The sequence below is a fragment of the Ammospiza nelsoni genome, chromosome Z (assembly GCF_027579445.1).
Source record: "Ammospiza nelsoni isolate bAmmNel1 chromosome Z, bAmmNel1.pri, whole genome shotgun sequence".
Taxonomy (NCBI): Eukaryota; Metazoa; Chordata; class Aves; order Passeriformes; family Passerellidae; genus Ammospiza; species Ammospiza nelsoni.
The window spans coordinates 65,004,202-65,076,290 of record NC_080669.1 but is presented as its reverse complement, the minus strand read 5'-3'; the positions used below and the strand labels follow the sequence as shown (position 1 = coordinate 65,076,290).

The 72,089-nt window shown below is 40.0% G+C and overlaps 1 protein-coding gene across 1 annotated transcript; it reads left to right on the top strand.

Moving 5' to 3' along the window:
- The first annotated feature begins 16,056 nt into the window (after window positions 1-16,056).
- LOC132086801 (solute carrier organic anion transporter family member 4C1-like) lies at window positions 16,057-43,447 on the top strand. Its single transcript, XM_059492709.1, has 13 exons — window positions 16,057-16,291; window positions 21,107-21,370; window positions 25,114-25,308; window positions 27,904-28,000; window positions 28,878-28,999; window positions 29,934-30,049; window positions 30,329-30,473; window positions 32,323-32,518; window positions 35,697-35,850; window positions 37,393-37,580; window positions 39,134-39,198; window positions 40,962-41,099; window positions 42,643-43,447. Exons 1-13 carry the CDS (start codon window positions 16,057-16,059, stop codon window positions 42,765-42,767), a joined length of 2,040 nt encoding a protein of 679 aa, XP_059348692.1. The 3' UTR covers window positions 42,768-43,447.
- The last annotated feature ends 28,642 nt before the right edge of the window (window positions 43,448-72,089 follow it).

Here is a 72,089-nt window from a genome sequence, read left to right as displayed (position 1 = left end):
TTCCAATCACATGAACATTCGATTAGAAGATGTTTTGGACAACTTTCCATTTCTTCATGCAAAACATTCTGCAGACCTCTGTGCAACTTCTAAACATGATGGGAGATGTTTCCACTGGTGGCACAGTTTCTCCTTTCCAGACATATTGGAAAAGCTTTTTGCTAAGATAAAGACAAGAGACGCTAAAGACGAATGTACAGCATTCCCCAAAGCTAAGCGCCGCTCCCGGGCGTCTTTCGGCAGAAACCGCGCTAAGGAGAGCACAGTGACCAACACAATTGTCTTTGTGTGAAGAAGCTGCTTTTTCTCCTCTGGGAGCCAGAGAGAGCGGCAGCTTCGGAAAGGTGAAGAACGAAGCTGCACAACACTGGGATAGGGTATGCAGCTTGCCAACTGGTACAAAACAGTACCTTACCACTCTCCTGCCTTTTGCTTTCACGTGAACAGTCAATTGGAAGCGTTTTTGGACAATTTTCCTTTTCTTCTTGCAAAACACTCTGCAGACCTCCATGCAACTTCTACAACATGATGGGAGATGTTTTCTGTGCTGGCACAGTTTTTCCTTGCCAGACATAGTGGAAAAGCTTTTTGCTAAGATGTAGACGACAAGAGAGGCTAAATACGAAGGTACAGAGTTTCCCCGGGAAAAGAGCCGCTCCCGGATGTCTTCCGGCAGAAGCCACGCTCCGGAGAGCACTGTGACCGGCACAATGCTCTTTGCGCGAAGAATCCGCTTCTTTGCCTCCGGGAGCCGGAGAGAGCGGCCGCTTCGGAAAGCTGAAGAAGGAGGCTGAACAACACTTGGATTGTGTGCGCAGCTTGCCAACTGGTACAAAACATTATCGTACAACTCTACTGCCTTTTCCATTCACATGAACATTCAATTAGAAGATGTTTTGGACGACTTTCCATTTCTTCGTGCAAAACACTCTGCAGACCTCTGTGCAACTTCTAAACACGATGGGAGATGTTTCCTCTGCTGGCACAGTTTCTCCTTTCCAGACATATTGGAAAAGCTTTTTGCTAAGATGTAGACAACCAGAGACGCTAAAGACGAAGATATAGAGTTCCTCCGATCTAAGCGCCGCTCCGGGGCGTCTTTTGGCAGAAGCTGCGCTGCGGAGAGCACTGTGCTGGCACAATCGCCTTCGCATGAGAAGCTGCTTCTTCTCCTCCGGAAGCCGGAGAGAGCGGCAGCTACATAAAATTGTAGAAGGAGTCTGCACAACACTGGGATTGTGTGCACAGTTGGCAAACTGAGAGAAAACAGTACCTTACCACTCTCCTGCCTTTTGCATTCACATGAACAGTGAATTGGAAGCTGTTTTGGTCAATTTTACTTTTCTTCTTGCAAAACACACTGCGACGTCCGTGCAACTTCTAGAACACGATGGGAGATGTTTTCTGTAGTGGCAAAGTTTCTCCGTGCCAGACATAGTGGAAAAGCTTTCTGCTAAGACGTAGAGGAGATAAGATGCTAAAGACGAAGGTATGGAGTTCCCCTGAGCAAAGAGATGCTCCCGGATGTCTTTCGGCAGAAGCCGAGCTCCGGAGAGCACTGTGAGCGGCACAATCGTCTTTGCTCAAAGAAGCAGCTTCTTCTCCTCCGGGAGCCAGAGAGAGCGGCAGCTTTGGAAAGGTGGAGAACGAAGCTGCACAACACTGGGATTGTGTGCGCAGCTTGCAAACTGAGAGAAAACAGTGCCTTACCACTCTCCTGCCTTTTCCATTCACACGAACATCCTATTGGAAGCTGTTCTGGACAACTTTCTGTTTCTTCTTACAAAACACTCTGCAGACCTCTGTGCAACTTCTAAACACGATGGGAGATGTTTCCACTACTGGGACAGTTTCTCCTTGCCAGACATATTGGAAAAGCTTTTGGCTAAGATGTAGAGGACAAGAGACGCTAAAGACGAAGGTACGGAATTCCCTCGAGCAAAGAGCCGCTCCCAGATGTCTTTTGGCAGAAGCCGCACTCCGGAGAGCACTGTGCCGGCACAATCGTCTTTGCGCGAAGAAGCCACTCCTCCTCCAGGAGCTGGAGGGAGCGGCAGCTACAGAAAGGTGTAGAAGGAGTCTGCACAACACTGGGATTGCGTGCACAGTTGGAAAACTGAGAGAAAACAGTACCTTACCACTCTCCTGGCTATTGCATTCACATGAATATTTGATTGGAAGCTGTTTTGGACAACTTTCCTTTTCTCCTTGCAAAACACTCTGCAGACATCTGTGCAACTTCTAGAACATGATGGGAGGTGTTTTCTGTGCTGGCACAGTTTCTCTTTTGCAGACTTAGTGAAAAATTTTTTTGTTAAGATGTAGACGACATGAGAGGCTAAAGACAAAGGTACGGAGTTCCCCAAAGCTAAGCGCCGCTCCCGGGCGTCTTTTGCCAGAAACCGCGCTCCGGAGAGCACTGTGACCGGCACAATCGTCTTTGCTCAAAGGAGCAAAGAGAGAGCAGCTGCTTGTGAAAGGTGTAGAAGGAGGCTACACAACACTGGGATTGTGTGCAGCTTGGCAACAGGTACAAAACATTATCTTGCAACTCTCCTGCCTTTTCCATTCACACGAACATCCTATAGGAATCAGTTTTGGACAACTTTCTGTTTCTTCTAGCAAAACACTCTGCAGACCTCTGTGCAACTTCTAAACATGATGGGAGATGTTTCCACTACTGGGACAGTTTCTCCTTGCCAGACATATTGGAAAAGCTTTTGGCTAAGATGTAGACGACAAGAGACGCTAAAGACGAAGGTACGGAGTTCCCCCGAGCTAAGCGCCGCTCCCAGATTTTTTCGCCAGAAGCCGCGCTCCAGGGAGGACTGTGACCGGCACAATCGTCTTTGCACAAAGAAGCCGCTTCTTCACCTCCGGGAGACAGAGAGAGCGGAGGCTTCGGAAAAGTGAAAAACGAAGCTGCACAACACTGGGATTGTGTACACAGCTTTGAAACTGAGAGAAAAGAGTATATTACCACTCTCCTGCCTTTTGCATTCACATGAACATTCGATTGGAAGCGGCTTTGGACAGCTCTCCTTTCCTCCTTGCAAAACACTCTGCAGACATCTGTGCAACTTGTAAACACGATGGGAGACCTTTTCTGTGCTGGCACAGTTTCTCCCTGCCAGACATAGTGAAAAAGTTTTTTGCTAAGATGTAGACGACAAGAGACGCTAAAGACGAAGGTACGGAGTTCTCCTGAGCAAAGAGACTCTCCCGGATGTCTTACGGCAGAAGCCGAGGTCCGGAGAGCACTGTGACCGGCACAATCGTCTTTGCACAAAGAAGCAGCTTCTTCTCCTCCGGGAGCCAGAGAGAGCAGCTGCTTGGGAAAGGTGTAGAAGGAGGCTACACAACACTGGGATTGTGTGTGCAGCTTGCCAACCGGTACAAAACATTATCTTGCAACTCTACTGCCTTTTCCATTCACATGAACATTCAATTGGAAGCTGTTTTGGACAACTTTCCTTTTTCTTTTTGCAAAACACTCTGCAGACCTCCGTGCAACTTCTACAACACGATGGGAGATGTTTTCTGTGCTGGCACAGTTTTTCCTTGCCAGACATAGTGGAAAAGATTTTTGCTAAGATGTAGACAACAAGAGCGGCTAAATACGAAGGTACAGAGTTCCCCCTGAGCAAAGAGCCGCTCCCGGATGTCTTCCGGCAGAAGCCGTGCTCCAGAGAGTACTGTGACCAACACAATCGTCTTTGCGCGAAGAAGCCGCTTCTTTGCCTCCGGGAGCCGGAGAGAGCGGCCGCTTCGGAAAGGTGAAGAAGGAAGCTGTACAACACTGGCATTGTGTGCGCAGCTTGCCAACCGGTACAAAACATTATCTTACCACTCTCCTGCCTTTTCCAATCACATGAACATTCGATTGGGAGCTGTTTTGGACAACTTTCCTTTTCTTCTTGCAAGACACTCTGCAGACCTCCATGCAAATTCTAGAACACAATGGGAGGCTTTTCCTCTGCTGGCACAGTTTCTCCTTGCAAAACATACTGGAAAAGATTTTTACTAAGATGTAGACAACAAGAGAGGTTAATACGCAGGTAAGGAGTTCCCCCTGAGCTAAGCGCGGCTCCCGGGCGTCCTTCGGCAGAAGCCACGCTCCGGAGAGTACTGTGACCGGCACAATCGTCTTTGCTCGAAGAAGCCGCTTCTTCGCCTCCAGGAACCAGAGAGAGTCGCAGCTTTGGAAAGGTGAAGAAGGAAGCTGCACAACACTGGGATTATGTGTGCAGCTTGGAAACAGTGAGAAAACACTACCTTACTCCTGCCTTTTCCATTTACAAGAACATCCTATTGGAAGATATTTTGGACAACTTTCCTTTTCTTCTCTCAAAACACTCGTTAGACCTCCGTGCAAATTCTAGAATATGATTGGAGATTTTTTCCGTGCTGGCACAGTTTCTCCTTGCCAGATATAGTGGAAAAGCTTTTGCTAAGATGTAGACAACAAGAGACGCTAAAGACGAGGTACAGCATTCCCATGAGATAAGCGCCGCTCCCTGGTGTCTTTCGGCAGAAGGCACGCTCCAGAGAAAACTGTGACCAACACAATCGTCTTTACGTGAAGAAGAAGCCGCTTCTTCTCCTCCGGGAGCCAGAGAGAGCAGCTGCTTGGGAAAGGTGTAGAATGAGGCTGCACAACACTGGGATTGTGTGCGCAGTTTGCGAACTGGTACAAAACATTATCTTGCAACTCTACTGCCTTTTCCATTCACATGAACATTCGATTGGAAGCTGTTTTGGACAACTTTCTGTTTCTTCTTGCAAAACATTCTGCAGACCTCCGTGCAACTTCTAAAACACAATGGGAGGTGTTTCCTCTGCTGGCACAGTTTCTCCTTGCCAGACTTAGTTGAAATGGATTTTGCTAAGATGTAGACGACAAGAGAGCTTAATACGAAGGTAAGGAGTTGCCCTGAGCTAAGCGCGACTCCCGGATGTCTTTTAGCAGTAGCCGAACTCCAGAGAGCACTGTGACCGGCACAATCATCTTTGCACGATGAAGCCGCTTCTTCTCCTCTGGGAGCCAGAGAGAGCAGCTGCTTGGGAAAGGTGTAGAAGGAGGCTGCACAACACTTGGATTTTCTGCGCAGTTTGCCAACTGGTACAAAACATTATCTTACAATTCTACTGCCTTTTCCATGCACATGAATATTCGATTGGAAGATGTTTTGGACAACTTTCCTTTTTTCTTCTTGCAAAACACTCTGCAGACCTCTGTGCAACTTCTACAACACGATGGGAGATGTTTCCTCTGCTGGCACAGTTTCTCCTTGCAAAACATACTGGAAAAGATTTTTGCTAATATGTAGACGACAAGAGAGGTTAATACACAGGTAAGGAGTTCCACTGAGCTAAGCGCGGCTCCCGGGCGTCCTTCGGTAGAAGCCACGCTCCGGAGAGCACTGTGACCGGCATAATGCGCCTTGCATGAAGAATCCGCTTCTTCGCCTCCGGACACCAGAGGGAGCAGCTGCTTCAGTAAGGTGGAGAACAATACTGCACAACAATGGGATTGTGTGCGCAGCTTGCAAATTGATAGAAAGCATTACCTTACCACTCTCCTGCCTTTTCCACTCACAAGAATGTCTGATTGGAAGGTGTTTTGGACAACTTTCCTTTTCTTCTTGCAAAACACTCTGCTAACAACCGTGCAACTTCTACAACATGATGGGATATGTTTCCTGTGCTGGCACAGTTTCTCCTTGCCAGACATAGTCGAAAAGCTTTTTGCTAAGATGTAGACGAGAAGAGACGCTAAAGATGAAGTTATGGCATTCCCCCAGGCAAAGAGCCGCTCCCGGATGTCTTTCAACAGAAGCCGAGCTCCGGAGAGCACTGTGACCGGCACAATGCTCTATGCGCGAAGAATCCGCTTCTTTGCCTCCGGGAGCCAGAGAGAGCAGCTGCTTCTGAAAGGTGTAAAAGGAGGCTGAACAACACTTGGATTGTGTGCGCAGCTTGCCAACTGGTACAAAACATTATCGTACAACTCTACTGCCTTTTCCATTCACATGAACATTCAATTAGAAGATGTTTTGGACAACTTTCCGTTTCTTCGTGCAAAACACTCTGCAGACCTCTGTGCAACTTCTAAACATGATGGGAGATGTTTCCTCTGCTGGCACAGTTTCTCCTTTCCAGACATATTGGAAAAGCTTTTTGCTAAGATGTAGACAACCAGAGACACTAAAGACAAAGGTATAGAGTTCCTCCAATCTAAGCGCCGCTCCGGGGCGTCTTTTGGCAGAAGCCACGCTGCGGAGAGCACTGTGCCGGCACAATCGCCTTCGCATGAGAAGCTGCTTCTTCTCCTCCGGAAGCCGGAGAGAGCGGAAGCTACAGAAAGTTGTAGAAGGAGTCTGCACAACACTGGGATTGTGTGCACAGTTGGCAAACTGAGAGAAAACAGTACCTTACCACTCTCCTGCCTTTTGCATTCACATGAACAGTGAATTGGAAGCTGTTTTGGTCAATTTTACTTTTCTCCTTGCAAAACACACTGCGACCTCCATGAAACTTATAGAACATGATGGGAGATGTTTTCTGTAGTGGCAAAGTTTCTCCGTGCCAGACATAGTTTAAAAGCTTTTAGCTAAGACGTAGACGAGATGAGATGCTAAAGACGAAGGTATGGAGTTCACCTGAGCAAAGAGATGCTCCCGGATGTCTTTCGGCAGAAGCCGAGCTCCGGAGAGCACTGTGAGCGGCACAATCGTCTTTGCTCAAAGAAGCAGCTTCTTCTCCTCCGGGAGCCAGAGAGAGCGGCAGCTTTGGAAAGGTGGAGAACGAAGCTGCACAACACTGGGATTGTGTGCGCAGCTTGCAAACTGAGAGAAAACAGTGCCTTACCACTCTCCTGCCTTTTCCATTCACACGAACATCCTATTGGAAGCTGTTCTGGACAACTTTCTGTTTCTTCTTACAAAACACTCTGCAGACCTCTGTGCAACTTCTAAACACGATGGGAGATGTTTCCACTACTGGGACAGTTTCTCCTTGCCAGACATATTGGAAAAGCTTTTGGCTAAGATGTAGAGGACAAGAGACGCTAAAGACGAAGGTACGGAGTTCCCTCGAGCAAAGAGCCGCTCCCAGATGTCTTTTGGCAGAAGCCGCACTCCGGAGAGCACTGTGCCGGCACAATCGTCTTTGCGCGAAGAAGCCACTCCTTCTCCTCCAGGAGCCGGAGGGAGCGGCAGCTACAGAAAGGTGTAGAAGGAGTCTGCACAACACTGGGATTGCGTGCACAGTTGGAAAACTGAGAGAAAACAGTACCTTACCACTCTCCCGGCTTTTCCATTCACATGAACATACGATTGGAAGCTGTTTTGGACAACTTTCCTTTTCTTCTTGCAAAACACTCTGCTGACCTCCGTGACACTTCTAGAACACGATGGGAGGTGTTTCCTCTGCTGGCACAGTGTCTCTTTTCCTGACATAGTGGAAAAGATTTTTGCTAAGATGTAGACGACACGAGAGGCTAAAGACGAAGCTACGGCATTCCCCAAAGCTAAGCACTGCTCCCGGGCGTCTTTCGCCAGAAGCCGCGCTCCAGAGAGCACTGTGCCCAACACAATCGTCTTTGCGTGAGGAAGCCGCTTCTTCGCCTCTGGGAGCTGGAGAGAGCGGCAGCTTCGGAAAGGTGAAGAACGAAGCTGCACAAAACTGGCATGGTGTGCGCAGCTTGCCATCTGGTACAAAACAGTACCTTTGCACTCTCCTGCCTTTTCCATTCACATGAACATTCGATTGGAAGATGTTTTGGGCAACTTTCCTTTTCTTCTTGCAAAACATTCGGCAGACATCCGTGCAAATTCTATACACGATGTTTCCTGTGCTGGCACAGTTTCACCTTGCCTGATGTATTGGAGAAGCTTTTTGCTAAGATGTAGACGACAAGAGACACTAAAGACGAAGGCACGGAGTTCCCCCGAGCTAAGCACCGCTCCCGGGCGTCTTTCGCCAGAAGCCGCGCTCTGGGGAGGACTGTGACCGGCACAATCGTCTTTGCACGAAGAAGCCGCTTCTTCACCTCTGAGAGACAGAGAGAGCAGCAGCTTCGGAAAAGTGAAAAATGAAACTGCACAACACTGGGATTGTGTACACAGCTTTGAAACTGAGAGAAAAGAGTATATTACCACTCTCCTGCCTTTTGCATTCACATGAACATTCAATTGGAAGCGGCTTTGGACAGCTCTCCTTTTCTCCTTGCAAAACACTCTGCAGACATCTGTGCAACTTGTAAACACGATGGGAGACCTTTTCTGTGCTGGCACAGTTTCTCCCTGCCAGACATAGTGAAAAAGTTTTTTGCTAAGATGTAGACGACAAGAGACGCTAAAGACGAAGGTATGGAGTTCCCCTGAGCAAAGAGACACTCCCGGATGTCTTACGGCAGAAGCCGAGGTCCGGAGAGCACTGTGACCGGCACAATCGTCTTTGCACAAAGAAGCAGCTTCTTCTCCTCCGGGAGCCAGAGAGAGCAGCTGCTTGGGAAAGGTGTAGAAGGAGGCTACACAACACTGGGATTGTGTGTGCAGCTTGCCAACCGGTACAAAACATTATCTTGCAACTCTACTGCCTTTTCCATTCACATGAACATTCGATTGGAAGCTGTTTTGGACAACTTTCCTTTTTCTTTTTGCAAAACACTCTGCAGACCTCCGTGCAACTTCTACAACACGATGGGAGATGTTTTCTGTGCTGGCACAGATTTTCCTTGCCAGACATAGCAGAAAAGCTTTTTGCTAATATGTAGACAACAAGAGACATTAAAGATGAAGGTACGGAGTTCCTCCAAGCTAAGCGCTGCTCCCAGGCGTCTTTCGGCAGAAGCCACGCTTCGGAGAGCACTGTGAGCAGCATAATCATCTTTGTGCGATGAAGCCGCTTCTTCGCCTCCGGGAGACTGAGAGAACGGCAGCTTCGGAAAGGTGAAGCAAGGTCCCTTTCTGCCTGTGCGCTTTCCAGCCGCACTGTCCCCAGCCTTTAATGCTGCAGGGCATTATGTGACCAAAATACAGGATTTAGCACTTTGACTTCTTAGACTTCATCCTACTGGACTGTGCTCATCCATCCAAATGTTCTCTCTGCAGACCCACCCTACAATCCAACAGATCAACACACGCTCCCATATTTGTGTCATCTGCATATTTACTAATGAAAGGCTCAATCCCTTCATCCATGTCATCAATAAAAATATTAAACAGAACTGGTCCCCGCACAGACCCCTGAGGGACACCACTTGTGACTGGCCCCCAGCTGGATGTATCACCACTCTCTGAGCCCGGCTATCCAGCCAGTTCCTAACCTAGCAAAGAGTGCTTCTGTCCAAGTCGTGGGCTGCCAGCTTATCCAGGAGTGTGCTGTGGGAGACAGTGTCAAAGGCCTTGCTGATCCTGAAAACTACCAACTTTTATTTTTCCATTTAAAGAATTCATTCATCATCTACTACTAGAGGCACATGGGTCTTATCAGTTTCAGCATGTAGTAACCCTTTACATCTTCTAAAAATATTTCCTTAGCAGTTAAATCTATATTGATGGCAGAATATTGCAGTTATTGAGAGTTCATACAGTCTTGACAGTGAATACACATTGTAGTGTTCCTACTCACACAAGTGATTTCTTGCTGGTCTTCATTTATTTAGAATGCTATCCAATCTGTTCAATTCCTTCTCAAAGTTTTCCTCAGATGACTAACATTCTTCCAAAGAGAATATTTTCTAAGTAGAATAAATTGTACACTTTCTTCTTGGTTGTAATTTAGTAATTTGAAAAATTTCTAAAGTCAGAATGAATTTTAAGAACTACTTAAGGCTTCTGCATCTTCATGGATGTGAGCTGCGTGCTTGGAACAAGAAAAAGACTATCTAAGGTTCAAATAAGACTACTAATACATTCTTTTTGGAAGTAAAATAATAGGATACTGACACAACAAAAAAAAAGTGTGTGTCCCCAGGTGCCATTACCATCTAAACAAGGGTGTGGAACAAAAGAAGAAAGACACGTGATAGCAATTAAAAAAATAACAGATGGGAAAGATGCACAGCTGGTACTATTTGAAGTGAAGTAGTTCAAGAAAATTATAACAAATATTCATAATATGAGTTCTTTAACCAGGTCAACAAGGATGTCCAGTGCTCCAGACTCCTTACTCCCATTTATCTCTTCTTCAGATTTCCATGGATGTGCTCACACAAGCTTTGAAGGTGCAGCTGTGCTACCCTAGTGTCTAGGCTCCTGCCTTGAAACGGAAGATGCAAACCTCCTCCCTCTGAATTATTATAATTTTGAAATTAAGGGGCTCTCAGGCAAAGATATGGGAACTGATATAGGAAAAGATGTAGAAATGACAGTTCTTTACTAGGAAAATTAAAAAGCATAAACGCAATAGTACAAAAAAACCCAAACTACTCAGAAAACAAACCACTCTCAGAGTCAGAATACAACCTGACACCCTGTTGGTCAGGGTGTTGCTAACTGTCCAATTAAATGTTGGCTGCAGTCTTCCTGGAGTGACAGAGGGCATTCTGTTGAAGCAGTGATCCTGTAGAAGGGTGTAGTCTTCCTCTGAAGGCCTGGTGGTAGTGTAGGTGGGCCTGGTCTTCCTATGAACATCCAGCAGAGAAGCAAGCTGCTCCTCTGGGAATCCAGTGGGAAAAGGCTGCGTCTGTTGTTCTAAATCTCAGACTATATCCAGGTAGGAATGCTTGGCTTCTCCTTCTGGGTGGAACATCTCACAATGGGATAATGTAATTTTATCAGTTATGCAGTGAGACTCAATGGACCATTAACAGAACATATCTCCCCAGAGGGATGATTGGTTTTGGAACAGATAAAGAAAATTGCCCAACTAACAGAAGAGAACTGCCCCACCTCTAACAGATGGCAAAGAGAATACACACATACCTTACAACCCAGGGGCTGTCTTTGCTTCCCCTGGGAGCTGCATCATGCCCAGGTCTCCTTACCTGTGGTAAGGATGCTCTCAGTGCCTGGCGCCCCAGAAACTGCACAGCAGCAAGTGCTGCTGCTTGACCAAACCAGTCATGAACATACTTTCATCATGCTCACAGGTCTAACAGTGATGGAGCTGTACTGCCTCCAAAACTCAACCACTGCTCACTCGTTTGCCCTCTGTAACAGCTTTTTTTATAACCTTCAATATCCTTTTTCTTATGACAGGTTGCAAATGTCCACCCTGTGCTTCTGATTGCCAAGTGGAAAACACTATGGATTGCTCTCTCACTTTCATATTACCCACAATTATTCCTGAGATTTTGATTTTCCTCTGGTGACACACTCTAAGACACTTTGAGTCTGAGGTTTCAAAAGCCTCATATGGGGTCTGCACCCACACCTTTGCCTTCCTGCCTGCAGCCTGGGGCTTCAGGGGAGAACAGGGGAGAGGCCCCTGCCCTGCCTTCCTGGCTGTGCTTCTGGAGTTTCCTCTTAGCTCCTAGTCCCTGGCACACTCACTGGCCCTTTTCATTCCCTGACCTCAGATTAGGGGTTATGCTACCTGATGTCTCAAAAAACTGCTACGCCTTACACAGTCATTTGCTGTCATTATATTGCAAGAGTTCTATTACCATTACATTGCAAGATTTCCATATTGCTAGAGTTTCATACCTCCTTGATATTCCTTGTAGGCATCTCCTCTAAGCATTGACTCTAAGCATTGTCCTCACAGCAGCCAAATGACTCCAGTTCCCCTCAACTAACCAATCTACTCTTTTATAACACTCTTCTTATTGGCTACAGCTGCGGCCTGTTAACATCAGGCCTCCTCCTAATCCTTAATAATTGGCTCAGCTGCAAGTCTTTAGGGAGGTGAGATTACTTTCTATACTACCTTTATTTACTTGTGTTCTATCCCTCTACAGTCATTGATTATTTCCCAACTCTCTGGGAGGCTGAAGTTGATTTTTGCTCCCTCAGGTCTCCTGAAATTTCACAGTCTCAGTGTGTCAGTGCTGAAATTGCTACTTGGAGAATTCAGGGTGTTTATAGAGAAATTTGACTAAGCCACTCTTCAGCTGATCCTTAGCTATTGAGAGATTATGACTAGTAGCAGAAGATTCATGGGCTGTTCTCCTGCCTACCTTTACAATGTCCTTTTCCAAGTTACATAAGTGAAAAGATGATAGCAACCTCAATCCCATCACCCAAACTGAAGCCTCAAGCCATCTTGGGAAACACAAGAGGCTTCTGCATGTCATTTTAGCTATACACAACTTAGACTTGAAATGTTAAAAGCATCGCCATTAGACTATCAATAATTCCTTGATTAGAGGTCTAAGTGTGTTTCCCCTAGAAATATGAGCTTAACAAATTATTCAAAATTCAAGGAAGCTATTCCAACTTGGATCCCATAACCTGGTGATAGTAAGACGGGCCTGTAGATCTGTCAAAATCTTCCCATGCCTTTCTGTTAGTGCCATGTCTCCTGAACCTTCTGGTGGGTATGTTATGCCCTCTCCTGTTGCATTTAGTGGGAAATCCTCTAATCCTTTTTCACCCTATAGCTCTTTTGTCACTCTTGAGGCTGTTAAATAGATTGACTGTAAGGTTTTGGTTATTTAATCTTGTGTTGAATACAGCCCTTTTTGCAAGGTACTTTAACATCACCTACTTTATTAACTACACATTATACAAAAATGTAAATATGATTTATTTCATAGAAGACCATCGGTTTAGCTTATTTCTGTTTTCTCAGAGCTTCAGCTTCCTAATCACGTAATCTTCAGCAAATTAGGTAGCTCTGACCCAGATACTTTACTTGTATGATCTGAAACAGAAATCTTGTTATTCCATTGCATTAGTCACTATAAAAGTAAAAAAATAATCTAGTACAAAATTAGACTGTATATGAAGCAAATTTTAAATCTGGTATATACAATCTCTCAATCAAAAATAAAGAAATAGAAATGTATTATTATGGTTTCTTGTGACCAACAACTATCATATCATTTTATGCATAAATAAATTGCAATTTCAATTATTGTGCTATGGACCTCTGAAGTGGTACTTGAAAATAAACCATTGAATGAAGAACAACACTCTTTTCCAGTCAAATAAGTCACTTGAGCATTTTTGCAAAAAATAAAAAAGGCTTCTCATTATTTAACTTCATAATTTGGCTACTGCCTCTGTTAAGAGCTGACATACAAAGGGTTTGAGTTTTTTCTTCACTTACATTTGTTTGATATACTCCATGAATTATATCTACTTGCTGAACGTTGTATTCAGTGGGCTGCTGAGTAGGTCAATTGCTTAATTTGTAGCTAAAATTATTTGAACTCCAGTGCAGTTTTTCAATTAACTTCGAGTTGTCAAGTTCTCTCTTTTTTTCTTTCCCTTTAGAGCTTTTAATTTATACATTTGCTTTTTAATGTTATTTTCAGTATTTTGTTGTTTTCTTGTTTAAAAGAAATAAAAAAATGTAATTAATACATGCAAAGCTTAAATTTTCTGTTAAAAAGAGTATTTTTTCTGTTCAAGTGTTCTGGTCTGAAAGCAAAACCAGTGAGAGACTCCAAGTCAGGAATACAATTTATTAGGAAAAGGAAAAAAAAATCCTAAAATACATGCAATAATACAAAAGAAAAAGCACTGACAGAGTCAGAATACAACCTGACACCCTGTTGGTCAGGATGTTGGTGGCAGTCCAGTTGGAATGATGACTGCAGTCCTCCTGGAGCGGCAGATATGGTTCGATTGGAGCAGTGATCCTGTAGAAGGGTGTAGTCTTCCTCTGAAGATTCAGCGGAAAAAGGCAGCTGTTCCTCTGGGAATTCGGTGGAAAGGCTGTTCTGGGGTCCCAAAAACTTGGATTATATCCAGTTAGGCAGGCTTGGCTCGTCCCTCTGGGCAGAGCATCTCACAATGGGATGATGTAATTTTTATCAGTCATGCAGTGACACTCAACAGCCCAGTAACAGCAGGTATCTCTGTATATCTCAGCAGGTATATTCTTAGACATCTCATGAAGCTGTTAACTGGGATATATCTTGATAGCCACTTAAGGAAACAACATTCTGGATTAAAGCCTAAAATTATAATAAATTTCAGGGCTTGGGATCATCAGTGACCAGCAGAGGAATGCTTCATGGGAAGCAGCTTTCTGCACTTCTGTTGGCTTGGGAAGGTGACTTCTGGCTGTGGGTGTGGGACAGCACCTTGCAGGGACCCTGAGGTGGCCAAGGAAGAGGGTGCAGAAGACTCAGGGAAGTCCATGCCCCTCCAGCTCCAGCCACCACACACTGTCCCTACAAGATGCTGCAGAAACATCAATAACAGCTGATTTCCCATTTTCAACCTATTTGAATAAATAGAAACATATTCTCTCATATAACTTACTTGTTTTCATTTTACAGAAGAATGTCTCCATTAAGTTTCTGTGTTGTTATCCAAACACTGGAAAATGTTTGCTTGCATCTAAGAAGAGTTGGGAATTCAAGGTGATGCCCTGGCTTTTACTCTGAAACCAAAGTCACTGCTGATGCCTCTGGTTTCAATCCTCTTCCTCTTGATTCTAAAACGTCTTGGACTCTTTAAAAGGGAAGAACTTTTCAGGACTCTCTTGTACTGCCCAGAGATGAACCTCCGTGGTGAAAGCTCTCAGTCTGGAGTCCCAGACTCTCTCCCAGTTATGCTAGTGAAGATGAGTCAATTTATACGAAATGCAAACAAACTCAGACTTTCTTATGCCCTTGACAAATTCTCATGATTGATGTCTGTAACTGAGCCGATGTGTTTAATGACTGGGAATGCCGGCATGTGGAAAGTTTCTGAGGTACAGGAAGAGAACAGTATTTCAAAAGGATAGCATCTGCAAGTGTCCAGCGTTTTTGTTGTGGGCAAATCATGTTGCCTCAAGTGGGAAAGTACTGTATCTGGTACATTTTGCAACTCTTCCCTTTTTTGCAACACTTACACAGAACATTTTAATGTCTTTGGTTTCTTTTCTGCTTCTCGAAAGGAACATTCCTGATGATTTTTCTCAGGTACGGGATTTATTATTATTACTGAAATAAACAAGGGCCAGGAGACTTCTTCTCCTGTTTAATGCCTTTATTTAAAGTGATCAGCTCAGGATTGGGTAGCTCGGCGGGTTTGCAGTCTCCCGTCGTCTCTCCCAAGGCGACTCAGACGATGAGGATATGCGCAGCTCTGTCCACCAGGGGTAGAGCTAGGGATCAGATCCTCTTGGGAACCTTTAGGGATGTCCCCGTCAGATGTTAGTTCGGTCCGGGTCTCCAGACCTCCCAGTCCTGGCCCGGGGGATCTCGAGAACAGGGTGAGGAACGACGAAGGTTTCCCGCATCTCTGCAGGCCCAGCGCCCTGCTCCTCACATTCAGACATCACTCCAGTCTCTCAACTCTTATTTGGCTCGTCGTTTTTGGGGTTTTCTCCGTGCAGTGGGGGACCCATGCTGCATTGTGGTCTTGGAGTCACTTTGCATAACCCCCCCCCTACCTTCTCAGGTGTCTTCACTATGAGAAAGGTACAACTTAGCCTCGGGAAGGTCCCCACCCGTTACAGTCTCAGGAGAAGGGCCATTAACTCGCCCCAGCCAGGGCTTTTACTAATACAAAAACAACCATCAACGACAACGACCCGTGATTACAATAACAAAACACGCAGAACTTCGGCAGCGACAGTGATCTGGCTGCCTTTTTGTAACCTTTTCTCACAAAAAAATATTAACCGAATTTTTGTTCATAACATTACTATTACTTCTTTTTCCCCTCAGAAGAATGTTGTTGGAGAACATCTACATGCTTGTCCACCTGCCCACGTTCAGTAAATCTCTCAAAGCTGTAGATGTTACGAGGCCGCGGTGCGGGGAGAAGTCTCTGCAGGGCCGGCCGCGGGGCAGGAGTGGGGGCAGGAGCGAGGCGGGCCGGGGGGGGCGGCGGAAGCACCGCCACATGCACGGCGGAGCTGGGCCGCCGTCGGGGTATTTAGCAGAGCGTTGGGCTCGGGTGCCGGTTGCAACCGTGGCTGGCAACAGCTTTTTTGGGCGCCATGAAGGGCGGTGGTATCGAGAACGCGGCGTTCGACACACCCTCCTCCGACTTCGGCCAGCAGTACCACGCGGGCCCCGCCGGGGCAGGCGCTGGCGCCGCGGCCCCCGCCGGGCCCGGCCCTTACCCCGAGGAGGGGGCCTGCGGGTGGGGTCCCTGCGCCCCCAGAGCTCTGCAGTTCTGCAACAATGCCAAGGGGTACTTGGCTGCTTATAGCCTGTTGGCCGTCTTCCAAGGTAACCTGTCCCTGCTGCCCAGGGCACATGCTGTTCCCCTTCCCGGAGCTGGGGGAGCCGGGCGGGAGCCTGGGCTGGGGAGGGCGGCGAAGGTCTGGTGATGGATGGTGGGTTCGTCTAGTGCTGTGGCTGAACAGTGACGGTAATGGTTTGACTAAGGGACGAAAGTATACCTTCTTCTGTGCCCAGGATGGGGACGTTCCACAGTATTCCTTGTACTTCATTCCGTTTGTCCTTTTCCTCTTTTCGCACGTACTTTATTGACCACGAAGTCCAGGCTCTTTGCTTCACGCACTTGTCAGTGCTGCATCCCCACTGCCCACAGGAAAATAGCTCTTCATGTGCACACACAGGCAGAGGCTTAAAATCTAGGGATTAAAACACCAATATAAAATTGTAGCACCCCACTACTTTCTTACCTGCTTGCTAATTGAGTTGAATCCTGGCCTGGTTGTGTAGGACTTTGGGTAAATTTGAAAACAGCAAAAAAATGTGATTTTGTTCTGTGAATCACAGTGCAGCCATCTTCTTAAAACTTAACTAATGATTTAAGTTGACCTTGGAAGTAACCTGAAGTTTAGCTTGGCCTAAATTCCTGTTTTTCAGCTTCAGAGATTCTTGTCCATAGTTTTGTTTTCCTGTAATGATTGGTTAGGGCCTTAGCAAGCCTTAGACTTAGAAAGTAGAAATGCTCACTGAGGGGAGGAGAAGAATTACTGTAAAAAAAATTAGAAAATGAGATTTGTGGAACTTGGATGCATGTCTGCCAAAGGGAACGACTGGGTCTATATTCATAACCTTTCAACTTTATTTGACTAGCTAGGAAAGAAAAGGGTATTTCCTGGACAATTTGCTTTGAAGCACCTTGTTGTTACTCATAAAGGGATTTCTACAGAGGCATGGAGGGGAACATTTGGATATTTGATGTTAGAGGAGAGAGCAGCCTGTACCAAAGTAATGCATTATTTGGATGGCTCCATTCCATGGGGAACCACACTGAGGCAGCTGGAATGGTATGAGGAGAAGAGAATTGGAGACTCTGCTTAAAACCTAGAAGATTACAACGCTCCTTGTAATGCTTGGAGATTCCTTGCATGAAGTAGTGCCTTAGTATGTGTTTCTGAGAACTTTTTCTGGTTTAATCCCCTTCAGATTCTGATCTTGTCTTAGCATATAGGTTTAGTTTTAGAAAAGAAGTATTTAGAAAGTTTTGGGATAAGCCTGTTGTTTCTTGCTTGACTTTGGAAAGTCATGCTATGGCTGGTGGGGTCAGGAGATTATTCCTGTTGCAGTTGTCCTGCCAAATTTGTTTTCTCTATAAACACAAAGAGGTGGGGGTGGGGTGTGTCTGTGGAAAAACTTTTTACATCATAGCTTTCAATAGTAGCTGAGTAGTAAAATACTTTTAGGATACACATATAAATTTTTTTGGGTGGCATAAGAATAGGGATGGGCAATTAAAAATGCCTTAATATGACGCTGGAAAGATTGTTAAAACTAAATATAGTGTCTTGATTATTTCTAATGTGTCTGAATTTCTTAAAATCAGTCCTTCTGTTCTGATCTGATGGTTGAGCTGAATAACAAACTCAGCATACTTAAAAATCTTGGTTGTAGACTGGATAGGTTTCCAACTGTAAAAACAACTTGTATTATAAGAATCTCTGTCCCCTTAGGAGGTTATTTGTGTTGCTTGTGCCACTTGTCCAAATATTGCTTTGGTTATTTAATGCTATATGTACGCCAGGCACCTAATGAATGTAGTTCAGGTTTAAGGCCTTAAAGGATAGAAACTGAATAATTTTTATTTTGGAAGCAGGTGTAGGCATGGCTATTACAGATCTTGTGACATTCCTGATGTGTTACCTGGATTTTCTGACAAGAATCTTTCCTTTGCTTGAAACATAAAGGAAACTGGGTGCTGAAGACTAGCTGCAATTCTTTTTGAGATGTGTAAAACTAGGTTCATCGATAAGAAATTCACGCTTGTGTGTGAAACTTTGTGAAAATATTCAGGTCTTGCAGCTTCAGAGTTTAGATAAAAGCACACAAAACACACCTAGGATTTTGAAGTTATGTGACCTAACACTGTACTCTAGTTTGGGTCTACCCTCCAAATTACAGAAACCATCACTGAGGAAGATAAGATGTATCTATTAAACTTGCCTAATGTGCCTCTAGAAAAGATTGTTTCCTAATGCATTGAAGGTTAATGAAGTAATCCATAACACACTTTTGCTGAATGTAAGTTGTTGTCCTAGTCTTTCTAAATGAGAGAACATAGTGGATGATTATCTGTAGTGACCTGGTATGTTGTGAATCTAACTGAAAGCATGTATTTGTCAGCTTATTTTCTAGCTGCTCTCAAAAATAGATTGTTGTCATTAGCACCTGATATGCTGTATTGCAGCTTCTCAGAAGATTTGAGGTGGAACTTAACTCTAATTTCTGGCCATTTCTGTTTCAAGTACATGTGAAACTTGTATTTCCAGAGCACAAAACACTTGTTTGCCTAGAATTTTTTTACATGACTAATACCTGCTTTCTCTATGGCACTTAGAGTTGCCAAAATGTATGATTGCATCTAGTAATACATTAACTGGATATGCTGCAGTTCATAGCTGTAGTAGAAAACAAGGCAGAGATTATCTCACTATTTTGAGTACAAGAAGGACTGTTTATTTCTCATGTCATTAATGATTTTTAGTAAATAAAAAAACTGAACCACAGTTTAAGACTGTCCAGTCTAATATATCTAAAATCTTTGTATATCAGTAAGATTTTATAGGCTGATTAGACCTGGTGCTTTTACCAAGGCATTTTTAATTGTTACTTTTATGTGTTGTTAAAGCCACCATTCTTACGACAACTGCAAAACACGTGTTTTTTGTTGAATGGATGAAGAAAAAGAATACTCTTGTGTTTTGTGATAGCAAATAAAGTTGGTGTATAATTAATCTGGATTTTGTGTCAGTACACACTCTACCTAAATCCCTAACAGATGAGGCAGGACAACAAGGTTTTGGTTGGTAATTTCTATACTACAGTTTTAAGTGTTGGGATGTCCTTACAGAATTTGGTTTTCTGATCAAACTACTATCAGTCAGATTCTGTCTTTCTTGAAGAGACTTTAGTGATTAATCATTGGATGATGTAATTGGAGAAGTTATGCTGCCATTCATCACATCTGCGATTTTACAGATGAAGTCTAATTATCCAGTATAATTAAATGGAAGGCTTTATGAGTTTTAGAATGTAAATTAAAGGTAGTAACTTAAAATACCTGTAAAAGACAATGCCTTCTAGCTCTGTAATCCACTTGCTGTGTAGCACACCTTCACTCAAGTGTTTTAAAGCCTTAGTAAGTGTTGAAGTTCTGGCAGGTGGGAAAAACTTGTTTGTTCATTCCTTCATGCTGGTATTGTTATTTGGTTAATGCTTCTTAAGAGGAAAATAAAGTTACTTAATGTATAACTAATGGCACTGGAAGGACACCTGTATAGTTGTGTCAATCCCAAATGAATTTAAGTGTGATGACTAAACTAACAGGTGAAATTGTCAGCCTTAATAAAGAGGCCATAGTAGGGTATTGGAAATAAGATTTTGCAAAGAGTTGTTTCCATATAGAAAGCTGACGTTTGGCTATTAGAAAATGGCTGGTTTATTTGGAGTAATTTTTAAAATAAATTAAAGTGCTCTAATGAAATGTTGAAACTTAGCTCAAGTAGTTGTACTTATGGATGGTGCAAAGCTTGTTGAAAACTAACTTAAACACATTTCTGTCACTAGTCTTATATTATTTTCTTAGATAGACAATAGAAAAGCATGTTTTAATTTTTAAGTAACTGAAGGGCCTGTATCAGGGAAGATCCTCATCAGTCATCTGTAAGGTTACAGAACTCAAACATGTTTGTACTTCTGACTCTAAGACTTCACAACTATTTTTTCAGGTATCTCTTTTATTATAGATACAATTTAATTAGACTATAATAAAGTTATCTGACAGTGTTATAGTTACAACTGTTTATCTTGTAACTGAATCCTATTTTGGAATTGCTGAAATCAAACTTACCAAAGTTTAACTACCTAGTCTTTTTCACAGAAACACAATGTGAAGCAGTGTAGAAGATTTAAGTTAGTCTACAAACAGTGCTTGTGTAAAAATGGACATAGAGTGTTTAAGCATGCACTGGCAATTGTGTGCAAAAGCTTAGTTGTACTTTTGGTTAATTTTTTTGCAGTTCATCTGTGCTTTGGTAGGGCAGCTTGTGCAGTGATTTCTTTCCAGGTTGTTTTGTAACTTCAGGGAAGTTACAGATTCAAGGGGCAAACCTTCTTTGCTTAGTTGAAGTAAATCACCTCAGTTGCTCTGACACAGTTGCAAAGAATTATTGAATAGCTTTACACTTTTTTATATTATGGAGGATTCATGTTTGTTCACCTTCTTTTATCTTCCCTTTGTGGTGGCAGGGAAGTTGGGTGTTTGCAGTAAGTAGAAAACTATGTCCTGAACTTGCTTCAGCCATAGCATGTATTCTAATGCAAGTTATAACTTTGACTAAAATACCTTTAATTTTTAAAGTGTCTTGTGACACCGTAAAGCATTCTGTTTGAAAGCTGTGCTTCAGACAAATACATAGGTCCTGTACAATTTGACTGGCTAATTTGGCACTGTATTACCTACTATGTACCTGTATCTTATAGCTAGTAAATACCTTATAAAGCAGCCTTGTATAAATATATATAAAGTTAGCTCTGCAACTCTATTGAGTTAAAGTATCTTTGACTAATTATCTCATTTTTTTATTTTTGTAGGTATTGTGGTAAATGGCCTGATTAACATTAGTATTTCAACAATTGAGAAGCGTTACGAGTTGAACAGTTCCCTCACTGGTTTAATCTCTGCAAGCTATGATATTGCTTTTTGTTTACTGTCACTGTTTGTATCTTACTTGGGAGAAAGAGGGCACAAACCACGATGGCTTGCTTTCTCAGCATTTATGTTAGGACTGGGCTCACTTGTATTTTCCTTACCACACTTCAGCAGTGGAAAATACCAGTATGGAAGTAAAATTGAAGGTAAGCTTACAGTTGTTTTGAAAGTTAAACTAAAAAATTTAAATCTCTGCATTAACTTGGTGCAACTCCTTATTTTCAACTCCTTACAACATAGTTAATCTCTCTCAATGTCCTAAAACAGGGTGCTATCTGTAACTGAAAATTGATTCTTTGAAATCTGGAAGTTCAAGAGCTGCCTCTCTGCACAGTGAACTTTATTTTTCCAGAAGGAATATGAGTGTCAATATCGGTTCTTGCTATTAAGCAACATTTGAATAAAATGCTTTTTTTTCTTGCCTTGATGAATGCAATTAAAATTCACTAAAGAAAAAAATGATGTGGCATCTCTTAGGAGATGGAATCAAGCTGGGTTAGCAAGGTAGAGGAAATGTTAAAGCTATTAATCTTGCCATCGTACCTGACGGTGACTAGTGCTTGCATTTCTTTGTGGTTTTGAACTATTAAAGGCATGTTGATTAATTCATTAACAAGTTTTTCTAAGTTCTTTTAAAAGATGTTGATTTTAACTTAAGGATTTACTTGAAATAGAGAGGGAACAAGCAGTACTGAACTGTACTGAACAAAGCAGTACTTAAGTCATGGGTGTAGCTATCCCTCAGTTCTTAAACTTTGTTCACAAAACAAGACTTAGCACAGTGTGATTAATGCCAACTATTTGTATTTCAATTTAGTGGCACATCTATAATACAGAAATGTTCAGATATGTTTAAAGCAGGATGACTTAATCTTTTAGGATTGTCTTGTTATTGCAGTCTTTAATCAAAATTATGCCTTCAATGACTAAACATATTAGAGTGCTCACTAAAAAAAAATCAGTAGCTATGAAGAAACATGATGAAAGGTTGTTGATCCTCAAATTGATATCTTCAGTAGTAATCATTTTGTCCCCTTCTATGAGCTGTCTACTTGTTAGTCTAAAAAGTTGGGCAAGCTATTTTTTCCTATCTAATTAATGAGGATCTGAAATGGAAGTTAACCGAACAAGGTCAGAAGAAAACATCTTTACTGTTTTGGGGGCTATGAGCAGATAATCACTTGTTAGCTCTTGGGAGAAGGACAAAAGGGTCCTGGCTCTGTTACAGTCCCATTGCCCTGTAATTTTGGTTTCAGTATTCACCTTTCTACTGCACTTTGATGAAGGGGAAGCTGAATTTAATACATAATGCATAAAAGTTTGATTTTTTTTTTCATTTGGAACAAGATATTGACAGTGTGAGAGAGTACATTACCAGTTATTCCAACTGATTTTCCCCCTTTCAAACAATTTTAGTTGAAATTCCAAGGAGCATGTTACTGTTTTATCCAACATCCATCATTGAAGATGGCTGTATATATTGATAGCTTTATTAGGTACATGTTCCCCATGGAGTTTTGAAACCTAAAAGGAGTGGGGAATTTTTGAATTGGCATGTGTTTCTTCACCATAGCACTGTCAGGTGACAGCTTGCCTGCTGTTTTGACTGTTGTAATGCAGGTGCCTATGCTGTGCTGGTGGTGAACACATTCCAGATCTTAAGCTGACTTAAACAAAACACTATCAAAAATAAATGACTGAGAGTGCAGGGAATGTCAGCACTGGGGCAGTCAAAATAAATCTTCAGGTGCAGTGCAACAGCATCTCTTAACTGTCAAGTAAACCACAGCACAGGTTTATGTGTTGTCTGGTTTAACTAGTTCTGAGGTTGATGAAACATTTTAGCTATACAATTAGTTGCAGGATTTAATAGCACCACACCTCAAAAGTGTTCCTTTTAGTTATTTGTGCGAGTTGCTTATAGAGATCCTAATTTTTTTTTTAATTAAGCTTGTATTTTATGCTTGTATTAAAATCTACCACTGAATTTTTTCTGAACAGGCCTTATAAGACCAATTTATTTATCATAATACTACTTCCTAGAAATAGTCTAATCCATTTCATATTGAAAGATCTGCTAATCAATTGTCTGCCTATTATTGTTTGGGGTTGGGTTTTGTTTCTTTGGAATTGTGTTTTTTTGGAGGGAGGGGGTGGAGCGGCGGAGTTGGTTTTTTTGGTTTGTTGGGGTTTTGCATTTTTTTAAGACGCCGTAAAATGTGTTTTCTATTTTCCAGAAAGGTTTTAGACTCAAATTTGTAACCCAGGTACAACCAGCTGTTTGTTCTGGTAAATTTCCAGGTTGCGTGGGCTGCTGGTGCCTCAGCTGGCTGTGGTATGTGCAGTCAAGGGCTCCCCCTGCTGCCTTAACAGAATCAATGTAATTTGATTAATTAGCACGGAGGACTGTGAGAACCACAAATATTATAAGCAGTGTACCTTTAAACTTCAGTCTCGGATTTTATTTTAAAAATTAAACATGTTTCAGTATGTCTGTGGCAGCAAATGAGAATCCTAGTTTCTCACTTGACACAAGGAAAATAACTTCATTGTGAAGACAGTCAAACATTGGGACAAGCGTACTCAGGATAGTTCCTAAGTTGAAAGGAATGAAAACTTTAAAGACTCTTCCTTTTGATGTGAGGTTTTCTTATCCCACATGTTGGCCTGTTTCTGTGCAATGGCACTGTATCGCCTATGTCTGCTAGAGGAAGTAATGATTTAGATAAGTTTTCTTTAAATACCTGGTGCATGGCTAGCACTTTCTTAAGCTTTGTTTTGTGAGACCATAGTGTGGATTGATCTTGGCTCTTCTATGTGTAAGTAAAAAGTATTCTCAGATGTAAAAGGATCTAAGAAAAATAAAGGCTGTAATAATTTTGTAGTGAAATAGTGTGAATTAATCAGTCTACTTATCTGATCTGGATGACATTTTCATATATTTGTTTAGTGGGGCTCATTACTACCAAATGAATGGGTTTATCCTCCTTCTTAGGGTTTTATGCTCTTATGAGGAGAACCATGGAAATGTTTCTCCTACATCTTGTCTCTTGGTATTCTGCTACCAAGACTGCAATGACAGCAAGAGAAAGGAGAGGACAACACGGTACTACCTGTTTTCAGTTCCTCTTTTCTCTTCCCTCCTTGTAGTGCCAAATATTACACCAGCAGACACAGCCTTACGCTGCTGTACCACTGCTTTCTTTTTGTGTGTGTGCATAAATGCAGAGGTTTTACGTTAACTTCTCCTTTTAGAGGGATAGCAGTGTGTGTTCTGAGAGAGAGTGGTGTAGGTTTTTAAGGTTTTCATAGGTGAACACTTTAAAAAGACTGAATGTAAAGGAAGGATTATCTTGGCTAATGACTTCACTTTCTGTCAGGCAGATTTCCTCAGGTTGTGCAGGCTGCTCTGTCACCTAAGAGTGGGAGTTGTTAGTTCTCCTCAGAACTGTTATAAGGTGCAGGCACACAGTGAAGTGTCTGTTACATGGGAGTACTCATAACCTTTGGAATGACCATTTGACAGGTGGTTGGTTGTTTGGTTTTTTTCATACAATAATTTCTGGTCAATAATACTTTCAGTAAGCCAAAGCATATTTATAGGGCCATTTGATTCCTGTTGCCAAAGCGTATTCATAAGGCTATTTCAATCCTGTTTCTTCATAGAGAGGAAAAAAACCCCAAGCCCTGCTAATAAATCTTTTGGGGGATATGATATCACAGAAGGCTTGGCACTGCAATATTGGATATATTAACAGGTGTGAAAATTAAAATAGGAGCCTGGCATAACAGCATTCATTGTAGTTTAGCTTTTAGTACAGATTATTCCTCAAGTTGGACTGTGAGTTAGGTAACAGAGTTGTAAAGTCTTGCTGTCTCTGTTTTTCAGACACATGTCAAACTGCAGAAACCACCTTTGCTAATGCCACTTGCAGTGCCAGCACAAGCTCTCCACTTCGCAACCATCTGTACATCTTCATCCTTGGACAGCTGCTGCTGGGAGTTGGAGGAACTCCTCTGTATACTTTGGGGACATCTTTTATTGATGATAGTGTCCCAAAACACAAGTCTTCCCTTTACATAGGTAAATTTAAAACTGTTTATAGAACACTGTCTGCATAGATTATAGACTGCAATGCATTTTAAGTATTTTTATGAATTCGTCTAATTTAAAAATTCTGTGATTATTACTTATGTGCATGAAGTATTTCTGCATCAGTTACAATGCAATTTAGATACTAATCTGCTCTAAGTACCAAGTCTTATCAATTTTCATTTTGTAGAGCATGGTAAAGCTTCTTTGAGCACCCTTGTGTTACCTTTTCATGTCAGTAACTGAAAATTGTTAAATGGTTCATGTAGCTTGTCTGTAAATGACAGAATAAGTTGTAGCAAAAAACTTACACAGTATTTTTCAACACCTGTGACTAAAAAGTATCAGTCAGGTCAGTAGCTAGCTCATATTATATCCTTTAATAATTTAATTTACTTACCTTCTCATAGTAGGCTGTCCACTCAGTGCATATCCACTCAGTGCATAAACACTGGTGTGTCTCATCTGATCAATCCCGTTCTCTAACCACATACAAATTTGGCACTTGGCTGGAAGTACAGAGATTGCCTCACTGGGAGTGTTTAAAAGCTAAGGAGTAGTAATACTTAGCAAAGGTTTTTAATCTTTTTCAGTCACCATTCTCTAGGTTATATGCCATTTTATTGCCAAGTTCATTGCGGTCTAAGTGTGTTTTCTATGGGTATGAAGATATTTATTTCCCCTACCTCATATGTAAGCTGGTTCAAAACATATTATCTATACTTCTTACTTGCAGGAGGAAGTCAAAACATCTCAGGTTCCAGGACTGTATTCAGACTAGAACAATATTTTAAGGGGCAAAATTGAAATAATTATCTGTTTGCATGCAAATTTTTCACAGTTTTCCCAGGCAAGTTACTTCATTTGATGCCAACAAACAGGATAGGTGCCTATGACAACTCTGAGATGAAAAAGACAAGTTTTGTTTTTGCTGTTTCTTTATTTTGAGAGGGATGATATTGCATTTTTTCTTCCTCCCCTGAATCCAGTGAAATAAATAGAGCAGAATTAGGGTTATCTGCATAAATGGGGAAACAAGAAGTGACATGAAAACTCAGGAGAATGGTGTCAGTGTTTATACTTTTAGAAAAAGATCAATACAAAAAACTAATTCATGCACAGTCTTCAGGCAACTGAGTTGACTTCAGAAGAGCAGTGTATTCTGCCTAATATAACAAAACTGGAATGCGAGTGGGTAGGTAACTAAGCCTTGATTATTTTCCTTGCTTCATGCAATGTGTTAAGTATTTAAGTATATTGTGTTGCTTTACCTTTTACAAGAAGGCTTATGCAGTGCAGAAAAAATAACAAAGCCCCAAAAAAACCCACAAAACAAAACCAAAATAATCCCAGAACCCACCCCTGAAATGGTCCGTAAATAGCTGCCAGCACCTTTTGCTGTAAGCCTGCAACTTACAAGTTGGTATTTTCTTTATCCTCTATATTGGGTGCAGGTTCATGAGGACTGGTACATCTACAACTAAAGCTAAACAATTCCAAATGTATTTAAATTGAGTGTGTGGGAGAAAATAGGCACTTTCTAAGCTCAGTTTGAAGTTCTCTGGGATGAATATGAACTTAACTTAGAAAGTTCCTGTGACTATGTCACTGTTTCTGAAATATAGGAAAACCTGGGACATATCTACTCAGTATTTAATTTTACTTACCTGACTGTCACATTCTGCATTGCTTTATCCTCCTGCACCCCTGTCACCCTCCTGACTCCCCCATCATTTCCTCTTACTAACTAGAGGAAAATTAAGTGCTTGTGATCCATTCACTTCAGAAACAAATGAGAAATCCAGATTATTCAACCTGGGGAAATTATAGGAATGCATGTTTACTAATTAAAGATGGATCTAGTTGCTATTAATTGGAAACCTTAATTTGCAGAGACAGTGTTCCTGCTGTCAGTGAGTGCTAAACTGCCTGCCAGAAATTTGTCTGATAGGCCAGGAATGCTATTGTGACATCAAAAAAGTCTTATACTCTTTTGTAGGGTATGGTTACACCTGCAGCTTTGCAGGTTAGTGATTTCTTTTTTAGAGGGAGGGGGTTAGGGTGTTTGTTTTTGTTGCTTGTTTGAGTTTTTTTCTTTAAAACTGCCAGGAGCTGTTAAGAGCCTTGGCTTTGTATTTTAAGGCAGATATTACTCTAGTCACACACTTTGATGTAACTGTCTTCTTGTTTTAGAAAATCTAGAAAACAACTTAAGATTGAAAAATAGAAATAAGAAAGCTCTTAAAGATTATAGTTAATACAGTTAACAACCAATGTTCATAATTTCACTATTTTTTTCACTAGTTATTTTTTAAATGTAGGCACAAAATGGGGAAAAAAGCAATCTAATAATGCTTAAAGGTGCAATCAGCCTTTTGCTGAACCTGAAGCTTTTGAGAGCTGCAAATTTCTTTGTAGAGGGTTAATTATAGATTTTGTCTTCTAGGTGCTACAACTGTAGTGACAGTAAAAGAACAGATTGACTTACAGAAACCCTTTGGTCTGAAGTTGACTTAAAAATGTTACTAAAAGAAAGCTTAAAAAAATAAAGAAGTTATCATGAACTTGATGTATTTTCTCTTCTAGGAGTTGGCTATGCCATGTCTCTGCTGGGTCCTGCTATTGGCTATGTCTTAGGAGGGCAGCTGCTTCAAGTTTATATTGATATCCAGATCCCAAAAAGGCAAGATACAACTTAGTTTATTGCTTCCTATTTTCTTTTTCTAATATTTTTTACTAAAATATTCAGCTTTTCTTCCTGTGAGGAGAAAATTTTTCAGAAAATACTGTGTTTTCAAAAACTTCATTAACTTGGAAACAAGTTGCACTTGAAAAGGCTTCATGTTAGTGAGTTACTTCCTAGAGTGAGTAGTGACTCCATCGTGTGTGGAAGTTTCTCTGTAGTGCAAATAGTTAGTTCTAGCATTTAAATATTAGCTATTCTAAACCTCAGTAGCAAAAAATGCTTTTCCTTTTGCTTAGTTGTATATTCGGGGTTAAACCTCCATCTACTGATGTCTTGTGGAACTGTTTCCTTGAGCTGGAGTATTAGGATTAGGATTCTTAACTCCTAGAGAAGAGCTTGCTAGAAAATCTTTGTGTTGAATAATAGTCCATTTTTTAAAGAAGTGTTATAAATTGTACTAATAGTTAAACCAGCAGCTTCATTTACACTTTTGTTTCCTGTGTTTTAGAGCCTTCAGATTGATGCAATGGCATTCTGAACTTCTGAATTGGTTTTGGTATAACTCATTGATTGAGGAATCTTTCTAAATCCAGCATTCCCAGTATCTTCATAATGCCTCAGAATCTTGAAATCAGGGCCATAGAATAGTCTTTAAATTGGAATGACATTAACTAATGAGTTGAAGGCTGCATTTGGTAGAATTCAGTATTTTTATAATTGCCCAGTGAAGGTGGTTTAAACAAGCAAACAATAAATTTAATATAAAACTAAGGAAAATAGCAATATTAAAAGGCTTTGTTTTGAAATGTATTAAAAAGAAATATTCCAATTTCTTTTTAATATTTCCAATGCTTTTTCTGAATTACTTTTCCAGTACAAAGATGGATCAAGATGACCCACGTTGGCTTGGAGCATGGTGGATAGGATTTCTTGCATGCTTTTTTCCAGTTTGGCTTCTTATAATACCTTTTTCATGCTTTCCAAAGCACCTACCAGGTAAAGGTTTAGCAATGCTTGGCTACTTTGAAAGAGACATTTGTTCATATTTTTGGGTTATAGAGTACTGAACCGAATGTTTCCTGTTTGATTTTGTTTCTCAGTTAACTATCTTTGACTAAAATCTGAGGACAAATTTGTTTGTTTGGTTTTTTTGTTTTTTTTTTTTTTTTTTTTTTTAATTTTTTTTTTTTGTTTGGGTTTTTTTGGTTTTTGTTTGTTTGTTTGTTTTTGGTTTTTTTTTTTTTTTTGTTTCCCCCTCCAATATGCAGCCTTTAAAACAAGGTGAATCAGCTAGAGGGAGGATCTCATGTATGGTGGTCTTGTCCATGGCCAGGGGTTTGGGAATAGATGATCTTCAAGGTCCCCTTTCAAATCAGCCCATGATTCTGTGATTCTCTGTAATGATGGACTGGACTGGAAACAAATACCTAAGTGTGGAGACTGGTGGTCAAAGTTTGAAAGGTGCTTGTAGCTAAGCACCCAAGACTGTATTTAAAGCTTCTGTGTTACCCAGCAAGAACAGTGAAGAAATTCCATGAGCATCCACAGGGACTTACTATGGTAATATTGAAGGAGAAAAATGATGGAGGAGAAAAAGAAAAAATAAAGTAGGAAATGGAGAATGTGAGGATGATTTAGAAAAAAAAGGGGCTTCAGCATACTCTGAAGTTTTTAGGATGTCCCTGATAATATCTTCTTGCAGCCAAGACCTTCCAACATCCAATGAAAGTACAATGCTTTCAACAAACATCTTTGTTCAACAATACAGTATTGATCTCTTTAAAAATCTGTGCCAATAAAACAGGCAAGAAGACCTGTAATATCTGAAAGCACTTTCCCAACTAAAGGAAACAAAAGTTTTTGTGGTTCACATTGTCTAAGAGTGCAGGTATTCAGTGTTTTCATTGTTGATAAATATGACTATTTGTAGGAACTGCAAAAATTCAGGCTGAAAAAATCCCTGAAACTCATGATGATGGAGGTCAAGTACTGGTTCAGACCAACGATATTGGACAAAGTTTTAAAGACTTTCCTATGGCTCTCCTGGTAAGAAAAAATTCAAATTTGCTAAAACTGAATATATTCTGAGAAATGAAATTATTTTCCAGATGTTAGAGGCCTACAGAAATGGCTTATTGTGTTGTGAAAGGGAAAACTTCAATATTACTGATAACTTAATGCACATTCATTTTGTTGATGCCTGAGATTGTTAGAAAGGCATATTACTGAAGTTCATTTCAGAGGATCTCCTTTTAAAATATAATGACTTTAGTTGGTACCAAAATCAAATCGTTTCCAGAGTGTTATGATAATTTCTCCCCACAGATACTCTTGAGGAATCCAGTGCTCATGAGTCTAATAGTAGCCAGCTCCTCAGAAGCTTTAGTTGCCACTGGATTTGCCACATTCCTACCTAAGTTTATAGAAAATCAGTTTGGAAAGTCGTCAAGTTTTTCAGCAACTCTTGGAGGTAATATGGCTTTTTAATTTTAAATCTTATATATATATTGTGTTGAACACTTCATTAACATTAGAGGTGGAAGATTATATGGGGATCTTTTTTGTTTGAGATGTTTGTGAATGTACTTAGGTGGAATGCAGTAATCAGAGCAGTACTTTTGTCATTCTTGCCTGCCCTTAAATATTCTAGTATTACTTAAGTACTCTACATATTCAGAGTAGACTGAGGATTTTCAGTGCTGATGAAACTTTTAGTTTACTAGTAGTTTATTCCTTTCTTATTCTTGGTGAAAAACATTTCATTTTCCTGTATTTGAAATTGCCTGAAGGAGCAGTAGTATCTTAGTCCCAACTAAAACAATCGAGATGAAGGGCAACTAGGGAAAAAAAGCAGTGCTTATCACAAATAAGAAGTTCATTTTGCCTTTCTCTTCTTTAATTCCACACTGACATTACAATGAGTTTGCAATAAAATGACTGATCAGAATATGTAGTAAGTCTGTTATATAACTGGCTCTGCTGTAGTTGGGTTACTGTCACCTATTTTTATCTGATATGCAGAAGTAATATGTAGAACAGGAGAGAGCTTCTGTGAAAAACTGAGTATTGGAGGAACAGAAAACATCAGATGGAAGAGCTGTGCTCAGTAGACTCACGTTATTGACATAAGTAATTCTGAAGAATAGCAACCAGATCAAGTCAAAAATGTCCATAATGCAAACAGATGCTTGCAATATGCAGATTTAATATTCATAGAAAGTGTCTCGCTAAGCTGTAGAGTGCTGCACTATAACTATGGTAGTTGAGCTGCTCTTTTTCCAACAGAAATGTGTTTGGGAAAGACTTCCTAAATTACTTCTCTGGGCAATATTAGATAGTATCATTGCATCAAAACAAATAATCTGTAATTTTACATAAAAACACATTGGAATATATGCTCAGTTGTTAACCAAAGACTAGGAGTGAAGTGAAAAGCTGTGTTGCATTTTTTGTCCATAGACCTTGATTGAATGTCTTTGAGTTGAAAATATTGAGAGTGCCTATTAAATGTACAGCTTTAAAGAAATGCCTACAGTAACTTTGAAAGCTGGCTGTACCTGAACTGAACTAATTAGTCTAAGCATTACCAATGATTGTGGAAACTATTTAAACTGTCATTGACTGTGGTTTGTGGAATTCCCAGGTCTGTGGCCTGGGCAGTTTTGTCACTGTACCTGAACTGTTTGTAAAGTTAGCTGTCTCAGGTTGGTGTAAGTTATACTGAGTTCTGTGTTGTATTATAGATTAGCCATATAAAAATGCTCAGTTATTTATCTGGAGTGCAAAGAGGATAAATCATGGTGGACTATATAGACTATGACAGCAAATCTGACCCACTGATCTAGACTTCTTTAAATCTTTCAGTAGATGTCTTCTTGCATCTTGTGTTTCTTGTATAACAGAGTTTATGTTCTTTTATTAACAAGTTCATAACAGATGTATAAGAAAGAACATGGACATGTCAAAAAACCACTGAAAGAATGAAACAGGATTTTCTGTTTTCATGGAGACACCTACTGGTGTTCAGAGATTCCCACCCCATAGTGCTCCTAAGTCATCTAGTTTGGCTGTATTGAAGTTGGGTTTTGGGCGACTATAAATTATACTTTCCAGTTAAAGCTCTGGAAAGGCTAAAGGTGATGTAACAGTACAATAAATTGCTCATGTAGTTAGATTCTGGTAGTATGGTTTGAAAGCAATATCACATGGACTGCTTTTTGCAGGTAACTGTTTTGATGTTTGTTTTTCTTAGCATAAAATTGTGTCACAGTTAAGTCTTGCACTTTTATGTAACTGCTCCTTGTCTTGTTTTCCTCTAGGACTTGTACTAATTCCAGGAGCAGCACTAGGCCAAGTCATAAGTGGTGTCTTGGTTTCCAGGCGCAAAATGGATTTGAAAAGCATAATCAAGTTCATGATAGTCACCTGTACAGTGGCCTTAATATTAAACACAGTGTTTTTATTTGCTAAATGTGGGAATGAGCCTTTTGCAGGTGTCTATGAAACATATAATGGGTAAATATATTTTAATGCGCTCTTGGCTTTCATATTAATATTTATTCAATTGCCATAGTTTCAAATAGTACACACCAGCAGTATTTAAAAGCAGAAGGAAGGCAACTAGCTATTCCAGAAGTCTGCTCTCAAGTGGTCAGTTATCCCATTATAAATTAACAGAGGCAACAGCAGCTGTTTGAAGGTCTGTCAAAGAGCTAGATGGGGCTGTGCAAGATAATTCAAGTAGTCTGGTACTTAGGAACTGATAGATGCCATCTAAAAAAATCATAGGTGTCAGTTGTATGCTGTGTAAGTTGACAAATAACTTACCAATACCTTTTTATTGTTTTCCCAAATCCCCCATTTTACGCAAAGGCTAGATACTGCTATCTTGTATCAAAGCATAATCTCATAGTTCTTCTCCAGTGCATAAAGAGACACTTGAAGCTAAATGAGATGGGGAAGAGGAGTGGTGCAGTTTGCTGACACATTAGCATGATGTGTACCATGAAAACAGAGGAAATGGGTTGGGGAGGAAATTGGTTTTGTAGCCTCAAATGCCCATGCAAGTTGGTGGAAAGTAGAAATTTACTGGTATGCAAAAGTATGCAAAATGAATCAACAGAGTTCCATACAGTGGTGAAAACTGAAAGAAAATAAAAAACCTTGAAGCCCAAAAAGGCCCAAGTTATAACGCATTCTGATTTCATCTTTACAACTTGTTATATAAATTGACAGTATGTTTAAAGGCCAGTGTTGAAATTGGATGACTAAAATATGGCTTTGCGACAGATGACTTAGACAACTGAGAACTGTGAATCATAATTCAGGTTTTGGCTACAGAAAGGTTATAGTTACATATTTAGTGAAAGAATCTGTAGTCATCAATAAAATGCTTAAGATACAGTATAGAAAATGGTATATGAAATTACCTGTATTTTTATATCAGGTCCTATGGTAACAGGCAGCAGATAAAAGTTACAGCTGAACTGATTTTCATCCTAAGTTAAATACCACTAACTTGTATTTTACAGTTTTGTGTAACTTTATCAGTTATGTAGCTTAACTATTGCTAAAGGCTACTTAGCTACAGCAAGTTAACCAAGTTGGAAGTTAACCAGTCCTGAAATACATCTCTTCTCTTGGTATCCATTATAAGAAATGGCTCATTTCTACCTTATGCAGTTTTACGGGTTGGCTTATACTTTACTGGATGTGTGCATCAGAATAGTTAGTGGCATTAATACAGTGCCAGTTCTTAAACTGTTTTCCATACAGAAATAAAATATGTTTTAAAAGCAGTAGCTGTTTTAAAGCAGAAATTTAAAAAAATAATAAATGTGTAAACTTGTACAAGAACAGCCAAGTTCTTTGCCTTCATGCTACTGAACAAATGCTTCTGAATGAATAAGTTGTGAGACTACTCTGAGAGTTGACTTAGAATTTGATGTAGGTTTTTGTCGAGAATTTAAAGAAATCCTTCATGGCAAGCATTATCTTCTTATTGAAAAATAGCTCAGAAAGGTGAGAGAAGCTTTTGCAGGTTTTGTCTCAGAATTATATGAGTACAGGATCACTTGTTTGTGTTAATGAAAACAGCATCTTACTTTTAGTAACACTATTTATTACTAAATAGGCTATCAGCAGAACTAACATAATTTTGTCCAACAGGCGCTTCAGGGAATTGCTTTTGCCAAATTCTATTGCCCAGTGCTTCCCTTAAAACTTGAAAGAACAGAAATGCAGTGACTATTTCTGTTCTGTTCTGTACTTTATTTCCACGTGTCTCTGGGTCTCTTGATTAAAAACTCCTATAGAGTTTTTTAATGAGCAATTGATGGTCTCATCAGCTAGATTTTTTAGAAAAGCCAGGAGTATCTTTTTTGTTTTATTTTTCTCTGACTGGGTATAACTAAGTGTTCATTCCCTCTTTGGAGGTCAGGGAAAGAGACACTGCACATGTAAACAGGACAAATGCCACCAAATTGATTAAATATTTCTAGGCTTTGCATGCCTCTCAGGCTAGGAAGGCACTGAATGTACAAATCTGATTAGTGAATTTGCTTATGGTGCAATGTAGTTCATTCTTTGTACTTAGAAGAATTGAAGTTAGTTTGCTTAGGCTTAAAGCACAAATGAATTTAGTGGAGTTCTGCTGAATTACAACAAAATGGATTTTATATGTAGTTATGATGTCCCTTATATTCCATTTGAAGTCTGACTGTATGTAAGTTAATTCCTACATAAACTATTTCTTCTATTAGTATTTTTTTGTAATCTCAAATTCTCACAAATAAACATACCTTTAGATAATTAATGTGGAACTTTAATTTTACAGTACAATATTTAAACTCTAGTGGCAGTGCCAGAACTTGGTTTTAGCTGACTGAACTTTTAAGCTGTGAAAATTCTTTACTTATTAATGAACTACAATTTGAAAATCAAAGGATGTTTTTATTCTCTCTGGTTATGCCTTAGGACAGTCCTCACACAAACCAATGTGATCTTTCATGCTAATACTACAGTGGGACTACTTCAAATAAAACCGTATGATTACCTGTATTAGAAGTAAATTGAAAGTAAATATAGTGTGCAAGAGTTAAAGTAAACTCTGTTATTAGTTATTCCTTAAACAGCCAGAGGAAATCTTTAAGGTCCTTCAGGGTGCCATTGCACTCTGCATTTAAAGTGTACAGTTGTCTTTGTGCTCATACAATTTAGATGTCTCCATGGCAGTGTTAGAAATAGTAAAAATAAGGTGGCTTTGCAACTGGACTCAAATCAAAAAAGGGGAAGAATGTTGGAGTATGATCAGTAGAATAAACAACTCCAAATACTGGTTTTAATCTTGTATTTTTTTCTTGAAATTATAAATGGAAGAAATTCAAATACCTAAGTGGGAGGGGGAGGATGATATAAGAGTTGGCCTGAGATGCAGAATTTTGTAATCTCTTTTTTTAAGTGGAAATTGGAGGAATAATCTTTGGATAGAATAACAGCATAAAAAACCCTAGGTGTATAATAAATGGAAAATCCAGAGCTCTAACTACTATGCTTATTTTTAAACAACTAAGTGCATAAGTAACATGAATAGAGTATTTTAAAATTTATTATGCTATAAATATTGCTTTACTTGTTTACATATCTTCTGTTTTCCAATTGCTTTTTTAAAAGCCTATTAACTTCTGCTTTTCAGAACAGGCACTCTGTATAACTTAACAGCACCATGCAATGCAAACTGCCGGTGTTTGCGCTCCGTGTACTACCCAGTTTGTGGCAGTGATGAAGTCCAGTACTTTTCTCCCTGTTTTGCGGGTTGTGCCTCATATCTTTTAAACAACATGAAAAAGGTACTTTATGCAATGAAGATAGCTGATATGGTTTGTTCTGGTTTCCTGTAAAATGCACTGTATTTCAAGATGTCCTTCCTACAATACCAAATATAGGTTGTATTTAACAAAATCCAGCAATTACAATACACAGTTCATTTACAGTACCAGTGTGACTCCCACTGCTGATCTCTTAACATGTTCACTGCACAGTGCTGGGCCTCCCCAGTTATTGGGAAGGTATTCATGGGTTGAAGCCAGGTCAAGCCCATTACTCTCTGAAATGTTGCTGGTAGTTGTCTAGCTTTTTATACTGTGTGTTGGAGCTACACTCCCTTCCCTTCACCACCCCCCATGTTCATGCTGGTCTGGCTAACTTAGGAAAATGTTTCCACTCTCTTAATGAACTCAGAAGCATTTACATCTCTTTTGATTCACTGAAGTGGCACAGCTCTTTGTTTTCTATATAGCTTTCTTTGCAACATTTCTGGTCATTCACAGCCTGCGTTGTTCTGTGAGTTTTCTGGGCACAACAGTCTTTCCCACCTCTGGGCCTTCTTTTGTTGTAAGGGTTTACTGGTTAGCCACAGTGTTTCTCATTTGTGTGATGCCATTCTCCAAGTGTACATCTACCAGACTTCCTAATGCTGAAAATAAGTTAAATCTAAATGTACTTTAAATGGAATTGACAATTGGAAAACTCAGCAATTGTCTTGAGGTTCTGAAGAACCTGCAGTTCTTATCTAGATCTTTAAGCAAAATGCAGTGTTTATTGTATACATATACATGACAACCTGCTTCCGTGAGTTTTGAAAACTTGAATCTCAGTAGCCCCTGATGCAGGAATTGTAAGCTGTGAAAGTGCCTAGGTTATTATCAAGCCTTCCTGGAACTGAGGGGATTTCTATGCTTATCTCTTCTAGTACAATAGACTCTTGAGAAGGGATGTGGGAGCAGTATAGAGAGATCCAAAAAGCAAGCTGACCCAGGAAAGGCCTTTATACTTTTATATTGGAAAATGAGAGAAGGTATTATCCATAAGAAAATGTAGGAGAGTAACTACTTCTTGCAGTCAAAATTTCCCACTTTGTTGACATGTTATATTTTTCTTTGAAAATAAACTCTGTGAGTTTAGATAAAGAGCATATTCCATTTGTTCACCTGCATATAGAAGTGGTACTATATTGCTTCTGTTCTTTCCTGTTAAAGTCTGAAGTGTAGTGCTTGCCTCTCTGCATATGGTTTGCCTCTAACCTCTGCAACTTTTTTATGAGTGTAGCTAAAAGCTTACAAAGCATACAAAATGGAGGCTGTCACTGTCTTTTTAGGTCAAAAATCCAAAAATACCTTTTGCTCAGGTGAGGTGGATCAGTCAAATTCTGGTGAGCCAGTTTTAAAAATTAATCTTATTTTCATGTGCTCATCAGGAAATTAACTGTTTCCCATATAGTAAGGTCAATGTTTATTCTTGTCTTCTGTGATGCAAATGTAATGAAAATTTACCAAAAGGTGTCATTTTGTGACGTTCTGGGAGCTAAATTTTGTGTTATAAATTATTCGTAGACATACCACAACTGTTCCTGTATTGGGAAATCAAAAAGAAGAAATGGTTCAGAAGACTTTCTCTATGAAGCTGTTCCTGGGAAATGCCCAACAAAATGCAAACTTTTACCTTTATTCCTGATCTTCTTCTTTTTTACTGTTGTTTTTACATTTATGGCTACTACTCCAACAACCGTGGCCATTCTCAGGTACATTTTTTGGTCTGCAAGAAAGGTGACATTGTTTTGAAAACTACTGTCAGTGAAATACTTAATTCTTTTGCTTTGCAATGCAGTATTTTAACAAGGTTATGTAGTAAGCAAGCAGTACTTTAAATAGAGCATAGTCATACCACTGTTCACTCTTGTTAGTAGATGAGTTTTGAAATTATTTTTAAAAAATTTCTCTAGCATGCAGCAAAGTCCATTTTACGAATTTTGAGCACTCTTGACTGTTTTAGTTGAAGCAAAAAGGAATAAATGTGCTTTGATCAAGAAAATATTTGTCTAGCCTATTGATAGTGTGGGCATTTCAAATTGTGTCAGCAAAAGGACAAAATAACAATTAGTCTTCTATTTTCTACCTTGGATTCCTGTCTCAATTCAGAGTTCTAGCTTGAAAAATTGTAGTCTGTCAAGAACTGTAGACTATTTCCCATGATACTGATTTTGTATGTATGGTGGTCACTAGTATAAAATGTGATAGTGAGTTAACCAGTGGTTTTGCCGTCTTCCAAATTGCTGAAGCTTATATGCATGAAATATAGTTTTTGTTTGTTTTTATTTTTAAAATGTGCTTCTCATTCTGAATTCAGAGCTCTTTTGTGTTTGTTGAAGTCAAACTACAAGTTTGACTTGTAGTTCTAATACTTCCAGTGAAAAGATAACCATGATGCAATAGCATGTTGCTTTGTGAGGATGTGGCTAGATGCCCTTTGGCGAGAGGCTGAGGAAATCAGTAACATCCTACCAACAGTGCTTTGTAATAGCCTCGTGTCCAGGTTTGGTGTAAATCTGGAATTAACAGCTTGTCATTAGTGTGGAGGCAGAATAGCATAAAGTTCTGCATTATCTTCAAATTTGAGCTGACATAGTTTTATTTCAGTAATTCTAAGCAGTAACATTTGGATATTTGAATCCTTATATAATTCAGCTGAAATAGTGGAACAGTTTTTTATGAAAAAAGGACTGTAAGTAGATTAATTTTCAAAGACTAATTTAAATAGCTAAAATGTCAGTAAATTTTACAGTATATTCCAATGTCTTTTCTGTAAGCCTTTTTTGTGCAATTTCAAACATAAATTCATATATTCGTGACAGTGTTCTACTGCTAGAAAAAATCTACTGCATGATGTGGAACTCATTCTCCTTCTCTTAATTGCCTTTATAAATAATAGAATCCAACACTTACTTCTTTATGTATAGTAGCTCTGGATTGCATCCTAACACTATTTTAATTTCCTTGGTTATTCTATGGAAAAAATGTTTATATCAGGACGCTGATAGCAAGCTTCCTTTTTATTTATACTATTTTGTTAAACTAGTTAAATCTAAAATTTCTTGATGGGCTACTGGTGTTTTTTTCAGTCTTTTATCTAAACACCATTTTAAATAGTTGGGTTACTTGTTCTGCACACTGGATTTATAAACCCTTCAGCATTTAACAAGTTAAAAGAGTATATAGAGAAAGCATATTCACTGAGGGACACAGCAGAGAAGTAGAAACTGTTTACTCTGTCTTAAACTGCAAATCTTGTTTACAGATGTGTACCAGATAAACAGCGTTCATTTGCTCTTGGAGTAAAGTTACTGTTTCTGCGAATACTGGGTATGACTTTCTTGTTGAAACATTGAGTATTCTACTTATTTGACATTTTTTTTCTCAACTTTAAATAATGCCTTAAAAAACTTTCAGGGGCGCTTGAAGCAGTCTGTCATTGGCTTATGGAATACACTTTTAAGGTTACATCTGGATTCAAATTCATTGTTAATAGGGCATTCATGCTCTCTTGAGCCTTTCTCACTCTTACAAGCACAAGCCAAATAGAGGTAACTGCCATTCTTTCAAGTAAAACACACCTGGTGCTATTTTTTCCAGAAGAAGGCCTATTCTGAAAACTGAGATAAGAAGAACTGATGTAATAGAAAACAGTTTCATGTAACATCTGAAATCCAGAAGTTTAAAAGAAAAATGAATATGTGGAGCCTTTCCTCTTCTTCTTCCTTTAAAATGTCTTTTACTAACTTCAGCATTTCTTAAGATAGATAATTGTGCATAATGATTTACAGAGTATAATGTGGGAAGTATAATACTTTAATTCCATATCTAAGCATCTCCAGCATTTCAGTAGGACAGATGAATCTTTTTAAGTAAAACAAGGGTAAGCATATGTATTTTCTGGTCCACAAGCATTTGAATTTTCTCAGGCATAATGGAAATTCTTGTTTTAGTAGTAGACAGTTTTTAAATGGTATCTTTAATTCAAGACTGGGACAAGACACAGTTGCTGATTGGACTTTCATGCCAATATTTAGTACTGTAGCCATTCCCTCTCCTTTAGATTAGATTACATATCTAACACTCGCAGTAATGATTTCCGCCTTGCTGTATTCAAACTGTGATTAATATAAGTTATTCTGCTGATAAAGTGTAATAAAACAAACATCCCCACAGGTAGAAATAAGCTGGAAGTCTGTGATCAGTGTTGTATAAGGGTCCCTCTGATTGACTTAACTCAGAGTTCAGATATTTATGCTAGATCTTGAACTCCTGACTTCACTGTGGAGTGATAGAACTTTTTGCACTGCTTGTACTATGGCTGAAGAAGGCAGTACCAGAGTTACTTACCGGGACCTTTTTTTGCTGTAGGCTTTAAGAATTGCACAGGGGTTTTAAGCTGAAGATCTAGTGAGGGACATAGCTACTTGGTTAGCTCTAGGAGAGTTTAGGCCTTGGGTAGTTGGGTAGACATGCAGTGATGTACCTGGTGTGTTTATTCTAAAATTGGCTGTACTTGGATGCAATACACTTGTGCATTATAACACACAAAAATCACATGGAGTTAATAAAATCTGTACAAGAATAATTTTAACCAGTGCTTTTTTTTTGGTGAAATTTTTACCGGAAGCTTTGCTACATATGAGGAATAGGGAGAAATGTGTAACTGAACATTTAACATAATTATATTTTAGTTCTCATAATTTGGAACAGGGTGGTGTGTATGGTCAGAAGAAAGGAACTTTTTTCCTTTCAGTTACATTCCTGATTTCTTGATTAGTTTTTTCACCATTGATTTTAATTTTTTTTTCCAGTGAATACAGAGGAAGTTAAGAAGCTCAAGTCTTTGAATAAATTTCTTGCTTAACCAAGTGTATAATGAATTAACTGTCTGCATCCTACCTGTTAACTGAGAGCATTGCTAGGTGCAGACTTACTGTGTAATATGAAGCCTATGACTTTGATTAAAATTGTTACATTTAGTGTCTGGTTCTCCCATTTTATCTTCCCCACCAGCTTAGCATTTCACTGTATTCATGAAAACTAGTATGTCAAGTTACTCAAACATTCTAATGTGTTGCTGTGTTTTTTAGGTTCTATTCCTGGACCAGTTTTGTTTGGTGCTGCTATAGACAACAGTTGTACTCTGTGGGATATTGATGAATGTGAAACTAAAGGAGCTTGCTGGGTATATGACAATGAAAGAATGGCTTATTTGCTCATGGGCATAAGTAAGTCTTTTATATTAAATACATATACTAGGTAATATATATACTGACCTTGTCCGCTAGATGGGGATTATTTTGATATAAAACCTTACACTTTTTATTTTTGGCAGCAGTGTTTTTTAACTTACTTTCATAAATGATCAGCAAAATATTGCGGAAGGAGAAACACCACAGTAAGTAAACCCTAAATATTACTTTAAAAACTCCTTTAAAAATTACACAAAATAGTTTTGGTCTTTGATCTTGCTTCATTGTCATACTTATTTACTAGATTTTTAAGGGACTGGCTCATACTTCAGTCTGTCTTCAGGGCAGTGAGCATGAACAGGGATGTGAAGATGATGAGAGGGATGGAGCACCTCTCCTATAAAGAAAAGGCTGAGAGAATTGGGTTGGTTCAGCCTGGGAAAGTGAAGTCTCCAAGCTGACCTTATTGAGGCCTTTCAGTATCTGAAGGGGAGCCTACAAGAAAGATAAATGGAGAAGGACTCTATAAGAGAGAATAGTGATGGAACAAGGGGTAGTGGACTGAAACTCAGAGGGTAGGTTTTGGTTAGATATTAGGAAGAAACTGTTCACTGAGAGGGTGGCCAGGCATTGGAACAGGTTTCACAGACAAGTTATAGATGCCCCATGCCTGGAAGTATTCAAGGTGTGGAGCCTTGAGCAATCTGATCTAGTGGAAGGTGTGCCTGCCCCCAGCACAAGAGTTGGACAGACTTTAGATTCCCTTCCAACTCAGATCATTCTGTGATTATCTGGGTTGCGTGTTGGCAGTTAAGGTCTGGGGAGCTTTCTTTCTCTTTTTGTATCTCAGTTCTTTTCTGTAACTTTATATAAAAAGTTCTTGAAAATATGTCTGAACACTTGTCAGAAAAAATCCTGACTTGTTTAACAATTTGTTCCCTTCAAACGTGTGGTATATATGCCAGTGGGAGAGAGGGTGTAGGCTAAGCTTGCATGAGATTAAGTGCTGATGTCCTGTCTTCTAGCAACCGTGATATTTACAGTGTGTGAGCTGAAGTACTGATGTCTAATCCTGAAACTGAAAAAGCAGCAGTCACAACTTGAGGATAAGGATCTCAAGGCATATTTGTGATCAAATACAATCCCTCTGGTTTTGCCCTTCTCCTTGGCCTTCCAAGTTGTGCAAACACCTTTCTATAGCCTTCTAAGACATCTGACCAGAGAATACTTAAGACATATTCTATGTGGGAAGCTTTAGTTTCTGGAAAAGAGAATATTGATATAACAAATTACAGTACTGAAACAAGAAATAAGAAAGATTTGCACTTCAGGCTAGAATGGGGTGAAGAAATACAGGAGCAAAGCAAAAATTGGCAGGCAGGTGAGTGGTCTGAATTCGGCTGTATGACTGTCTTTATCTGCCCTTTGTCATTCATGTAGAGTACATTTAAATGAAGGCTGTGAATTTCAGTCTTACAAGGTGTATGTAACTCACCATATGAAGCTTTATAAATGAGTGAAACACTGCCTCTGCTGCAGAAAGTGAGTGTGATAAAAACTCTCCTGTTCTTTCATTCAGGTGCTGCTTGCAAGATCGTCACAATCATCTTTGTGATCATGGCAGTGTATTTCTACAAGCCTCCACCATTAACTAAAGCCCTGCAACAAAAGACTTCAGAAAAGGTATCTGCTGTACACACATAAATTATGAGCAAATCAGGGACTTTTGAAAGAAAACTGTAAAAATATAAGCATTATTACAACACTTGTACCAAAGTTCTTGTACACCATTGCCTAAATATAAAAGATCATATTCAGCATTGAAGAACTTGAAATATTTTGAATCTGCGCTATTCTTTAATTCATTTAGTATTCCATTGTGGCTGTCCAAAGAAGTCACACTGAAATTTGCAGTCTAATTTTAAAAGTCTAGTATGAAACTTAATTGAAGTAAGATGGAATAGTCTGATCATAAAACAGGAAAAATAAAGTGAACTGAGCTGTGTTTATCCCTAAATGTTACTGTAGTGGGAGAAAGCAATTGACTTGGTATATTGAAGGGAACTGTGTATGTTTAGAGAGGACTTAATATGTACATAATTTGGGCTAGTGCCTTTTGGGGATAGGAACACTTGGCAAAGTGGAAGTTTGGCTATGTTCTAGAAATATTTTTACATGTTATCTTAATGGCATAAGTTCATATTTTAATATTTGTAGGAAGATGTCAATAGTTATGATAGAATAGCTGGGTTGTAAAATCAAAATATTTGTTAATTTATGTACTTGAGTTTGTCTGGATTATATACAGAAAGTTGCTGCCCAGCTGCTTTATTTCAGCAATCTAAAAATGCTTCTATAGAATTTTAAAATAAAATCTATTTTCTTACTGCATCTGTGTATGCTTTGTCATTTCCAAATGTGACTGAGTTCTTCTTGATTCCAAGAAACACAGTGATGAAGGGCTAGCAAGAATGTGTATGGAAGCGTCAAAACTAAAATATGGCTTCATTTTCTTTCTGACTTAAGTTTTATTAAGTTATGAGTCATGTTATTAAAGCCATATTTGTATAGCACAGTGCAATTGGTCACAAGTTAGCCACTGTTACCAGACATTAAACAATGTTGCCTACCTCTGAAGTATCATTCAACATTGACAGGAAAATTTTAATGAGTAAGATACCCTCTACACTTGCTTTACTTTGGTAGTATTTTTTTTTTCCTGTTGCATTGGCTGTTCATGTCACTCTTATGAAACTGTGTGCCTTCTTCCTTGGGTTACAAGGACTGTGTTCAGTGACTCAGTCAAGATTTTTAAACAAGTGCTAGAACAAAGGATTATGACATATGGCTCAACTTTCATCTAATTCTCTAAATATAGCTGTTAAATTAGGTAGAGGTTAAATATGCAACTCAAGAAGAACCTCTATTTGTAATGAAAGATTCAGGAAATAAAAAAAAATGACTGTACCCTATGTGAAAGCACAAGACTTCATGGCTTTTGAGGGAGAGATGAAAAAGGGCAGGATTTGCTTGCTTCAATATAGATGAATGTCTCCTGATAAGTTTGGTGCTTGTTTCCTGATGAATGGGCTCATAGCAAGAGATTAACTAGCCCTGAAAGAATGAAATATTGATCCTCCTTAATGTTTGGCAATGTGACCTAAATTAGTTTTCTAGCTCTGACATGGTTTGTGTGGAGTGTAGCAGATCATTAAAAGACATATAATACTGTAGTCAACTGGTAAACTTGTCTCTTTTGTTCTGTCCTAGACTCTGAGATCATAGTTTAGTTTCTGCTGCTTAATGTGGTTGCATAAATTACAAAACTTGTGGGACAGAGCAATGAGAGCTTTCTCTCTTCTGAAGAAGTTATCAGCAGTCTTGCTCTGGATGGTTATTTAGGGGGAGAAAGAAGGAATAATTGCTTTTGTAATTTATAATCTGGCTTTATGACCCATTAAAGTTTTCCCTTGCTGGTTTAGGATTATCACAGTAACTAGAAGACAGGCCAAATAGAAGTATATCCATTTACCTTGTTTCACAGAAATACATAGTGAAGGCAAGTAGATGTCGTGGAGGCCAGAGGTTTCACAAAGCAAAGGTAAACATCACAGTGAAGTGTGTTGTGTGTATCCAGACAGGGAGGGTGAGCTAAAAACTGACCTGGTAACTGTGCCGAGAGTGTCAAAGCATAAATCCAGGTTGAATCAAGTCACTAGTGCTGAACCCCACAGATCAATACAGGGGCTAGTAAAATTCAACTCTTTTATGATGGCCTGAATGATGGGATATATTGTGCAGTGGACAAGTGACTGATAGACTGGCTGATTGCTGCTGTTGAGAGGGACCTTTACAAAACTGAGGAAGGGGCAAACAGGAACCTCATGAATTTCAAGAAAGTAGCAAAGCCTGCACCTGGGGGAAGAATAACCCCATGTAGCAGTAATATGTAGGGGACCACCCAGCTGGAAAGCAGCCCTTTAGAGAAAGCCCAAGAGTTCATGGTGGACAAGCTGACCACAAGGCAGCAATACACACTTTCTGCAAAAAAAGGCCAGGGGTTTCTTTAATCTGTGTTAGGCAAAGTGCTGACAGCAGGTCTAGGGAAGTGATGCTGTCCTTACTCAGTGCTAATGTGATCACATCTGGAATGCTGGGACTAGTTCTGGGTTCTCCAGAACAAAGGTGTTACAGACTCACTGGAATGGGTGTGCTGCAGGACTATAGAGGAGATTAAGGAACAGGAGTATCATTCATACTGCAACGTAGGGAAGTTTCTTCTGGCCAGCAGGTCAAGCTAAAGGGAGTTCTGAGACTTGAAGAGGTAGAAACTACGCTGTTGTTAATTCTCAGCTTTCTGGACAGTTAGGAGGCAGTGCACACAAAGTAAACACCTGAAATTTCCTCTGAACACAAGAAATTTTTAAGTGTGAAAGTGGTCAAACACTGCAAAAGTTTTTTCAGGAATTTGTGAAGCTTTTCTTGGTGATTTTTAAAATCTGACTGGCCATGATGCTGAGTGATCTATTCTGGCTGATTTTCCTTGAGCACAGGGTTTGGACTAGATGATCTCAAGTCTTCCACTCTGAATGATTCGGTGTTTCTGTGAGATGGTCATCAGTGAGACTTTTGCCCCATTCACCTTATGATGTGAACCTTCTATATGTGTTCTTACAATGACAGAGATCTGTCTGGTTTTGCACAGTGTTTTTTGGTTTATTTTCTTGGGTTTTGTTGCTGTTTTGTTGTTTGTTTAACATCAGCCTGTATTTCATATTGATATTAAACAACCCATTAGCAAGTAATATTCTGTGTATGTCTCACTGGGTGATTATAGTTCTTTTCATGGTAGCAGTGGTAAAACATTTCAAATAGAAGTTGTGATTTTTACATGCTCTGTGAACTGCTATTTAGAATGGCTGGACTGTTAAATTCATGGACTCTGTCTTTGAGGTTATATGAATTACCACAGATTTGGGGTTTTAGAAATTCAAGTATTGTCCAAAATAAGGATGATTTAAGATTTTTTGAAAGTTATGTCTTCTAACTAGCATGATTACTTTTAGAAACATATCCTACTATAAACAAGACTGTCTAACTAAACATTGTAGTAGAACAAACATTGTAATTCATCAGTGAACCAAAAGTAAGCTTCTAAAACGAGGTACATTGCCCTATATGGCTAGTGCAAATGAATTATCCAAAAGTTTATTAGAGCCTCTGTCCAGTAAATATATAGGATTCCATGAGTCTTACAAGGGAGTGACTGTAATTAACTGTTAGAGGTGAGACTAAACTGATCTAAACTTTCTTAGTTGTTATATGGATTTTTAATCTCAAAACCAAGACTGCAAACTGCATTTTCTTTCATTTGAAGAGGAAGGATGATGATAGGGTAACCTCAGCCTCTGTCTGGACAGCGAAAGCAAGCCACTGTTAAAAAAGCTAATTCTTCTTGTTTGAAAACTTCTCTAAATTTAATAGCTTAACACCAAAATTTACTTGCAATGACAAGAGTACATTCTTTCTGGTGTTGTGAATACTGAGAAAGGGGAAAATAATAGGAACTTTGTTATGCATGTGGCTACCATAAATATAATTACTTAAAACTTTAAAATATTTTGTATACATGCCTGGTTTGTGAGGTCTCTTTGCACATGAGTAGAAGTATGTTAGAATATTAGAACGTGAAATATGTTGGTTATGAACACAGTAGACCAAAGTATATCTACTGACTGATTATGGACAGAAACATGGGAACCTTAGCAATGCTGCAGCTTATTAGCTGGTTTTACATGTTTGTTGACCATTACTGAGATGATGACAGTATGAAGAACTGGTAGTTAAAGCAGTTACCTTGTTTAAGGTAGGTTCAGGTGTAAGCAACTGTAAGAAAATTACTGAAAAACATCTGTGTCTGAAATCCTTCAAAAAGGGCTATGGGTTAAGTAGTATTTCTTTTTATGAATTAGTGAGTATAAAAGACTGTCTTAATCTTTAAGACAGACAAACATAACAGTAAGACATCAAACTTCAATTTTTTTGTTTGTTTGTGGAGGTTTTTTTGTTAATTTATTTGTTGTGGATTTTTTATTTTCTGTGTGTGCTTTTCCCCCTCCCCACCAGATGGTTCTGTTTCTGCTAAAACCAGACAATTTTGTTGGGTTTTGCATGCAATATCACAATTTTTAGAACGCAGAGCAATAATATGCAGCTTTTGCAAAAATACTCAGTTAATGAAAGTCTAACTTTGCCTTTTGTTGGCTTGATTTCTGCTTTTGCAGTGGCAGGGATTCTCTTTTTTGTGGTAAATAAAGGAATATGTTTGTTTATGACTTATTTTCTTTTCATGACATGTCTGTGAAGCACACTGTACAGCTCTGTTTTATATGGGTGGAGGTTTTTTCCCCCAAAAGACAGAAATCCACAGGCAAAAAAGATCAATGTTGGATTAAAAGAAGCTGTAGAAAGTTACTGTTACTGAGGAATACTGTTACTCTTGTATCTCAGTAATATATGATGAAAAAATTGGGAATAAATTATTTGTGTGCTGCTTCCATGGGAAAATCCAGCCAGAAGAATGAGTCTGCTATACAGAGGAGTCTTACGAATTTGGATAGCCTACTCATGTGTATGCCTTTCAAAGTCTGTATAATGGGAGTGTTGGTAACTGGTTATAATTCCTCTCCAGTCTACAGAACGCCTGATTTTGAGAGGCCTTTGCCTGTTCTTGTAAGCCTAGCCCTAATTGTTTGATTGCATCTACTATAAAGGCTTGTGCTTCTATTGGCATTAAAGCCATCCTCTCTAATGCCTCCTTTATAGTCCAATTGGCACCCAGAGTATTAAGCACACTCCTAGTAGTAGAATTACAATTTTGGAGAGCCCACTCCTTGAGTAATGCCCCCCTAAGATATTCTGGTACTCCAGCCCTTTCAATTGTGGCAGCAGCCTTACCAATAAATGACCCGAATGACTCTTCTGGCCCTTGCTTAATTCCCATATACACGGGTATCCCTCCTGGCTCTTTTACCCTCTCTATAGCAAGCCTGACCAACCTCATAGCTTCTCGGCACTTATCTTGCCCCAGCAAAGCTTGTGCTTCGGTACGAAGAAAAGGTCCCAAGCCCATAAGCTCCTTAACAGTTATACCATGGAGAGGGTCTCCCTGCTGCCAATGTACCGCTACACATTCATTTACAAGCTCTTGCCAATGAGCATTGAATAAGAACTGCTGATGTTGAGTAAAGATCAATTTAGCTATTCCACGACAATCATTTACCAAGAGAAGACTGGTATCAAAAATATAGTCTAACATCTGTTTGGCTGGCTCACTTTTCACTCCAAATTGACTAACAGTAGACCTCAGCTAAGACAGCAATTTCCAATCAAGGGCTGTAATAGTAGCCTGCATGCCCCCTCCCTCCTGCAGATTGAATACAACAGGACAAGCCGGCTGGGTAGCAGCGCTGATAACCTCCTTATCCCCCTTTTCCATGGCTTTTCTTGCCAGTGCAGCCCAAGCCTCCCGTTGCTCCCTCGCAATAGCCTCCGCTAGGTCGTTTTCCGCCCCAGGGACTGGCTCATTACTTTGCGGGAGCTTATCGGGTGGTCTTGGCCACGGCTCCTGTTGTTCAGGGGATGCGGAAGCCTCAGAGGTGCGCTCTATACCCTGGCCTGCTGAAGCAGAGGAGGACAGCGAAGCAGGCAAGAAAACTGTCCTCACTGCAGGAGCAAGTGGTTTACTCATTTCCTGATCATAATCTTTATTACGGCCATGTGCAGCTGTTGCCTGCTCGGCTGCTTTCTTCTCGGCCTGAAGCTTTAACATCTCATTGTGAACCACCCTCCATAATTTACCTAACTTCTTGGCAGTTTTATCGTCCTCTAAAGTAGCCTCCCACAATAAATCACCGAATTTACGCCACTCCGTTAACTCGTGAACCATATGGGGGTTAATAAAAACTCCCTTAGCATAGCCATAAGCCAAAAGCCCTGGTAAATCCTTTTGCAAATCTATTCCCCTAACCTGCCATTTTTGTAAAAAGGCAGTAAATAAATCATATGCTGCTTGCCTTTCCATACCTAAATCATCAGTGCTGTTGCAGCTCTTCAAGGTCGCGGCAGCACTTTTCGGCCGGGCTCGCCTGTACGATCACCCATGGCATGGCGCGTCTCAGCTTCTTTTTTCTCTTTTTTTCTCCGCGCTTCTCTGCTGTTACGGCTGCTTCGGAACCCGACGCAGTCTGTCACCGTATCACGATCGAGGTCACCATTTGAGGAAAGTGAAGGGAGACGAGCACACATCCGATTGATGAGCATCAATCTCCGCTTTATTGATTTTATAGTAGTGTTAATAAGGCTCATATATATTGCAAAACCTGAGCTCATCATTCGTTACAGATTACATGCCAACCCCTCCTTTGTTGTTAATACCTGTGGTTTCTTGTTCAGGCTAATACTTGTTTTCCTCATCCTGCTGTTGACTTGTTATTGAGCACCCTCAAGGACTCCATGTTTTCCACTATGTTTTTCTCATCACTTAGCTAAGGACACAGTGTTTATTGTTTTTAAGGAAAAAGCCTGAGAATGTGCTGCTTACAGCTGCCTTTTACTTCTTAACCAGCTGTATATGATCATGGCCTTTTTCTATAAGCCATGTCTGAACAAAACTCTCCAACAAGAGACTGCATTTAGGGGGAGGCAGTGCCTCAGAACCAGGAGGGTTCAGTGTGGGTATCCCTCGGCCCCAGGGGGTGAAAAATTGGGGGGGACAGATGTCCCAAAGGAGAGACTGTGCCTTTTTTGGAGTGAGACAAGGCATCCTTGAAAGACAACCCTAGAAGCAGCTCTGGTCCATGCATAGTGGTGAGAGCACTGGGCATGGAAGGAAAGATGTCACGATGCAAAAGGACTTTCCGGGCAGTGCTGAGTGACATGGGAGCACATGAGGTTTCAACGTGTTTCCAGGGGAAGCCTATGGTGCAAGAAGGACTCCTCTCCTCTTCATGAACTGAAGATTGAGTATTCTAAAGGGTGGTGCTGGACTGGGAGTTGGTGATTTGGGGGAATGTATTGCATTGGGAAATTTGGTGGGGGGGAGGAGGAAAGTGCTTTTTGTAAGGATTTCAATTTTTTCCCTTATAGTTTTTTCCCTTCTTTTCTTGTAGTTTAGTTAATAAAGTTTTCTTTATTTCTAAGCTGGAGCCTGCTTTGCTTATTCCTGGTCACATCTCACAGCAGAACCAGGGAGAGGGTATTCTCATGGGGGCACTGGCTCTGTGCCAGGCCTAAACCATGACAATGGGAGATTCATATTAGGTACTAGAAAACAATTTTGGTGTGGTCAGGAACTATACCAGGCTGCTGAGAGAGGTGGTAGAGTCACCATCCCTAGGTACACTTAAAAAACACATGGATCTGGCACTGGGTGATGTGGTTCAGTGGTGACAGTGACAGTGTTGGTTGAACTGGATGATCTTGAAAGTATTTTCCCATCTTGATAATTCTTTGATTCTATGAGAACACAGAAAAACCTTCATTGCATTAGTCAGTATCCCTCCAGATAGTTTGAGGACTGCTTCTGGAAACTGTAAAGCACTTTTAAATTTTGCATGGGAGACCAACATATTAAAATTTCTTGAGTAGCTTCTTAGACATACTGAGCAAAGACATTTAGTTTTTTTTCAACGCCTTAGTGGCCAACTCTTAATTTTTAAACAGAAAAAAAATTCATCAGACTTGTGTCATTCTGAAACCTAATAAATCTCACTTGCTCAGGTCTGCTCACATAACTGGCATCAAAATTTTGAAAAAAATAATTTAAAAACTAAACAAAGTGTCTGTTTAACTATTCCCAGAATGGTAACTTCAGTATTCAGAAAATGTCCAATAGAGCTTTTTAGCAAAACAGGCAATGAAAAAAAAGGGTGGTTTTTCTACTATATCAATAAAAATTTGGAACTCCAAAAGGCTCTGAGAGTTTCCTTATCAGCTCAAGTACTCAAGAAAACAGATACATCCCAAAAACTCTTCTACTGAAAAATGCAGTAAGATCCATAATGCAGGGCAGACTTACTACTACTGCAAATGAATTAACTGCTTTTGCAATTGGTTTCAATAGCTTTCATAGTCTTTTCATAGGGTTTCATGATTTCAGTGAGAGTACATGGATATCTGAACATGATATGATGAGAAATGTGGACTGGATAAAATTTGATCTAGTAGAATATCTATCCCAAATGCTGGAATTAAGACATATTTGTCACCTAAATACAAAATGGAGAATGGGAAACACATAGGTAAGTTATAACCCATTGTTACTTAGTCAAAGTACTTAGTGTCCATGAATACAAGAAGTATATTCCCATGATAATAAAACTGAGTAAAAAGGAGGAAAATTTTTTACACATTCCTGTTAGGTGTTTGTATTCAATTAGCTTTGCACTAGTGTTGTTCCCTATTCTGCTAGAATATATTATTATTATTATTTGCTACGTGCTAATGAAGATTATTGTACCATGAAGTAAATTTCAAGAGAAGTCACAGAAAGAAGAAATTAAATTGGTGCAGGAATGACTATGGAAAAAAACTGTGTTATAGTTTTGGTGAATATTCCATTGGTATGTAATACTTTGCATCTTTATAATTACATGTTAATGAGTCTTTTGGAACTTACTCTTCAATTTCAGTGCTTGAGGAAACTTGTGTTTTGCACATTGTTTTGTGATGGCATTTGATACTTAAAGTCTCAATTCAAGATTTTATCCCTTGTTTACACAGAGGGCAGTAGTAAAGTTGGTATGGTCACAGTGACTAGGTTTACTTCATTTTGAAAAATTATCAAGCTAAACCAGACTGACAACAACAATGTAGTTAATTTTTCCATTTTTTGGTTTGTCTACTTTGTTTATATGTAGTCAGTGTCTTCCAGTACTGTGGTCAGCAGAACTGACCTGGACTCAATATGGCTGGATGCTGTTATTCTGTTCTCTGTGAAATCTTATACATAGTGAATGGTAGGTAGTATCTTGTTTATAAGACTCTGTTGTTTGAATAGTTTAGACTTACTTTGAAGAAATGTAATTAATCCTGAACTCTACAGTGGTTTGCATTAATTGCCTGGTCCACCCAATATGTATTCTATTGTCCTTCACTTTCATATTGAAACTAGCCAAGTGCTAGCTATTAGTTTTATCTCGTAACTTTTTCACACTGTGTTAGACAAAATATTTTCCTTGCATTTCTGGTTTATGATTTGGTTTAGAAAGTGGTACTTGTAATGTGTTATATAGAATTAGAAATAGGGAGAATTCACTTTTTGGGATAAGGAAGAAAAACTATTAGAAAAATGTGCTCATTAGGTCCATTATTATTTTTCTGAACAATAACATCCTTTTAGAACAGTACTTAACATCACTTGTAGATGGTTAAATAACATCATTAGGAAAACGGCATATTGCTTATTTTAACATGAGCCATGTTTTCCTGTGGAGATTCTTCAGAGTGTTTGGGTGAAGCTCTACTGAAAGACTTATGTCCTCAGCAATCTGAAAAATAAAGTTCACTTAATGAGATATCTGAAGGGACTACCCATGTGTGTGTCCAACTGGAGTACAACATGCAGGTAGCTGAGCTCCATTTTAAATACTCAAGGTAGAAGCAACTGCATTTCTCCAACAACTTCTGCTTGTTCAGGCAACTTGAGGTGAAGTTTTCAATGCAGATCTCGGGTAATCCTGAGTTTTAATTTCCATTTAAAAGCAAAGTTTTCTGTGATTCCACTATCTGGCATTCTAAGTGTTTGTTTGTTATTATAACAGGGAGCCAGGTCTTGTTGAAGTAAATTCTCTTCAGAAAGGATATTCTTCTCTTGCTTCAGAGCATAAGAGTAATTGAGATTGACAAACAGGGGCACTGAGATCCCCTTCTTCCCTTCCCCCGGCATATACTTCTGTACTATTAAATTAACTAGACTGTAGTGACTAAATAATTTAACAATACAAAAATATGCAGTTGCTGCTCTCCTAAAATATGATCCTAATGGGAATTTATTTCTTCAAACAGTAAATTCATTTGCTGAGAGCAGCATATTCATAGCAGAAAATTAAAATGGAAGTAAAATTGTAACTGTCAGCATCTGATGCAGAGCAATATACCAGTAACCATTATATCTTTTTGTTCTCTCTGCAGGGGGAAAGTGATGAAGATTACTTATTCTAATACTTCCACTTCAATCCTGTTGCCTGTTATAAAAAAAATTATGTGCTTGAACAAAATTCACTTTTCTTTCTACAGTATTAGCCTCAGATTTTCCCTCTATAAAGCTTCTTACAAATGAGATTTACTATTTTCATAGGCTGAAGAGGAGCATAATCTGAAACATGGCAGGTCAGCCTCTTTTCCCTTGGCAAATCAAAACATCTTAGTGGCGTGTAGTGCACTGGTGCCAGAACTTTTGACAAGTGTATAGTACCACACAATAGTCCTGTTCCCATTCCCAGCAGGAAGCTGAGTCTCTGTCAGGTGCTGTGTGTATAGTGGGTCCAAATGGCTCTTGAAAAGCTGTGGAAAGCATCACATCCTGATGCTGCATGCTTGGCAGGGATTCAAAAGGTTTGGTGTTCTGCATTAAAATTATTGTTGAAGTTTGAATAATAAGCCTTAAGTTGACAAGAAAATACAAATCTGTAGCTGTTCTTGCCATGCTCAAAATAGTGAGATGAGCCATTTCACCCTTTACGTTCTTCTTTTTTCCCCCTCACTTAGTTCTTCTCTCTCAACACTTTTGTATTTTCATGGTTTTATCTTCAGAATACTGAAAGTGTATTCAAATTTATTGTGATTATCAACTTTTTTTGAAAGGTTGGAACAATCTCTGGGTACGATTGGAAGTATTTTTGCTTTTGCTTGGTCCTGTGTTTTCCTGTGAAACCACATGATTGCAGACTGAGGTTAAAGAAAAGTTAGGATATGGTCTTGGATTGTCTTTTTTTCCCCAACCTTCTCTAATGACCACCTTAATTCCTGGCTGATTTAAGTCATCTATTGATGCATAATTTTATACTTTTACCACAGACAAGTTTATAGTATCTACATTTTACAGTAGACAACACTGTTTCCACACTGCAAAACAAAGTTAGAGGAGAGATTTGTGTTTTGATTAGGGATAATTTTATTCATTCTTTAGTGTGACTCAAACATCTCATGCTTTGCTTGTGGAAATACTCTCTAGGTTTCCAACACCATGGGGGCAGCCATGGGTCAGTGTTTGTCTCAGTTCAGTGATAGTCTGTTTTAATTTCATGCTTTCATGCAGATTGTAGATATAATATCTATGAAAATGTATATTGATGAAGATACTCACTTTCTCTTTAGTATAAGAAAAATAATAAAAACACTAGTTCAGCTTTTCTAATACCATAATGATTTCTAATGCCTTAATAGTGTAATTCAGAAATATATTTTCCTGTTTCATAAAGGCATTAAGAACACAGGGGGAATCAGACTCAGTCTCAGAAGATTACAATACCATCACAAGGCTGGTAACACTGAGACAACTCCTGGCCCAGCACAGCTTAACCCTCCTTGACAGAGGTTTGTGTTATTCCCTTGGTTCCAAAGCAAAGAAAGCTTTAACCATCTCTGCTTTGTGTAAGTCCCTGTTCAGTGAAGTGACCCTCTCCATGATGTGACTGGCCAATTTTATTTCTAATATCTATTTCTACACTACATTTACCTGTTAACATGTTTTTAAAAGTTCTTTTTATTGTTGCAACAGTCTGTTGGATGTTGGTTTATTTCTCTTCTTTCCTTGTTAAATATGGAATTTTGTTCCCATTGAGTTGCTAATAAGCACAGATGGCGAGGAGGGGGAACTCCTTTGGGTTTTGGGAGTTTCTCTGGCAGGGGGGGTAGGGGGGCACAGGGGGCGGTGATGGGGAGGGCAGAGATACCACCGCAAGAATGGGAGTAGGTAAAAAAGGAGACAGGGTTGGGGGCAGTCCTCTCTCGCTTTGCAGTATCAGAGGCGGACCGCCAGGCTGTTGCTTACTGCGAGGAGAATTCACCAGCACCACTGTATCTCAGTCCTCAATGACCGATCACTATCTGCTTGTGGAATCCTGAACTTCATCTCTCCCTACTCTTCTCAGAGCCGGGCCACCGCTGTCCTGCCTCCGCTGTTTCTTCGTTACTGCTCTGCATTTTCTCCATGCTGTAGCCTGTACCGTGCTGCCTTGCCGGCATGTCCCCACAGTTCCAGCTACTGCGAAAGTGCTGATATATCTTGCCCACCAGCCCAGGATTTTTGCTCATTGCTGCTGGCTCTGATAGCAACTGTACCAAGGGGCAGAGGGACTGCCGACAAGGGAACTGTTACCGGGTCCCTGATTCTGTTGTTGTTAATGCCATAAATATTGTAGTTTTGTTTTGCCTTGTTATACATACCAGTAAAGAACTGTTGTTCCTATTCCCATATCTTTGCCTGAGAGGCCCTTAATTTAAAGATTATGATAATTTGGAGGGAGGGAGGAAGGGGCTTTACTGTCACAGACATCTTTTGTGAAAAATCCTTTCTTTAGGATTTTTCCCCCTTCAGAGAAGCTGTGGCCTCAGCAACAAAATGTAAACAATGGTTATCTGCTGCTGTGGAATGCAACAGGTGGATGCGTGATTGGTCTTGGGTAAATGTTTGGATTTACTGACCACTTATGGCAGAGCTGGGTCTCCCTCTCCGCTGAGACACAGCCCTTTGTTTATTCATTCCTTTTCTATTCTTAGCTTAGCTAGCTTCTGAGAACTTTTCTATTCTTTTAGTACAGTAATAATGTAATATATATCATAACCTAATAAATCAAGCCTTCTGAACATGGAATTAACATTCTCGTCTCTCTCTTCACCCCGAAAACGCTTGCAAGCCCTGTAACAATTGGTGAACCCCAAATGAGGAGGAAAACCATCAGTTGGTGAGACCCCAGAGGAGCAAGTGCTGCACTGGGTAAACCCTGAATGTGTGGCATTGATGGTTGCTTCACAAGTGACCACAGAAGTGGATTCTAGCCAGGAGCTGAAGAACTGAAGATCCTGATTTGGATCAGAGTTCACAGCCAAGGCTGACCACAAAGATAACCTTTTGAAAAGCCTTCAGGAAGATGTTTGGACGGCCTAGCAGCACCATGGAGCTGGCCAGAGCATGCTGGACTCTTTCAAAAGGTACTGTACGCTTTTCCCTTCCTGAAAATGCGGCCCTTCATAGTTTGTGGCTGCTGATATGGGGGACTTCCCCCATAGAGGATGAGGTTCATTTCTCTGCTTCAGAGGAGAAGCTTATTGCCCTCTGGCAAAAATGAGATGAAGAGGAGGAATTCTCCTGTTGGAGACAGATTTCTATGAGTTTTTTTGAAAAAAAAGCTCTTTGGGTTTTTTACTAATCTGCTGTATGCTCTGGATATTTTTGTATGGGAGTGCATGGACTCCATTTTCCAATTTGTTTTGGACCGTGGGTTTGGTTACCTCGGGATCTATCCAGCATTTAGAATACTCCTTCCAGTTTTGAAAAGGAGAGCAGCTGTTTTTCCCTGGATTGCTAACTGCAAGGGACAAGCTCCATTTCCCCCGTCTCCAGCAGGAGAAGACCCTTTGGAGGAAGACGATCTGCTGCTTTCCAGCCCCCTTGCATCCCGCTGGGGTGGGCGAAGTTTCGCTGCGAGCCAAAGTTTTTTTTTACTCTGTCTTCAGAGCATATCCAGATGCAGCCATTCCTTCCCCCCTTCTCGCTCTCCAGGGGGATGGGAGTGGGCGGCACTACCCCCGCCAGCGCCGCGGGCACCGCCCCTGGCAGCCCTGCAGGCCCAGCCCCGGCCAGGGCCGTGAGCACCGCCCCGGGCAGCCCTGCGAGCACCGCCCCTGGAAGCCAGGCAGGCCCCTCCACAGCCGGCCTCTTGGACCCTGCCCTGCTCAGAAATGGGGGCGGTACCGATCTCCGAGGCCCCCCTTGCTGGGCCGGCGCAGCCGCCTCTCGGACCCGCTCCGCGGCCGCCTCCCCGGGCGATCCCGCCTGTGCCTCCGCTGGCTTCCACGCCTGCACCTGAGAGCTCAGGAACACCGCTCCCTGCAGCGGAGCTGATGTTGCTAAGCAACAGCGATCCTCCGTCGCCGCCCCTCCCGGCTGTTCCGCCGCTGCCTATGCCAGCCCCGCCGCTGCCCGTGTGCACTCTGCCGGCTTCTGCAACTGCGCCTTCGCAGCTGACCCCAGAGCCAGCAGCAGAAGGCGCTGCTGACCCTGTGCCGTGCCTGCTGCCGCTCCCAGAGCCAGGGGACACAGCAGCGGTGTGTTCCTGCAGATCCCCGCCTCCTCAAGCCAAGCCAGTGCCTGTTCGGGATGATGCTGAAGACGGCGCCGAACCCGCGGGACCCTCAGAGCATCCTGCGGCAGCTCCTGCATCCAGCGTGGCTTCCCCCCCGAGTTTTTCGGGTTATCCTGGGGCTGCCCCTGCGGGGGAAGCTGGGACAGGGTTAGAGTGCGCCGGTCTCTCCTTCTGTGGAGGAGGGGGTGCTCGCCAGCTGGCTGTGGGTGCAGTCCATCTGCCGGCATTCAAGATCAGCATTCTTGGTGGGTTAGGGGGTGTTTGGTCACTTGCTACCCCTTGGAGGTTGCCATCTCTGCCGCCCCTCTTGAGCCCCAGTGACAAGGGGCAAGTGGGTCCCGAAAGTTCTGCCTTTGGTCCCCAGCCCAGAGGGGGTGGTGCCATGAGGCAGATGGGAGACACACCTGTTGCATTTGCATTGCAGAGGCAGAGGGCACAGCGGGAAGTGATCATGGCTTGCTTGCTGTGGGAAACAAACATTCCTAGACCCGAGATGAGGATTCTTGGGGCTTCTTCTGTTCACCTGCTGCTGGCATGCCTCAGTGATTTTGGGGAAAAGAAGTGTGTGGCCACTGATTCTGCCGTTGTACTGGCAGCAGAGTGCTGGCCTGTGGCAAGGCAGAGCCTGCCTCATGGTTTGGGCCTGGGCTGTTGGGCACGGGTCCCTGGGCCAGGGCCACCGCCCGGCCTCCTGATGGGTTTGGGGGTTTTGCTTTCCCCTACCAGCCCTCGCCCGCCTTTTTGTGGGCCAGATCTGGGGTTCCTGGTGCCTCTCCATGGGCCAGGGCCCCCCAGGGCCTTTCTCTGGCTCTGCCCTGCTGCTGCTGCTTTTTCCGATTTAAAAAAAAAAAAAAAAAATTAAATTAAATTAAATAAAAAGAGTTGAATAGCTGGCAGCAGCTCTGAAGCATTGAAGGGCCATAAAAGGACATTCCAGAAGTTGTCTCAAATTGTTTGAAATTGTTTGATGACTGTCAATGGACTTTGATAAGTATTGATGGACTTTTCTGCAGCAAGCCTGTTTCAGGACCAAAAAGGACTTTCAGAGATGGCAAAGAAGAACATATTCAGTCCATGGACTTTTTCCTGAAACTCAGCTGTTTGGACTTGAATTTTCTTTGCATGGTTTTTTGCGTTTTCTTAGGTTGTAAGATTGTTTTGGTGATTTGTTAGTACTGTATGTTCTACAGGTGAAGAAATTCTCTGTTCATTCCACACCAGCGCTTGATTGAGATGTGGATTGGCAACAGATAACGCGTCAAGTGTTTGTTCTTTCATCTGCATGTGCACTGCAGAGAAAATTACAGACACTTTTCTTTTTAATTTAATAGAATTTAAAAGGTGAAATGTCACAGACATCTTTTGTGAAAAATCCTTTCTTTAGGATTTTTCTCCCTTCTGAGAAGCTGTGGCCTCAGCAACAAATGTAAACAATGGTTATCTGCTGCTGTGGAATGCAACAGGTGGATCCGAGATTGGTCTCCTGTGGATGTTTGGATTTACTGACCGCTCACGGCAGAGCTGTTCTTGCTTTCTGCCTGGACACAGAACTTTGTTATTTTTTCCTTTTCTATTCTTAGCTTAGCTAGCTTCTGAGACCTTTGCTTCTATACTTTTTAGTATAGTTATAATGCAATATGTATATCATAAACTAATAAATCAAGCCTTCTGAACATGAGGTCAACATTCTTGTCTCTCTCTCACCCTGAAGACCCTTGCAAGCCCTGTAACAGGGGGGGTTTACATTTTCCATTTTAAGGGAGGCTCCTGCATTCCTTAGAAGACATCTGTCTTTTTCAAACCAAGACAGATTTTGGCACCTAACGTGAGGTACGAGGGCATCAAGAGGAAAAGAGTGAAAAGAGTTATTGATTAACCTAATTCATTAGGTTAACAGTTCTTGATTAACCTAATTTTTTGTGTGCTAGATACAGAAACCCCATTAGATGTCACCATGCTTATCCTGGATTGGGTGGCATGTGGTTGTGGCTATATTTCGCCCATTTGCAGGCCCTTATCTAAACATGGGCCCCATAACTAAGACTACTGTGGCTTTTGTCCAGTTTCATGGGTTAATAAGGTGAGAAGCTCATAGATTTTTAACTTCCACTGGAAGGCGAGCATATGGATTCAGACCTGTCACACACAATAATGGTACCTACTGTGAGGAAATGACACCAGGGGAAATTTTCTCCAAACCAGCTCTTTGGGTCTACCTCACCACCTTCTGAAGGGTTCAAATCTTCTCTAAATGATAATGATATCATACTGGTTAGTGTTGCTGATATGCCTGTTCTATTTAACATTTAGAGGTAAAGGAAGATTGACTTGGATAACCACCCTATACCCACCCCAGAGATTAGGGATGCTGCTTCAGAACCTGACATAGCCCCAGAGACTAGGAATGCTGCCCCACCACCTAAGCCTGCCCCAGACCCCACCTCAAAAATAAACCACCCACATTTGGATGGAGGTAATGGAAGAGAAGATACACCAGATGCTGGAGGAATACATTTCCCCAGCTGGTGAGAAAACCTCCCACTACCAAGAAGAGGGAGAGTCTAATGGTGCAGCAATAGAACCCACAGACATTTCAACTGTCCAGGTTCCAGCTGAACTGCAAGGACCGTCACAACCAGCTGCAGTCACCCCAGTGGAAATGAGGAAGTCTAAGATGAAATCAAAGTAGATAATAAAGATAAGAAAAGAGGGCCTTCAACAACCCACAGGGGAGCCAGCAGTTGAGATCATCACTGAGTCCCTGACGTATGAAAGTCTCAGTAATCTGCACAAAGACATTGTATGACAGGTGTATGAGGCTTATACTTTGATTCTGGGACCTTATGGGTACAGGTGTGCAAGTGGATGGTGATTAGGCAAGGAATTTGGGATCCTTGACCCAAGAGTCACATATGAATCAGGTATTCATAAGGGAACCAGGGTCTCTCCCTCTGGAAGAAGCTTTTAATGAGTGTAAGAAAGAGGTTTGTCCACAGAGAGACAATACAGGAGCATCATCATAGAATGTGCAAGAAGACCCTTGAGGAAGGGATCCAATAGCTGAGAGAAGTGGCAGTATGGGAGGTACTCTTTGGGAAGGGTGGACAGCATGATAATGACTCTGACAAGGTCGGGTGCACAGGGCAAATGCTGTGGAATCTGGCAAATGTAGGGCCATCTCAGTACACCACCTTCATTGTAACAATTAATGCTGATATCATCTGAGAGACAGTGGGTTCTGTCACCAACAATCTTAGAAATTATGAGTGTATGATCAATGGCCTGATGCAGACTCATGTGTCTGCCATGGTTAAGGAATTCAAAGAGGAGTTTAAAGAGGAGATGAGGGAGGATGTGAAGAAGATCAATGCAGCACCAGTGCGAGTCACAAGCCCCAAAGTCAGACCCCAATGTCCCCAGCTAAAAAGAGAGGGTACACCTCACAAGCTGACCTGTGGTTCTTCCTGCGTGATTGTGGGGAAGACATGGGAAGGTGGGATGGGAAACCACTTCTCTCCTGGCAGCACAGGTGTATCAACTCAAGGAGGAAAACACTAACCAAGGGAGTTCCAGTAAAGTGAAGGCAGCCTCAGCCTCCCATGACAGAGCTGCCTGGTATGATCTGTGAGAACCCCTTAAAAGAACTTCTAGTATGTATGCCCAGGAAGAAAATTATAACCAGGGCTAGAGGGGGCCTTCCTCTAGCCAAGAAGAGGCATGGGAAAACTGGGTCTTTTGGACAGTGTGGATCTGATGGCCTGGCACATAAGAGCCACAAAAATATGAAGTGTTAGTTGATACTGGTGAGCTGCGTACCCTAATGCCACTGGAACATGCTGTGGCAGAGCCTGTTTCCATTGCTGGAGTGACAGGGGGATCACAGCAGTTGACCCTGTTGGAAGCCAAGGTGAGCCTGACCTGGAAGAAGTGGCAAAAGCATCCTATTGTAACCAGCCCAGAGGCCCCGTGGATTCTAGGCATAGACTTCCTCCAAAACAGCTATTACAAAAACCCAAAGGGACTCAGGGAGGTTTTTGGAATAGCTGCTGTAGAAGCAGAGAACACTAAGTAATTGAACACCTTGCCTGGACTATCAGAAAACCCACCTGGAGTGGGATTCCTGAGGGTGGAAGAGCGACAAGTACCAATTCCCATCTCAACAGTGCACCACCGGCAGCATTGGGTGAATAGGGTTGCTGTGATCCCCATCCACAAAATGATCTGTGATCTGGAGAGACAAGGGGTGGTCAGTAAGGCCCTTCAACAGTTGGGGTTTTTGTTTGTTTGTTTGTTATACTATTGCATTTGTATTTTAATTTTCCTAGTAAAGAACTGTTATTCCTATTCCCATATCTTTGCCTGAGAGTCCCTTAGTTTCAAAATTATAATAATTCAGAGGGAGAGGGTTTACATTTTCCATTTTAAGGGAGGCTCCTGCATACCTTAGCAGACACCTGTCTAATTCAAACCAAGACGCTGAAATATAAAAGAAATCTCTTACTCTTGAAACAAAAAGGAGATTGTTGGTCATTAATATAAATTAGAAGATAAAGTTTCTGTAAATCGACAAGGGAAATAAAGTTTCAAAGATTGAATTGGCATTTGGGAATTAGAGAATTTTATCTTTTTTACTGGGAACTATACAAGAAACAAAAAACTTTCAATGACACCATAATAAGACCTTCTGAGAAAATGGTATGTCTAACAATTATAAGTTTGTTTTGTATGAAGTGGAGGGTAGCTATTGCAATGCTTTCAGGTGTAATAAAAACTGCATGGATGTTAAGGAGCAAATTCTAATAAACTTTTTGGGAACTGCTTAGCTGGATCACTGATTAATCCTGGAACACTGAAATCATCTTAGAGGGAGGGAAAAACAACAAGAATATTCAAGTATGGACTTCTAGGTGAGAAAATAGCCTTCGCCAAAGAGTTTGTTATGTTTGTGTGATATTGGTTATCTTGATTTTTATCAGTACCTTAGAAGAAAACATATTTATTATGACAATTATTATAGTAAAGATTATCACAGAGCTACTGAGAAAATTTAAATAATGAAAGATATACTGGTGGATCTAGACTACTTGGTAATCTGAAAATAAGCAAACAATATTAATTTATATATCAATATTCAAAGTGATACATAAGGAAGCACAGATGTAGTTTCTGTTGCCTTGAAGTGTAGGATTCTAAGTTGGTGTGAAGTGTTCCAAACAAAGCTTGAACATACAAGAATAATTTAATAAATGTGAGATTTTGAAAGCACATGCACAATTTATTTTTAAATAATATATCCAGCTCAGGTGCCCACAAATTCTTCAAGGTCTCTATCAACTGAAGAATATTCAGCAAGGATCATATTAATTATTATTCCATATATGAAACAAATAAATTTGTAGTACTTATTTTAACCAATTTGTAGGTCTTTTAATAATAAGTATAAATGTAGCAAACAGAAACTTCTCAGCCCATCAGGCAAGGGTCAGTGAGGTACTATTATCCAAATGCAAAGCAAGTGAAAGAAAAAGATTTCCTCCTTTTAAAAAGCTCATGAACATGGATAATAAAGACTTTGAATCAACTCTGTCTCTAAAATTTAAATCCTGATTTCTCCTGGCATATTGCCATTGGTCAGCAACAAATAATAATGAAAACCTAGAGCTTTTGCTGAGTTAGTGATGCCTATTGATTTTTGCCTTTTTTTCTTTTACATATTCTCTGTATTCTTCACACATATATTTGGAGATCTGTAGCCTATTACTCCATCTGTCGCTAGTTTTTCTAGTACTTTTCCTGTCCTGATAGGCAGAAAGATCAAACATATTACAAAGCCGCTATCCTATCTTGGTTCTCCTTAGGAATCCAAGCCAAAACCAACTCTTGAAGACAACTTTTAGTCAAGAAGTTCAGTTTCCATCTGAGGGGGGAGGACTTGGAATGGGCTTTATCTATGGGGAGAATTGCATCATCACTTGTACTCCTAATTGGCACTTTTTTAGTCAATTAAGCTAATTTACCAAACTTATAAAACTGTATGTACCCCCATGTAGGTGGGCTTTTGTGGACATTTTTCCATAACTGCCTCTGGAGACCTCCAATAAAGACCAGGTTTATATTACCTCTTATATCAATATTATCTCAGAAGTGTTTGTTGTTCCATTTCTAGGTTGAAAAAGGCATCACTGCAAGTCAGACAAGGTGATCACAACAGGTCTCTTAGGAGTACACTACTATACTTCAATCTTTTGGACTAGTTATGTTCTCTGTCACTGCCCTTTTAATGTCCAAAATGGTCCTCCTGGACATCAGTGGCAGCATGGTTAAGCACAGCTAGGTATTCCTTGCTCTACTTTCTATTTTCCTCCATGCTTCTGTAGTTTATGAGAGTGACCAGTAAGCCTTTAACTAACATTTCACACACTTTTGTGTATATTTTCAAATATTTCTTAAAATTCTCTCTTAATGGAAAGACTCTTTATTTACTCCACCATGATGGCCAGTAAGTAGAATGCAAGAAGATAGATTCTGATCTATCTGTTCAGAACAGCACCTTGTAGTAAGTATTTTTAAATAAGTAAACCTTTATTTCAAGTGTTATAAAGAAAGATCCTGAAATGCCCTCCCCAGTCACCATGGGTAAATGGATTAATAGCTCAACTGGGGTGTATATACACCAGTGAATGCAGCATGGGCAACAAAGAAGCCATTGTGCAGCTGGAAAACAGCAGTTTAGTGTGACCAACAGAATCAGGGTATAGATTGTACCCCCGTATTCAGCATTGGTGACATCACACATCAAATCCCATATCCAGTTTTGGGCCCCTCGCGACCAGAAAGACATTGATTCATTGAAGTGAGTCTAGAGAAGGGCAGCAGATCTGGAGAAGGGTCTCTAGCATTAGTCTGATCTGAAGCAGCTGAGGGAGTTGGTGGTGCAGAGCCTGGAGAAAAGGAGGCTCACAAGGTACCTTGTCACTCCCTTCAACTGCCTGAGAGGGGAGTGTATCCAGATGGTCTCTTCTTCCAGGTAACAGCCTGAAGATGAGAGGTAACACCTCAAATTGTGGCAGGAGAGATTTAGACTGGATATTGAGAAAAATTTCATAGCCAGAAAAGTTGCCAAGTGTTAGAATAGGTTTACCAGGGAAGTGGTTGAGTCACTCTCCCTGGACATATTTAAAAGATCTGAAGATGTGCCACTGAAGAACTTGGTTGAGTGATGGATTTGGCAGTGCTGGCTTAACAGTTGGATTTGGTGATCCTAAAGGTCTTTCCATTCTTTGGTTCTATGACTTAAAGACACAGTTTTGTCCTGAAAAGGCAACAAAAGGGTTTTTTAATGAAAATACAAGTGAAGAGAATTACTTCTGCCTGAAGATACTGTGTGCTTCACTTTAACTTAATGTTTTGCTGTTACAAATCAACATGAGAAAGAAAGGCAAGAAGCATCAATTTGCTGTGATGTGGTTAAACATCATTTTCCTGTGAGAAGCTTTACCATAAGTGGGAGCTGCCTCCAGATAACTTCTGCATGCTGACTACTCCTCTCTCAGATATGACTGATCTTTTCTATAATTCTGTACAAAGACTCCTGACATGTATCCTTTGGAAGTCTGTACAGGTAATGTGAAATCCCTTTTTTTTACTGTATTCTTCTGTGTAACATAGGAAATGAATTCTGAAATTACAGAAATGGCCACTATTAGGACTACTGAAATGTAAGCTATGTGTAATATATAGTTTTAACATATTTAAAGATTTAGTTTTATTTCTGATTAATTTTGTATATGTCCAGAAAGAACTTCTTGTGAATAACAAAAATAATCCTTCTATTAATTGTGAATAGAAACTGTTTAATAGATGTTTTGACATTTTATAATTGGCATCTGTTTCGAGGGAATGTTTATGAAATTTAATAATGAACAAAGTAGGATCAAACTGGAAGCAAATTTAAAGACTCAATTTGACTCAACTTCTTTTTGATGAATCAATTTGATTAATCAAAAAGAAATTATGGCATAATGTATCTCACTGTTAATCTTCAGCTTCACCAGAGCTGGTCATAAATTTTGACTTCTCCTATGTATTAAGAAATTACATGATGAAGAGAGAGACTGGATGGCTGAAAATTTGTAGAGACTATGGCATTGAAGAAATATTCTGGACATACGTATAGGTCACAACGGGTTTTGAATCTTCTAAACATGTATTGTGCTTAACAATGAATTCTACCTACATACCATATCATAATATTCTAGGTGTTACAGAGGAAATGTCTTATTTCCACAGGCATCAGAGATCTCCTGCATCAACATGAATATGATAAAACTATGATAAAACTGCTTTGACAGAGGGGTTGGATGCAGCCAACATCTAAATTCACTATACTGATGTAAAACTGTCCTGCCAGTTTGCTGCTTCTTTTATAGTGGTCCTGCAATTCTACGCTGCTTTTTTTGGTTGGTTGGTGTTTTTGCTGGTGATGGCAGTTTTGTTGTTTGAGTTTTGTTGGGGGAGGCATTTGGTTGGTTGGTTGGTTTGGGTTATTTTGTTTTGTTAAAGGAAAAGGATGGCTAAGAAAAAATCTTGAGCCATGGCTTATGTTACAAATAGATATGAGTGTTTAGATAAGTCCTTGCCTTTTGTCCAGACTTCTGGCAGCAGACAGTAATCTTTTTGGGTGTGGCCAGCACCCTAAAACCTACTCTCACATAAGACTTTAAACAGGTTATTTACTACACAGGAATAAATAAAAAAAGGACAACTACTAGTAGATAACATACACCATAGACGTACCAATTATTACAGCTAGCAAAGAAATAACATAGGATTCAATGCATCTTACAATCCATTTGCTGATGGAGCACTGTGGAGACAGATAGGCATGCCAACCCTCTCCATTGGAGAGGTATCCCTTGAATTGGATATTATAAGATCTTCTCAAACTCTCCTGGATTGAGAAATCCTTCTTGGTCATGGTGAGTTCCCAACATGCTTTGGAGTCCCATGTAGATTTGTTGTTGAGACTGATTGGTTCCACCCCCCACAGCCTTCTTTGTACCACCCCCGCTTTTCCCCATAAAAACCTGAGTTTCTGCCCTGTTCAGGAGGGAGCTGTCATCACTGGCTTCTTTAGCAGGGTGCTGGAATAAAGGCTACCTCTGCAGAACAACCACACAATGCTCCTGTCTCCTTGTCCTGTGTTGGCAAGGGGACACCTCTCAAGGCAGAGCTGAAATCACTAAGAGCTGAAAATCACTGCTAAGAGCTGAAAATCACTGCTAAGAGCTGAACTGCCTGCCCCTTGCTGAGGTTATCTGGTGGCTGAAAGACTGCCTGAGACACCTAGAAAGCTGTGTCTTGCAGGACCTCTCTCTGCAATGTTGAGGCATCCAGGTCAAGCCATGACCAGCCGCCCAACAGGGCACACATTGAAATCCTTTCCCTCAATTTCCAGAAAAGTAACCGTGAAGATGCATCCAGCTTCAGGCAGTAGCCATCTTACACGTTTCCAGGGAATGTGTAAGATGCTTTTACCTTTGTGATAATTTCTGTGGCTTTTATAGTGTAAAACAAGGCCTTTTAGTTATTAATACTTATTTTCTTTTATCTCTTCCCACATCTGCTCTCCATACTAAGATGCTGATTTTTGGTTGCACTGAAGACCTTTTGACACCAGGAGATTACCTCTGTGTTGGGCCTTTGACATGCCTGGTTTATCCCTCCCATCTGCATCAGTCATCTGAGGAAGGGTGGTAGAAGTCTTGCCACAGCTTCCTCTGGAAGACAAAAAATTTCTTTCCTCCTTTCACTCATCGGTAGCATTACATCCAGCATACATGGTTGCCATTAGATGCTGGTTATTAAAATATATTAAGCAAATGAAAGAAAAGATGCCATAATTTCTCCACTAATTAACATTATTTCATGAACTGTGAGTGACTCACAGGCAAATTAGAGAACAGAGGAGAGGCTTTGCTGATTGACTGCATTTTTCTGATTTCTCTTGTACAGTTCAAATTAATCTCCACAAGGACACTTAAGCTGCCCAGGGAGGAAGTGCACAGGGATCACAAGATTTTGGAACTGAAGAATGATACAGGAATGTCATCATCATCTAGGTAGAGAATATTCTGTCTTTATGATAGGCTTTATGAATGTCAACCAGGAGTTGACATTTTACCCTACTTTCCAGGTGTTACAAAGTAATGACAAAATTACTTTCTTGTTTGATTTTTTAGTCAGTAATGGCTATACATACTGTCTGTTTTCTATTGGTCAATGAGACAAAACAGTAGTACATTTTTGCTGATGTAAGATACGTGTCACAAAGGCATGAAATCAGACTAGAATGCTAAAATGCTTTCTCTTTTCTGGGTATTCTTCTCATTAAAGACCATTTTACACAGCAGTCCTGAAGAGACTACACTGATTCCTGTTCTGAAGTCAGTAATTACATGGACCTTTGGAGTTATCTCTCCTCCAGAAATCTGGAATATTGGCATAAATTGATTCAGTTTAGTAATTTAATTAATAAAATTCAGGCTACAGATGTAGAGCTGAAACTCTTTCAAATCGTCCAGCCAAACAGAGTTTGTGGAGATTATTAGGATCAGAGTTCAGATTTTGGTCCAATGTTGATATGAGTTATTCAGTCCTCTGATCTGCTTCATGGACAATAGCTGGTCATTGCCTTGCACACCCATTCATTAGAGACCTCTTTCCTCCAAGCAGAGTTTTTTTGTTTTTTTTTTTTTCTTTAACATATACAGTGTCTGAACTATTTGCAGTGATGATGTGATTTTTCCTACTCCTACATGGCACTAGGAAAGAATTGTCTTCAAAGATATTAGGCAAAAATTGTCTTCAAAGTCTCTGAAACTGGTGTCTTCTAAATTATTATGCAGAAAGAATGATCACAGTACACATTCTGCCTTTTTCCATCACATAAGAAGTAAGATTTCCTAAATATATACCCTTAGTTATCAAATGCTAGCACAAGACTTTTAGCTTTGGTCAGTATAGAGGGAGAGTGATCAAATTCCATGGGATAATGTTTAGAGTAACTTTGCTTGAGAACTATATTTGCTGAAACAAAAAAGTGAAAATGCCTTTTACAAGTGACTCAAAAGCTTCTCCTCTGTGTAACTGTGATCTTCTAAACAACCAATGAACTGGAAGTTTTTTTCTAATACATCATTTTCCCCACAAGAATTTATGCTGTTGTACTGATCTAAATTCTTTTATTTTGTGATATTTATGCTTCTAATGTGTAATTTAGGCCAGTGATGGCAGAGGGTACTTTGACATAAAATCGTCTCTTTGATACAAATCATATTGTTCCATAAGAAGATTAATGAACGTTGAAATACCTTCCAGATGTGTAAGAACTTGGAAAGCAATGTGGTAGGTCATGCTTCCCTAAATGTAACTCTGCACAGACACGTATTTACACCAGATACTCACAACACATACATTTCAGAAGAGACTCAAAAAATTCTTGTATCATGCTAAGAACTGATCAATGGGAAAATATTGTCATGAATTTCCTTTCACAGAATTTTAAGCAGTATACTACTCACTTAGTTCCACTGTGTCCTAGGGTGATGTTGATGCTTGTATCCTCATTTGTGTGTTCTGTTTTTGCTGGATATTATGTTCTGTTCCTTCAAGACTGGCTCTGAAGAGTGAATGCTTTGGTTTGTTATCAGCCTGCTCCCCCACAACTCGTGGGACACAGAGACGGGGCAGTACATAGTGTGGCTTTTGCTTTTTGCTTTGCTTTTTGCTTTTTGCTTTTTGCTTTTTGCTTTTTGCTTTTTGCTTTTTGCTTTTTGCTTTTTGCTTTTTGCTTTTTGCTTTGCTCTTGCTCTTGCTTCTGCTTTGCTCCTGCTTTGCTTTTACTTTTTGCTCCTTCTCATTAGTTAGTTCAGCTAAGCCTGAATTTTTCCCTGGACTGTTTTTCCTTCCCTTTTTTGGAACCAGTCAAGCTTGCTCTGGACTGGGACCTGGGAAACACCAAGAGTTTGCACTTTGTAGCTTGCAGCGGTTACCCCAGTGCCGGAGCGACTGGTAACAGAGCGACCACTTCCAGGAGAGACTTTCTGAATTTGTCATCTTTTTTCAGAGTGGTGAAAGAGTGTTGTCATCCGGTATTGCTCATTTTGTGTGCTGGGGGGTGTTTTGCCTGTTAAATAAACAGGTTCTTTCCACTTGTCTCCTAGGAATCCTTCCCGGACTAGTTGGGGGGAGGGGCCGTGTAGCTTTTCTTTCTGGAGGGGCCCCCTTTTGGAGGTTTTCTCCCAAATTTGCCCTAAACCAGGAAACACTGTTACCTCTTGTGATAATATTAAAAGGATTTTCAGTGGTTTTCTTGGTAGTCAAGACCAAATGTGAGTATTCCATCAGAGAGGCTTTCAGATTTTTTAACCCTGAACTTACTGGGAATAATGAAAAAAACCCCATATTATAAGTTATTTCCTGAGCAATCAGTACAGTACTGTATTTACTCAGGGTGTCCTGCTGAGAGTTTCCTTAACCTGGATACATCCTTTTTTTATATTTCTGTGCAGTTTTTGTCTGTCTTTTCCAGATAGAGACAAGTGTTTCTTTTGGGTTTCTTTTTGCATTTTTTAAATTTTAAGCTATCACAGACAAATATGAAACTATATGGTTAGCAGTAAAACTGGTATATAGAGTTTCATATTTTGCTACTTATTAATTTATTAAGGTAACAGAGCTTTGGAGGCCTTGATTTTGGCTTACATAGTAATCTTTTTATTTTTTACCAGATCCATTTCTTAAATTTAAGTCCTGATAAGTCTTGGATGTTGCATATGGAATTAGAAAGATCTAAACAAGAATCTGTGAGTTCTTATGTTGGCCTCTGAAATGAGAGCCTAAATGCCTGTAAGTGTCCCAAATAAATCTTTGGCAAGTCATGGCATTTGTTATATTTAATTTTCTCCAGCTCTGAATCAGAAATAATGATACCCACCTTCTTTAAGGAAAGCAATGCTAAAATCGTTCTATTATTAAGACATTTCCCATATTAGGACTTTTCTTCCACAAAGGTTATGCTAATTATACTTTATTAAATTGAGTTAACTTCCAATCACATGTCCAATCTTAATTGGTTCTTTTAATATGCATTTTTGGTATTTTTTAGTAACTAGAGTAGCAAAAGCAGATGGGTTGCAGGTCTGAATCTTCTCTGTTATTGTTTGCCCTCAATTACCTTTGAAAAATTGACATTATGGGTGTTTTCTAGAAACTCTTTTAGGAGCATCACCTGGTTTACTCTGTGTTGAAATGTTTAAAGAAAATATTTTAAAATGTTTACAGCAGTAAATATCTAATTATTTTGCTTTGTCCATTGCTCATCGATTTCACTGATTTCTCAATGGACCACTGAATTATTTTCACAGATCTTCTGGTTTTAGTAAATAAGAAAGCAGTAATAAAAATAGATAGCATTAGTCACTGTTGTTTCAAACAATTTTTGTGGCATGTGTATCATGTATTACTGTTTTCATTTTTTGCATACTCTTTAAGCATGGATGAGAAATGTATTTTAGATGTCTGTGAATAAATACCAACAAAAAAAGCAATACATACTCTTCAGATTGAATTTAGTCTGTTGTAAAAGGAAAAGACATTATACCATCACTCTTTATATAAGGATGAAATAGCAGAATGTAGCTCATAGGTGATGACAGTTCTTAAATTAGCCTGAAAAGAAAGAATATGCTAATAATACAGCAAAGAAAGTTCCATTCCGTTTTGATAAATCTCAGAAGTAATATTTAGCAAACAAGAACTTGAAACAAAGGTGCTGTGTTCTTGGAAATTTTGAGCCTTAAGTAAAAGAAGAGAAAGAATGGTGAATTTTCAGCTTATGCATGAAAATTTTTGAAGTTATTTACCTGCCTGCTCTTCTGATCAAGATGTCAAAATGCATCCTGATCTGTCCAAGTGCAAGTCCTGTGCATTTTCTCTTGACATACTGCTGCTGTTGAGAGAGCTTGGTGCTGTTGGAAACTCTCATCACTTTTGCTTTATTACTAGAAGCAATCTTATTTATTCTAATATTTACATGGGGATATCTGTAACATTAGCAATGTGCAGCATCTTTAGCCTGTGGACACACTAGCTGCTCTACTCCCCAAAAACTTTTCTCTGTTAACTAAGGAAAGTCAAGGAAGAGGATGGACTGTCACAAGGAAAGTATTCCTGCAGTTATTACTGCTGAGCAAATCATTGTTATAATGTATAATTTGTCTTAATTTTAATTTCCTTTTTGTGAGTAGTGATCTTTCTGAAGACAAGCAAGATCCCTCTGCTTGCTTGCTCGTCTTTCTTAGACATTCCTTGCAGAGCAATAGACAATCCATATTTTTTTACTGAAATGTAGAAGACATTCTACTTTAAGTAGAAGACATTCTGAAATGTAGAAGACATTCTACAGTAAGTGGTATTGACCATAAATAACTTATCATTGCCAGATATGTAATTACACACAAAAAGTGGGAATGTCCTAATTTTGGTGGGGCTAGAGTTGGTTTTCCTCCCATTTGTAGCTGGTACAGTGCCATGCTTTGTACTCAGTGTGCGAATTGTGTTGATAACACACTGATGTTTTAGCTCTTGCTAAGTAATT

Excerpts from the sequence above, each read along its gene's own strand:
- LOC132086801 (XM_059492709.1), top strand. The coding sequence starts at position 16,057 with ATGAAGGGCGGTGGTATCGAGAACGCGGCGTTCGACACACCCTCCTCC. Across the intron at positions 16,292-21,106 it reads CCTGTTGGCCGTCTTCCAAG|GTATTGTGGTAAATGGCCTG; the intron begins GTAACCTGTCCC and ends TTATTTTTGTAG. Across the intron at positions 30,050-30,328 it reads ACTTTCCTATGGCTCTCCTG|ATACTCTTGAGGAATCCAGT; the intron begins GTAAGAAAAAAT and ends TTCTCCCCACAG.